This window comes from Gavia stellata, chromosome 4, assembly GCF_030936135.1.
Source record: "Gavia stellata isolate bGavSte3 chromosome 4, bGavSte3.hap2, whole genome shotgun sequence".
NCBI lineage: Eukaryota > Metazoa > Chordata > Aves > Gaviiformes > Gaviidae > Gavia > Gavia stellata.
This window is the reverse complement of record NC_082597.1, coordinates 4,432,097-4,495,313: the sequence shown is the minus strand read 5'-3', so window position 1 is coordinate 4,495,313 and position 63,217 is coordinate 4,432,097. Positions and strand designations below refer to the sequence as shown.

General features: G+C 45.2%; 2 protein-coding genes across 2 annotated transcripts; one reads left to right on the top strand and one right to left on the bottom strand.

Moving 5' to 3' along the window:
• Positions 1-10,327: 10,327 nt before the first annotated feature.
• LOC104257851 (interleukin-2 receptor subunit alpha) lies at positions 10,328-23,396 on the top strand. The gene is given in 7 exon segments (XM_059817200.1): positions 10,328-10,403; positions 18,823-19,008; positions 19,231-19,353; positions 19,665-19,901; positions 21,404-21,445; positions 22,384-22,431; positions 23,353-23,396. Coding segments are annotated over 7 exon segments (756 nt in total).
• A 10,326-nt stretch (positions 23,397-33,722) lies between these two features.
• Positions 33,723-36,761, bottom strand: LOC104257850 (endonuclease domain-containing 1 protein). The gene is made up of 2 exons (XM_009812759.2): positions 36,474-36,761; positions 33,723-34,268 (listed from the first exon to the last, which is right to left on the bottom strand). The coding sequence occupies exons 1-2, from the start codon at positions 36,759-36,761 to the stop codon at positions 33,723-33,725; spliced, it is 834 nt and encodes a 277-aa protein (XP_009811061.1).
• Between the last annotated feature and the right edge of the window lie 26,456 nt (positions 36,762-63,217).

The following is a 63,217-nucleotide window of genomic DNA, read 5'->3' as shown; positions in this document are numbered from 1 at the left end:
CAGCTACAGCGCATGAAATATGAACTGCGTTATGGAAATAAATCCTGCACTTCATTAGCATGTTTTACAGTCAGCTTGATCCTGTCTAGGTCACCTTTCTCCTTCCTTCTCCTCCCAAACACCAGAGAGGCACTGACCATCGAAGGCCCTGAATAGCACAAGTATTAGGACTGGTGTGGACATCTTGGACCTTTCAATACTACAGATTTGTCAGCTGCAGTTTATTGCTTTCACCTTTAATTGCATTCACCTTCAAGAGTGAAGTTGCCCAGAACTCAGCCCCAAAACCTGCTGTGCTCCAGTATTTCTGATGTGTGCACAACACCACAAGACCCAGAGAGATGGTGGGGTTGATGATAGGTCTGGATCCAGGACTGTTCACAGACATGCTAGCTCATTTGAGTGAAGGGGATAAATCTGATGGTAGGGAAGTTATTTTTGCCAAGTTCCCTAAGCACTGGGAGACAGTTCTAGACACCGAGGCAATGCAGGGCAATTTTCACTGCTAATTACAGGAGATGGAGTTTGTTTTGTGACAGTCGAAAACCACGTGGGAGGTTTGGTGGGTATCCTCATACCAAATGTGACATCTGCAGCATTTGGGTATTCAGCTTGTTTGTAACGAGTGTGGAGAAGCAGACACTTCTGCGGTGGAGTTCATCTCACCCAAATGCAGACATCTAAAATAGGTCATCTGAGCTGCACCTACTCCTCTCTATTGACTGCGATGGCAGACAGATGACTAGCTCAAAAGTCTGCGTCTACACCAACACCTAATATTAAGTGAGAAAAGGTGAAAACCACCTTGTTGATTCCAAAGTGTTTTCTTGTCTGGAGGTCAGGCTTCCCTCTAGAGAAAGAGATGGAGTGCTCTGAAATCCTCAACAGGCCTGTTGGGTTACTCAGAGCTTTGCACCTCAGACATCCATCATCTTGTGGTCATTTGCTAATCCCAAGGTCTTCATCCCAACCCCACCCTTCTCCACTGCACAAATAGCGCTCGGTCCATGAATACAGTACTAGGGTAACTGTAACAAAATGGGTCACAGAAATCTAACCTGATGGAAAGGATACCAGACAGTTAGCTATTTATTTAACATTTCACCCATAAGTTTCTCTCTTCAGATGTCCAGCTCTATTGACTAGCATCAGTGCTCCCTTGTAGCCAGAGCAATGCTTAATTGCCCCATTTTATATTGCCTTTGTCTACAACCCCTTGAATGCTGGTGTCACTGCAGTATTTGAGAACAGCTGAATGTGCATTAGAAAAACACCCTACAGAGAAAATCCTAGAGCAAGCACAGGAAATTATGATTTTAAAATTATGTCCTGAATCTTGTGGTCTGACTTCTTTAGCATAAGCTCAGCCTGAGTTACTCCGGCAATAATTTAAATGGTTGCTCTTGATACTGTAAGAAGAGGCTTGGAGGCTCATCGAAAAGATGTAAAAAAGTCCTGAGCCTCATTAGAAGCAAAAAACAAGACATGAACCCTTATTCTGCAGTGAATAAAAGGGTCAGCTTTAATAATGTATGCTCAAGGAGGAAAAACTCATATTATTTTCTGTTTCTTTAGCCTGGCTGATGCAAAATGCATCCTGACCTTTCTAGATTCAGCTTTTTATTTTCTCACTCTGTACTTCTTTCTGAGGACCACACCAATTTTCTCACTCATACACTAACTTTTCTTGGTTAGTGATTAAATTCAGAAACCTCCAAGTTACTCTAGCTGAAGAACTTTTCTAAATATTTCCTACCACTACTATTTGCATTTAGAAGTTCTTTTTGCATTTCTGTAAGGAATCCTCAAAATCTGCACAGTTCAGAAGTTTTTTTCACTCCCAGGGAAAAGGCAGTAGATTAAGATCATCTAAGAACTGAAATGCAACTCTTTATGTTAATTTCTGTGGCATAGTATTTAGCCCCAGTTCTTGGAACATCTACAACAGCTTCCTATGAGGTGGTAAATTCAGAGCTGACTCAACAAAATTCATACAGCTGAGATTAACTGTGTCTTCACTGAACTAAAGGAAGGCACTGAACTGGGCCTTCCTAAACAGAAGCATCTACCCAGCTCATAAAACTAAAGAAGATGTAGAAAGATGCCTTGTTAGGTACAGCAGAAAGATTTCTAATGGTGGTCTTTAACCATGGGAAGTTCATTTGGTAATATAAGGGCCAAAGGTGGGATGGGAATAAATCACAACCACAGAATCACTGACGTTGAAAAAGACCTGTAAGATCATCAAGTCCAACTATCAACTAACACCACCATGCCCACTAAACCATGTCCCGAAGTGCCATGCCCACACATTCCTTGAACACCTCCAGAGATGGTGGCTCCACCACCTCCCTGGGCAGCCTGTTCCAGTGCTTCACCACTCTCTCACTAAAGAATTTTTTCCTAATATCCAGCCTACATGTCCCCTGCTGCAAGTTGAGGCCATTTCCTCTTGTCCTGTTGCTAGTCACTTGGGAGAAGAGACCAACACCCACCTCTCTGCAACCCCCTTTCAGGTAGTTGTAGAGAGCGATGAGGTCTCTCCTCAGCCTCCTCTTCTCCAGACTGAACAACCCCAGCTCCCTCAGCCGCTCCTCATAAGACTTGTGCTCCAGACCCCTCACCAGCTTCGTCGCCCTTCTCTGGACACGCTCCAGCACCTCAATGTCCTTCTTGGAGTGAGGGGCCCAAAACTGAACACAGGATTCGAGGTGCGGCCTCACCAGCACCGAGTACAGGGGCACGATCACCTCCCTGCTCCTGCTGGCCACACTGTTTCTGATACAGGCCAGGATGCCGTTGGCCTTCTTGGCCACCTGGGCACACTGCTGGCTCATATTCAGCTGGCTGTCAACCAGCACCCCCAGGTCCTTTTCTGCGGGGGAGCTTTCCAGCCACTCGTCCCCAAGCCTGTAGCATTGCATGGGGTTGTTGTGACCCAAGTGCAGGACCCAGCACTTGGCCTTGTTGAACCTCATACAATTGGCCTCGGTTCATCGATCCAGCCTGTCCAGATCCCTCTGCAGAGCCTTCCGACCCTCCAGGAGATCAACACTGCCGCCCAGCTTGGTGTCGTCTGCAAACTCACTGAGGGTGCACTGGATCCCCTCATCCAGATCATCGATAAATATATTAAACAAGACTGGCCCCAAAACTGAGCCCTGGGGGACTCCGCTTGTGACCGGCCACCAACTGGATTTCACTCCATTCACCACGACTCTCTGGGCTCGGCCATCCAGCCAGTTTTTTACCCAGCGAAGAGTGCACCTGTCTAAGCCACGAGTCCCCAGCTTCGCCAGGAGAATGCTGTGGGAGACAGTGTCGAAGGCTTTACTGAAGTCCAGGTAGACAAAATGGTATAATGTAACAGTCTGTGCTTTAAAACTTGCTGGAGGTCAGGTTCATCTCCTCTGACTTTAGATGCCTATAATAAAGAGTATCTCTATATGAGTTTACCATCTAGATCCTCTTTATTTTCAACGGGGAAAACCAAACACTTAGAGGGCGTGTTCCATCTGACCTATTTAAAACATCTTTTTTTTTAAGATGCCCTGCCCTAGTTGAGTCTAGTTGTCTTCATTGATGGTAAAAGGAGTCCAGATAGCCAGCTCAGGTGTTTGTCTCCCATGTGAGTCTCCAGAGCTGTTAGGACTCCCACCTTTGGTGTCCAGTTATCGGATAGGGAAGAAAGCCACCTTCTTGGTTAGACAAAGGCAGATATTACATATCGAATGTCCAAGATGGATATTATGTAGAGTTTCAGTCTGACTTTTATGGCAACAATGCCATTGTGTTACACAAAATGTGCATTTGTTGATATAGTCTTAGACCCCATACAGTCACAGAGCCCATTAAAACTGAAGGCCAAGCTCTTTCTCTGGGCTAAAGGAGGTATAATTGGTACAAAAAAATCAGTGAGATGCTGAGACTGCCCAGAGAGGTGGGTTAGATGACAAATAAGAGCTAACAATAATGCAGAAGGACTTTCTCTGACTATAAATTATAGGATTAGAGCACTGGGTGCAGCTTGCTGGGCTGTGGGTCCAGAAAGTGAGGAGGAAGAGCACGATCCTTAACAGACTCTGGAATCTAGTGCTGGAAGAAAACTTGAGGAGTCATCTAGCCCATGCCTAGGCATAATCAGCTCCACCCCTATCACTGCTGAAGACTGTTATCTTGTCCCTTCTCCATCATCATTCCTCAGACAGTCTCAAGTTATTCAGTCTTTCCTTTTAGGAAATATTTTCTAGACTCCTTTATCATTCTTACTGCTCCTTTGAACTGTCTTCTGCTGGTCCGTGTTTTTCTCAATGTGTAGTGCCCACAGAATCCTATCCATGGCTTTATTGTCACAACATAAAACAAGGACTGCTTTGCATGTTTTATACATTTCAGAATTAGATTTATATTTTTTATGTATGTGTGACATCATTGCCAATGGGTCTTTTGCATGTGAGCCCTAGTTCATTTTTGGAAGAACAGCTATCTAATCGGTGATGCCACTACTCCATTTCACAGGCTGTTTTATTCTGCCTGCATATCATACTTGCACTTATTCTTTAAATTGCATCTTAATTTTTTTGTCCAGTGTATTGAGGTCACTTTGAATTCCCTTCCTGCCCTCTAATATATGCATCGTCTCTCCTGGCTTAGCATCTTCTGCAAGTGCAGTAAAGATTGCCTATATTCATCATCCAGATAACTGTTGAAAATACTGAATAGCTGAAGACCCACATTATAACCTGGGGAACACTTTTCAATACATCCTTCTCTTCTGACAGTTAATTGGTGCCACTCAATACGCTCTTCCATTTGACACAGTTTTGAACCATTTTTAGGGCACTTTCCTTTTGGGGATTTTCCGATCAATTTTGTACTCACCTTATAATTCAACTAGGTTATATTTCCCTAACTTGACAAATAGTGTAAAAATTCTTACTAAAGTCAAGCAAAGAGACAGGGTGTCTTGGGCAAGGAGCTCACTACAGAGGCTGTCTTAAGACTTGTGCACTTTACAGGATTATGTATAATTGATTAACTATAACTTGATGGTAATAAAATGGAGAAGGGAAGGAACAAATATGAACATGCAATAATATCCTTAATTTACCAGTTTATTTTAAGGTCCTGAAATTTTTCTGCTCGGGCCAGAGGAATGATGATTGCAAATAAGAATATCTATAGAAGAAATTTATCTGTACTATGCAGCTGTATTTGCATGGGGAAGTATTAAAGAACCCAATCTAGGCATTGCTGTGTTAATGAAGTTGTGGCAGTACTCGCTACATGGAATCTAAATATATCAAGATATTTTCACGTAAGCCGGAAGCTCAGCCAGACACTAAGTCTGAGGAGAATAAGTTTAAAAATTAAGTCACCTCCAGATCTGCTCATTAGAGACTGTTTTATTGTAATAATAATAACGTGCTTGGTGCTTGATTCCCTTGGAGAATGTTTTGGCTGTTGCTGCGTACTAACCTGATGATTCCGGACAACAGCACCAACAGCCAAAAAAGCCAACACAATGTTGGGTGTCGTCACTTGGAATGGACAGAGAAGATCGTTTGGCTGCCATATAAAAACTTGGTGGGCCTACATATGCAGTAGCTGGTGCCATTGTGGTCTCTGCATCTCAAAAAGGATTTAGTGGATTTGGAGAAAGTCCAGAGAAGGACAACTAAAATAATCATGGGGAAGGAGCAGCTGCCTTACAAAGAGCGAGAGCAAAGGTCTGGGACTGTTCAACATGGAGAGGGGGAGGATGTAGGTAGGTTAACTGTATCATGGAGGTGAGGGATACGGTGAAAGCAGACCATTAGCCACCAAATCCCACAATAACAGAACTAGGAGATGTTGAGTAGGAGATCACTTTAAAACAGATAAAAGGATGGATTTATCCCAACGCTGAATACTGGGCCCTCGAGGTCCCCTTTCAGTTTTATGGTCCTCACATATTTATCACAGAACTTGGCATCAGTGAAAGGAATAGTTAATAAGAGTATAATGAACCATGTCCAGGATGTTTGACAGGAAAGACTGTTCTCAGTCACTAAATCAGCAATTTAAGTTCTCTTTTGAAATTCAGTACATATTTTCAGGGTGGATTTGTCTCATTTGTAGCTGCCTAAAAAGCCTGTGTTTGGTTTAAACTAGTCATGCTGGCTTAACGGTTGTCTGCAGACAGGAGGGAGGGAGAGAAGTTCGGATGGGTGATTCATCCGGTAGATGTAGATGTCCAGAAGAGGAGGTGAATCACTCTCTAGATGCACTTGTTGACTCTCTCCATTGACTCAAGGGGGAACTTTGAAAACTTTGTTGACCATACAACTCTCTCTTAACTCGGACCTAAATCCTTGTTGACCTTGCAAATATGCTCCATTTCAGATGCAGAATTTGTGCGCCTCGTGTCAGCTCTGTCTCACTTTTATGGGAATTAAAAAGTGGTTAAAAACAGTTTGGCCACTGTAAATGATTAGGTTGGGTGAAAAATTTCTGATGATCATTTCTAGCGCATGGTATAACCAGGGCTTCCCCATACCTCTGCTTTGCAGCAGAGCTGGATGCTGCTGTGGAGGATGGGAAGGGCCCTTGTGCATGGCATCTTTAATACTAAGCGTGTTCCTCTAAGTAATCTGTAAAGAAAGCCAAGAGTAGCCTATTTGAGTGCAAAACCTAACTATTTGAGCTTCAGCTGTTCAGTACAGAGTAGCACTGTGTCCCATGCCTAAGGTAAAATTCCCAATACATTTCCTCCCAAGTAAAAAAATAAATATTCTGAGTTAATAACCAGCATTACCGCAATTTCAAGGCCATATAAGCAATATACTGATTAAGAGTGTTTAGTTAGCTATTAGAGCCGGCCCCCACTCCTCCAGGCAAGGCCCATATGAAATGTTATTCCCTTGAATAGAGGGCTCATGTAAGAGTGATTCACAGCAGAAAAGTTGAATTCAAGAAAGAAAACACAAAGCTTGCTTATTTTAGTGAGTTATGTGGATATTTACCACTGCTTTGAACTGGGCAGGGTTGCAATAAGATCATAGTGTTGTCCTTTCTTTAAGCTGGCTTGGTTTTGCTTGCAGCATCATTGGATTTATAAAGTAAGCAATGCCCAACTGAAAATTTAATACCGCTTTGCTTTATTTGAGACGATAACATAAAGAGACCAAGTGTCTTGGGAGATCTTGATACAGACCTCTATGAATTTCTGTTTTCTCCCCAGCTTCTGAATGATTCTGCTTTCTTCCATCAGACAAGACTGCACCAGTTACACTGTCAAATCTGCTTACAGCCTCCACTACTCAGACCTCCAGACCAAAGGAGTTCGTGCACAGAGAGTTTTAAAAGCACTTGCGAGATTTTGAAAGGCCCTTGTTAAACCTAGACCCAAGGAAGGCTGGAGCTGTGTCTGTGTTTTACACTCTGGCAACTCCATTTCTACATCTTCCTTGGTCTTGTGGCATTGTATAAAAATAAACTTCATAACGTTGTCTGGTGACCTGGGCCACGTGACGGTTTCTTTTCCTCCCAACTCTCTGCTGAAAGAGAGGACTTCTCTGAGCAGCAAAACTCTGGTGATCACTGGGAGAAAGTTAAACAACCAACAGAGACATCAGCCCCTTCTTTGCCCCTTACACCTTCCTAGATGCTCAAGGTGCTCCTATTTACCACCATCACTTTCCAGGTTTCCCCTGAGTTTTCACAGCACCTTCCCTCCTTCATTGCCACACACCTCTGTTGCTAACATCCAATGTTAATCATCTAAATTATAATGCTAATTATATTTTTTTTTTCTCATAAAACACTTTTTCTTCTGTGCCTAGATAACTTTCCTCCTTGCAGGGTCCCTCTGTTCTCACCCTCCCCTTCTCTGCCTCGCTCTCCTTTGGGTCAGTTGCTTGCAGAAGCAACACTGTTTTTTCCTAGAATCGTTCAGCAAGCTGACCTATTTCACAAAGCTGACCTAACTAATTGCTCTCACTAGCGGTAACCGGTTTTTTCTGACCTTTAAAAGGTCTAAAAGCCGAGTTACGGGTCTTTCTCATGCAAACTGTGCTTGTAGCAATTAGCCACCTGAGGTCACCATTCCTTCCAGTACAACAACTGACTGTACATTGCATGTTCTTGCTAGCATAAAAACTCACCATTTCTAATAAAATCTTCGTGGCTATTATCCACCTACACTGAGATTTGCTGCTTGAAAGCAAATGGCTGCGTGAAAGAGGGAGCGTGTCTCAGCTCACCTGCTGAAAAAAGACCTTTTTTCAGCAAAAGGAAAAATTCAGCTTGTTGAGAATCTGTGTCTGCAGTCCAGAATGCTGCCCTCTGCTCAGAGTTTGCAATCATTAATTGACCGGCAGGATTCTGAATAGTTGAGAGAGGCAGATTGAGCTGAAGGACTGCAGAAAAGGTCTCCATCATGCAAATAGCTATGAAATGAAATAGTTTGACCAGGCAAGAAATAGAAGATGTTGGGGAGTAAATCCCTGCATCTCCAAAGAACAGACCACATGTTTAGTAGGGGAAGGACAAATTGTGATAAACAGTCTGGGATTTCTTACTGTGCAGTGTAACAAATACGTTTTACCAACCCAGATGTTTGCAGTTCTGCATATGCACTTGCATATCTCCAGGTATCTTGGAAGAAGGTGAAGAATTGGGGTCTATGACTTTCAGACAGATGTTTCAAGAGCAAATCTCTCCGAGTCCTTCAGTGGGCTTTGGCATGAATGTTTCCTATTATCCTATTAAATATGGAAGATGATTTGGTACCAAAGCAAAGGCAGTAAATATCTGTTGAGCATGGAGCAGTCCCTGGGTGACCCAACTTTCTACCCACAGCAGTTGCTCCAAAAGTCTTACTTGTTCCCTGTGCCCTACTGCATTTCAGTTTGGACAGTAATCTCCTGACCAAAGCCTCGCTGCCAAAAGACCCTCCAAGAGGGCTTATCATCTGCATTAGTGAAGGTGCACAAAAGCTTTCATGAAAAGAGCAAAGGGAGATTTATCAGGAGAGAGATAGCAGGGGCTGTAGCATCTCTTCTGTCTGGTGCTCTCACGAGCACTGCCTAAAGTCTTGTTTGCACCCTTCCACATGCTGGGAGAGAAGACGCACATTTGTGCAACCTCCTGTAGATACAGCGTGTTCACTCACCCACCCCCAAAAAAAAAAAAAAAAAGGTCTGGTTTGGGTCTCACTCAAAAGAAGCTCCCTTGTGTCAGCTGCCTTTCACAGGACCATCACCCTTATGGATGTCAGGACAGGAGAATCTCTGACAGTGAGGAACGGCGATACTAACACAGCACCCTCTGCGTCTGTGGCTACGACTGATGGATGCAGTGTAACCGTAACAGCATTTAAAAACGTATCACATCTACTTCTTAACATGCCTATTAGGAAGTTTTCATTCATTAAGGATTTATAAAGGAGAAGTAAATGTCCAGCATGTAATAATCATGATAGAATACCACAGGCGATAGTTTAAATCTGTTTTCCCATACTCTATCCCAACTAATTTTGCAGGTTCTAACACATAATATTTTCTGTGGAAATGGCTGTAGAAAAACTATATAAAGTGTGATACTTCCTTGATCTTTTCCAGTTTTCCACTGACATTTGGAAGAACTGATTTCACTGAAGCATGGCAAACCCAGACAATTTAGGAGCAAGAGAAGTCCTTTCCAAACCTGCCAGCCTCATCCTCATAGATTTTTTTTTGATGGAACTGTCCAACCTTCAGAAGCTCAGCTGTCACTCAGAGATATCAAAAAATGAATGGAGTGTGGCTTTATCATCATCAGAAGACCTCCAAAAAGCCAAAACAATACCCCATGGGACCTTTTCTTTGTAGGCAGAGCCCACAGATGGTGTTTGAGATCCATTGTCATACACCAGACAACTATCCTACAGTGATGGTCCCTCTCAAATGCCTGTCCAGCCACAGATTTGGGGTTGAGTGGCTGCACAAACCCATTAAAATATTGCCCCCTTCTACTGACCTCAGCTGTAGTGGAATAGCTCTGGAGTCAGTAGCTCTGATGTGTCAAACCACTTCCTACACACGACGGCACGCTCCGCCACACTGAGCATTAAGTTTGATTTCCTGGATAAAAGCTACTAATAGCTGAACAGAGAGCAGCCTTTATTCTCTCTTGCAGAGCCAGCCAGCGAAACAACAATTTGCTGACCAAAGAGCAAGGTCCTTGCCACGCACGCAGGGTGATGCTCCCCACCGGTCTAACCAGGCAGTAGATGGCTCCTTGGCTTGGTCGGCACCAGCCCATCACTTCTGAGAAACTTCACCATCCTCAGCGTTGCGGAGAAAAGATGTGAACAAGTCCCATGGAGCTCAAGTGCCTTTTGATGTGGCTCTTGTTTGGATCAGTCAAGGGGAGCAAGCCAGGTAAAAAACTATTTCTGCCTTCTGGGGAGGGAAAATATGATTCGCTTTTTTGTGGTGGCTGCTGGAGGATGTTCGCAACATCCTGACTCTTTTCAGGTAAGGAAAGATGTTAAGAGCTTAAGGAATTTATTATTCTAAGGAAATGAGAGAGATGGGTTTTGTGCCCACAAACCATCAACTGCAGACAATCCAGAGCACTACGGGATATTTTTTGTCTGAGTAATGTGCGTATCCTCCAACCCATCGCTGGCACAGTGGGCAGATCAAAGCAGCCTTGTGCACCTTAGGTAGCTCTTTGAATTTGTTTTTTCCATTTTGCATGCAACTTTAGGAAATATAAAAATAGACGCTGAAATGTCAGTACCTCTGTAGGTAAAATGGATAGCAAGGCTATTAGTTAAAAGGTGCCATCCAAGTTTGCCATGGGTACTATAGATACCAAGTATTCTTTCAGCCACGCCTCCCAACCAGTAGTGCCTATAAACTGTGAACGGAGGCAGCTAATTCATTCAGCATAATTTTACACATTTATAAATTGTGATACTGTTTATGTTTGACTTATTTACTGTGACAAGTGTGCGCATTGAGAAATGGTCTGGTGATATATTAGCGTATTTGAATTTAAACTGCTTTGTTCAGAGGGGAAAAAAAATATATCTTACATTCTCAGTGCTCCATAAATGTGATATTTCCTTCTGTATCTGCTGCTGATGTCCAGGTTGAGAGGTATGAGCACATAGAGCCTAAGGCAGGTTCTCAGATATAATGGTACTGTAACTGCTAATGGATCATCTCTAGCAGGGCTGCGAATTTTACTAGGGGCAGGGCATCTCAAGGGAAAATTGCATTGCTTTATAACCGAACTCATTAATGCAGGAAGTACCTTCACAAATATTTAACCCCCAGGTGATTTTATTCTCGTTAAAGTATTTTGCCAGTAAACGCTGTACTTTTTCCTTCACGGGCATTTTCATTGCCAAATGAAGTGCCAGTGCCCACGGCAAGCGTTTAAGTAAGTGCTGCGTGCGAGAGCATCACTGCGAGAAGTTCAGCCAGAGATATGTAAATAGGATCGGTTCTGGGATGAGTCACATCCCCTATATCACGCTTTCTGTATTACTGTGCCTGGGACACATTGTGAGATTTCTTGCTGGCAAGTCTCATTTATCAGAAATCTTTCTGTTTTTTGGAAAAAATGGAGGGGTGTTAAGGCAGTTGTATTTTATGCTCTTTGACGTGATTTAATTCTCTGATGAATGAATAAATGCATAGCGTTGTATTTGTCACTGTATCACTAAGCTCTTCTTTCCTCAGCTTCCTGTATTTATTTTCAATGTCTCTCCCAATGTGTAAACATAATATTTATTATTTTTTTTTAATTTCTCCCTGCAAATAATATGCTAAGGTAGAAACACCACCTTTTACTAAATTAGGGGTTTTTATTGTAGAGATACCCCAAGTATTATGGCTGTAAGACCTATTGTTTTTAATTCCTTAGGGGGATGAACAAGGAGACCTGGGAACAGGCATAAGCAAAGAAAAGGGGAAAAGGCTAGGTCAAACTGGTCAAAAATCAACTATGTCTCAATTCATACGATGCTATTCATATTATTTTGCTGTAGTCTTTTCAGCTCGTCCCAGCACTGCAAGTTCAGTTTTGTAAATAGATCCTGCCACAGATGCTGTTTGCAAGAGCGTTTCTGGCAAAATGCACTATCAAGAGTAAATATCATTAGGGGAAAAAAAAAATAAAAAGCCTTTGTTTTACAGAACAGTTTCACCGATAGATCTCAAAGTGCTTTGAGGGGGCAACATCCTCTGTTATGTATCTAGGGAAACTAAGGCATGGGATGATCATTCGTTTAGTAAAAATTAAACTACACCTTAGTGCTAAAGAGGCTAAGAGAAATGCTGGTTTTCTTGTGAAGAGCATCACATTTATCTCATTTACTCTGCACAGCAGCAGTGCCCAGAAGCTGCAGGCATGGATGAGGCTCGAAGTATGCTAGTGAGGGTCGAATACAAGATAAAAGCTGGTCTGTGCTCCTACGACCTTTCCATCTTGCTATTCATCTTCCAGGAATACACTGAATAGATTTGCAAGTTAAACCTGGAAAGGATTAAAACTCACAAAAGAAAGAATTTCATTCAACTGAATTTCATTCACACAAGATGGGTACCAGATCTCAGTCATTTAAATGAGAGGAATTTCTTTCCCATTATACTTGCATATTAGTGCTTGCTCCCATGGATTTGCAATGCAATGCAGAATAAATTAAAGTTGTCAAACACATACAAGTGTTTCTTGTAAGGTCAACCAGAGAGCAAATACCTTTAGAAACCTTTCAGCTACAGTGGCCCCCAGCAGCAAAGTGCCCAACATCCAGCTACAATTAAAAAAAATTGTTAAAATTGTGAACCTGCTGAGGAAAAGCAGATGTTACAGACAGATCTTGCAGTATCTGCTTCTGCCTTCAGATGGAGAAATCTTCTCCCCACCTCATCAAAGATGAGATGTTATGTCCTTCCCTTTTATCACAGCAAAAAATCCACTTTTTAGCTACTGCTACAAAGCCACTACCTTTGACTTTGCTCACTGTTGTGTTCAGAGTGTTGCAATTTTGGTCTCCCTGCTTTCTTCCTCAATGTTCAGCTTTGTCTCTCCTGTTTTTCTTGTTGCATTAATTGTATCTTCAAAGTCCAGCTTTTGGATGTTTTCTACCCATGGTTTCCATCTCCTGACCCTGATCCTGAATCTTGGAACAACCTGGCTTACTGAGTCTTTGCTCCTTCTCCTCCAACGCTTCTCCAAAATTCACGTTTCCAAAGTCCTTCCATGAATTTCTTCACTTGACTCCCTGTTCCTCAGCCCTGCCAGGGTAGCAGCACTCTGTCATCTGCTGAATTTTCTTTATGTATGTTCTCAATTTGTACAGTGTGAGCCCCCAGATAAGAAAACAAAGCCCTTTTTATTTGGAGAAATGTTTCATGCTTTACAAGGTCAGAAAAATCGTCAACCGTAACAAACAATTTCCATCCCATTCTTGAGAGCTCCAGCAAAAAGCTCAATGGCCACGTCCGTGCTAAGGCCACAAGTCAAATGAGATGAATCCTAAAGCCACATTTGAAATCAAAAGAGTCCCACCAGACGTTTTTTCACTGTTACCCAAGACTGGGACGCATGCTTGTCAGCCAGTTCAATTATTTTCAGGGAGGATATTCTCTACTGCCCTTGCACCCCAACAAAAGGCAAGGCTGAGAAAGCTCCAGCCAAAGAAAAGGATCTGAATTTCTGCTGCTGTTTAAAAAGCCAATTTTCTTCTTCAGTAATGTGTTTTTCCCTTTAGATGAAAATACCGAAGAGGCGGGTGTTACTGAAGTCACAGATTTAAGCAAAAATGTAGCCAAACTTATTCAAAACCCAAATGTCACACACCAAAACAAGGCTTTCACATACGATATTCTCAAAAAACAGCCACTGTCTTCTGCTACCATACCATGTGCAGTGGTTGCCTTTAAAGAGTTTGAGCTCTGTGGCTTTACCACAGAACCAAGAAAGTTATAAACACCCAGAAGCAACAGAATAAGAAAAACAAATGTTCCCCATTCTCCACTTCGTACATTTTCTAGGCAGTGCACTGTGCTTCGGCTAGTTTTCCTCCCTCTCCCTGCCTTAGGAAACACTTTCACTCTTTCCTAATGCTCCCTCTTCCAATTCCACATTTGCAATCCAAGTCCCCAGCCTAGTCTCCCTGCTAGGGCAGGCGTGAGATTCATCTCACTTAACTTCAGCTCTCTGCACCATCGTCTCCATCGAGCTGGACACGTGGACCCCCTTCATAGCCAGGGGAGAGAAAATGGAGCTTTCAGGGCACAGTTCGTCTACCAGATTGCAGATAAGGGTGCAATAAGTCATGTCCTGTAAACATCTTTCTAGTAACTACACAAGGAATTGAAATGTCTGCTTTTTGTCAACTGGGTGGCACTCAGTCCATGCCTTAAAACAGGAGTGAGTTGGTGATGAAAGGAGATAATTGTGTTTAGGAAGAGGAGAGACAGATATTCAGTCAAGAAACCCATCTCTTGCCCCAGAAGGCTGATCTCTCCTCCGTCGCTGTTTGCATTAAATCTTGCGCCTGGTGATTTCACCTGCATTGTATTTCTGTCACTTAAATTGCAGACTCATTACTACTCAGATGACTTTGCAAAACAATCTCTGTGTAATCTACAGTATAGCTAATCAAAATCTCACAGGTAAATTACCATAAACTTCAGGTCTGCACCCCACCCCCACAGCTGGGATCTATTGCCAGCTTACAAATCCACATAGACAATAAATGACATTAATCAGAGGGGGAAGAAGCAGGCAGAGCTGTAGCTAGCTTGTTAACGGACCCTCTGGGAATAAGTTTTGAAGTTAGAAAAAGTTCATTACCATTTCAGTCCAGTTGCCGGTATCAATTCCTTCTCTTCACCCATATCAGTTTCATCTTCAAGAGACATGCTCTATTTAGAGAGCATACAGTTTCAGACAGCATATGAACCCCCAGGGCTGAATTAGCTTTTCAGGCACATCTGGGGAAATGTCTTCATTGTGGCATGGTTTGATTTCTTCGTATCTCTGGGGAGAGGCTCTCTTCATCTCTGAACCTGGCAGGTGTGTGAAGTGCCTGGTTTCTTCTACTGCTTCTACCCAGATCTTCAGAACAGCCAGTTTCCTACCGCTCCCATCTTACTGCCTTCGTATTTAGGGGAAAATTGTCCTACTTTTGCACCTTGCCGTTTTAACTTGCATCAGAATAATGTTGGCGCTGGTGACACACAGCCACATGACAGAGGAAATTCTGAGTTTAGGTTATTGTGGCATGACTCACTGTCTCACTGTCTGTGTTTATCTAATACTAAAAATACCTATTATAAATTTTCCCCATTCAATTCTTCTGGACAAAAGGTGTTGTTCTGATGCTTTGTCTAACACTGCTCTGCCTACTCAGACATGGAAAAGAAATAGGCAGGAGAGCTTCATAAATCCACAAGATAGGTGAGATTCCTGCTATGGGTTACTGACACAACACAAAACTGCTCATAGTAGACGTGCTGGCAGTATTAGGATTTATGAAGCCAGCAAAAATAAGCAAAGTTAAGCTCCCCTAAAAAATGTTAAAAGTCAGAAATTTAGTCACGGAGTAAATCTGCACTGCCATTCCCTAGTTTCCAGGCTTCTTCCCATCTATTGGCTCTTTTATCACCAACATGGCAGGGATGTTGATTTTTTAGGGGCAAACCAGGCATTTCCTCAGGCATAAAGACTGAATGAAGTTCACAGAATCACAGAATCACTAAGGTTGGAAAAGACCTGTAAGATCATCAAGTCCAACCATCAGCTAACACCACCATGCCCATTAAGCCATGTCCCACAATGCCTCGTCCACACGTTCCTTGAACACCTCCAGGGATGGTGACTCCACCACCTCCCTGGGCAGCTTATTCCAGTGTCTCACCACTCTCTCAGTAAAGAAATTTTTCCTAATATCCAGCCTGAACCTCCCCTGGTGCAACTTGAGGCCATTTCCTCTTGTCCTGTCGCTAGTCACTTGGGAGACGAGGCCAACACCCACCTCTCTGCAACCCCCTTTCAGGTAATTGTAGAGAGTTCAAAGGATGATTCACTCCAGCGGTCATTCCATGTAGGCAATGTGATCCAGACCTCACCAGGTCTGCTTCCTTTCTGCACAGTCTTCCCACACTATGCCAGGAGGTCCAGCACCATGAAACACGCCTGCACACCTATATGCCACCACCTATGGCCTCTACAGCTTTGGGGGGTACTTATTCTTCCCTGATGGGAGTTTGAATGCAGCGATTAGCTTGATCCTGTGATGCTGCTAAATGTAAAAGCACTGAGAGCTCTTCTGGGTTTGATGGCCAAACTACAGCTTCCATTCTCAGATAGACTTCACTGAGTGTGTAGTCATTATCATGAGTTATTATCACATCTACTGCCACAATGCCTGGAGTCCTGGCTGATAATTAGGACTCGTTTGTGTTAGGCATGGTACAAATAGCTGACCGACACAGGAAGTTTAGGATCCAAATATAAGGCAAGAAAGTACAGAAGTAATACTGATCAGCATGTTGGGTGCCTACGTGTTCTTGAAAGATGGGTAAAAGGTAAAAAGAAAAGAAAGAAAAGCCAGAAAAGCACCTCTGAAGGTATATAAGATATTTAAAGACAGTGAAGAGGAATAATGGCAACTTGAAATGTCCATATTCGTGCAGGGCTCCTCTCAGTGTAAGGGCTGGTACAACAATAAACCCAAAAGCTGATGACTTTGTTATCAGACACATTGGTGAGGAGGCCTAGCATGGGAAGAGAAGCCAATGTTTTGAAAGGATATGATGGTTGATAAGGAGAAAGTTCTTGAAAATGGGAGTAAAATATTTGATGTGACAGTGAGGCAGTTACAAGTCCACAGAGGGAGGCAAACAGAAGGCACGATGAGACCTAGGAAATTAATCTTTCCAAATGCTTTCTGAATCAGAGACAGGAATGTGGTTGTAAAGGCCAAAGAAGTAGATACTGCAGTGGTTTAGATGTGAGAAGACAAGAATTTGAGTAACGTGGATGAAAATAAAAGGCTGGGTCCTAGGAGTGTTGCATGAGATCCATCTGCAACGCGGATGAGTTGATCCAAGAGCACCAGCCTGATGGGTATCGCTTGCCGTCACCCCCGTGCACCATGTCTGCACAATCCTTACCTGATGTGTGCAAGTTCAGAAGAACCCTAACTTCATTTGATCATCAATTAAAACAACAGTTGCCCTTTGTGATGAGTAGGGCTAAATGCTGCGGGTTTTCTTAAGAAGAGACTAAAGAGTTGTAGGTTTGAGTGCCTTGTGCTGAGATTCAGATCGGCAGTCTGCTTCAAAGAGGCTTTTGAAGTCTTGAGGGAAACATGCTTTTAGCTTTCAGGGAAAGTGAGAGTACGTGATCTCAACTTGCTGCTAATCTGATAAGTCTTTAATTTTAATCACCCTGACAGTCTGTGGTAAACCATGTGGTTAACTATTTCGGGTACAGTCGCTTCTCTCGAAGCCACAGTCTGATGTAGTTTACAAGGCGAGTCCTTTGATAACACGAAGATACAAGGGGATTAAAATATCCCTTATGCAGCTTAGCTGTTAAGCCGCTCACAATACTTTTCATTGTTGCCTTCCTCAAACTTTGTGACTTTCTCTAAGTGGCAAGATAAAGAAAAGTAAAAAGGGCAGAAAATACCAAAGCGCAAAAATGATGGGTGGCTCTGAAAGGAAAGGGCACTGCAGGACTGGGTCTGGGAGTTGCTGATTGGGTTGCTGTCGGCAAGGCATGGCTTTGTTTCAGGGAGAAGGCACTTTGGGAGTCAAGGGCAGACACCAAATGATGAACAACTATCAGGGATTCAAGGCCCTTTCACAGTCATTCTTGCTGGTTGCTAAGGCTGCATTAATTACGGCTGCAGAAAATGTGAAGACACGATGACTAAGAAATTTTACTCGTAATCGCTGTTACTATTATGCATAAGCATAAAGGGCCACAGATCACGCACCCGAAGATCCCAAATGCCAGCCCTGATGCAACCAGCCTGTTTTGTGTTTGAATTCCTCAGCCTTTAGGCCTTAAATAATCATTAAGTAGTGCCTTTATCAACTTCTGGGTCTCCAGCTCAGCTTCAGCGGGCTTTTCAAGTGCACTGAAATGATCTAACTTAATTCATTCCAACTGATTGAGAAGTATATATAGATGTGATTTGCTGATGACACAGCACTTCACGTCCTTGTTTTGGGACAAGTTATATTTAGGTTTGCAAACTTATTTCACAGTAAGTTGCTCTTTGGTGTGCCCAGGCAGAACTGAGAGTCTACTCCCCTTTCCGATGTTTGCTTATAGATGATTGCAACTTTTAATGACTTAGTTTTGCTTATTATGCCTCACTGGTGCAGGCAGCAGCTCTACGATATGATCACGTACAGCTTCATTAAGAAAATGTTGGTAGCGTTTCATGTTGCCCATCTGCTGGGTGCAGAAAGAAAGAGCTCAACCGCCTGCTTCAGGCAGGGCGGGCAGGAGCAGGTCGACAGGCCTTTTAGATTGTTCTAAAATTAAAATAAGAAATGTTCACTTAAAATAACTAATCATTTTGCCAGACACTCAGAGCCTCTCCTTGGCTTGGAGACAATCAAAGAGACAAAGCTTTGCTACCCTCACGTTCCCTTCGTGACATCCACTTTCCACCCTCAGCTCTGATTTTAGCCCTGTGGCGGAGGCAGAATTAGGCTTACTTCACTGAGCTCTGGGCATGATCTGGTGTTGATAAGACAGAAAGATGTGGGCAGTAGATGCACAGGCTGTCCTCATTCTCAGGCTTTCTGTTTGCAGAAGAATGCCCAGATCTTCCAAGAACCGAATTTGCTGATGTTACTGCTGAAACGTATCCACTGGGGACCAAACTGTATTATGAATGTGACAGTGGCTATGCGAGAAGAAGTGGCCAGTACTTGGGAATTCGGTGTCAGAGTACACAGCAGGTTGCTTCTTGGGTCTACAAGGAATTTGAATGCATTGGTAAGTGATTATTGTCCTTTTTCTACACTTGTAGGGGTGTTCTTCCAATGAGTTAGTCAGTATAAGACACATCTAGGCATTGCTCTAACAAATTATCATTTGCACTTATCTTTGCAAATTAGAACTTGCAACAATTCTATCCTGCCTCTAAAAGTTTGGATGCTCTGACTTTGCTCTGCTTTTCATCCTGCTGTAATTCAACAAATATAACTTCTCCCACAGATGAGAAGATTTTATTGTCAACGGCTCCCATGATGGAGTTAGATTTTGCACAGAAGCCAGACAGAAAAACACAGAGCCCTGCACCCCAGAAGCGACAAAACCTTTCGGAGTTTGACCAGAAAGGTAAGTCAGAGACCATTCATTACTGTAACACTTCTGCCACTGATTTCCATGGAAGCAGTGTAAGAATGATGAGTAATTTTTAATTATTTTGACAGACAGAGAGAAAAAAGAAACAAATGCTATAATATCTTGGCTGAAAAACTGATATGATGTAAGCGAATGAGTATTTCGTATCCTAACAAAGAATTAGGAAGGCTCGGTACATACTGCTTGTCTATGTTTTGTAAGAATACAAATCATGTTGTTTCAAGAACGAAAGCAGTAGGTAAAATCTATCTGCTTTAACCGTGTGCCACCTTGTGATCCCACAGATTTTTGTGGTCCTCCCAAGACTATTCCACACGCCTCTTTAAGCCCGAACAAACAGTATTACGTGGGACAAGTATTACATTTCAAATGCCAAAGAGGTTACGATAAGCAACCTCCCACCTCTGGCACCCGCAGGTGCGAGAAGGTGAACGGCAAAATCATCTGGACACCCCTTGACATGCGATGCACCAATGACAGCAGCTATAGCAGTGAGTGGCCGCCACAGACTATTAAGCCAGGTAAGACGGTTGCTTTGCCATCACATCAGTGTCATGACCTGTTTGTGCAGGGTCCAGACCCCCCCAGCTCAGCACATCAATCCTAGGGAGCAACCCGCTTGGAGTTCGGGATGGAGAGATCAGTGACTTCAGGGCTCTGACACTGATGGAGATGTCATCTCTGACTGATGGAGACGACATCTCTGGGGAGGACATAGCTGCATCCTACTTTGTCTTGGGTGTCCTTTCATACTAACTGCAAATTCACAGGAATTTGTGAGCAGATAGAGCCACGCTGTCATGTACTGGGAAGAAAATAGTAGAATAAGCCTTTCTCTTTTATCCTTCCTGCTGGCAGCTGTAAGTCATCTGTTGTCACTTCACAGTAAGGTACTCCAAAAGGTGTATCTAAGCATCCCTCATGATTGCTCAGGGTTTTAGGATCCAGAGTTTAGCTAGTCCATAGCTAAAAATGAGTGATGTGGCACGGTTCTTAATTTAACAGCCAGGATACTGTTTTGAACAAAGAGACAGCAAAAAGTAGTCCTGCACTGTAGTCCTTATGGACCCAGATTCAGCAGGACATGCACCACTGTGGTCTGGCAGCTTGAGTTTCACTGCCCAGGGAGCCATCAGGGCTCTCAAGTGAGGCTGCAGAACCTCTGTTTCTTGCTTTTATGCCCTTAGATGGTTTAATGCCAAAAAAAAAAGACCTTCATGGCCTCTAGCCCACCCAGATTACCTACCTTTTCTGATGGTGTCTCTCCTAACTCTACAATGAATAAGTCCAATACGCAGAGTGAAAACACAGCCTCTTTCCCAATCATCTGTGGTAACACTGAGGCTCTTGGGTTCTCTCTGGGTGGCAGGCAGAGCTATTGTAGGTGGAAGGACCCAGATGTCCACCACCTCCATAGTCCTCAGGCTTTCATTACCTTCCCAACCTCCTTTGAGGGAGGGGAGTGCTGTGGGCTGAATTTTACAGAGGTAGGAGGCAATGCAAGGTCAACACAAGAGGACTTTTCCTACTGACAGAGAGTGGAAAAAACTGGTTTTCACCAGTAATCGGGCCTTTAAGGGGGAATTCATCTTGCAGAACTGTAGACATCTACTGCATAGATGCCCACATCTGAGCTGGACTGCCTTTATCACCAACAGAGGGGAATAAGTGTTGATGGTACTGTGCTAGCTGCCTTATTTCACAAGTCTATTTTAGTGTGAGATGAATTGCATCCTTTAAAGGCTTGTTTCTCCCCAGTGACTATAGCAGAGCCCAGATGACTATCTCAGAGGCCACATCTACTTAACAGCAGATGAGATGAATGCCAGCCCTTGTGACCCATACCAGGCCATATGGTAGAGCAGGATGGTTTGGGCAGGTCCTTCTGCCTGCAGAGAGACCTCTCAGGTGACATTTCGACACGGTTGCCTCTTGTTGCTGCTCTGACTGTAAGAATGAGTCACCTTACTCACTGGACACACTATTTCAGCATTAACCCAGGACTTTGTCCCCTTCTTCATAGATCCGCCTGTTTCCCTGTGGTGTCCGGTTCAGAGTGTTCCAGGTACAGCAGTCACAATTTGTTCTTTGGTCTTTCATCCTCCTTCAGGACAGTAATTTTTTTTTCCATTGGTAATTTTCCTTGGTACTATCAGGATGAAGGAACTTCTTGCTATGATGGAAATAACCCATCAACATGCCAGTCCTAGAAAATGGTACAACCTATTAAATAGTCAGAGATTACAAATATTTGAAATTTTAAAATTAGCATTATGAAAAACATGAGACTGGATGATGGAATAGGCCATCTTGGCCTTTAATTCAACAGAATAATTCCAGTTTCTTGCAAAAGTACACTCAAACCTGAGCAAGGTCAGGTCTTTGTAATTAGTGCACCAAATATTTATTCCCCCAAAGTGTTGCCTTTCTCTTTGTTATGATGTGATGTCTTTAATGGGACTGGATAAGGAATATCCTCCTGTCTCTCGGTTCTCACTCCAGCATTCAGCACAAAGAGATTTATCAAGAGACCACTCTTACAGGACCTTTTGTTAAAAATCTGCCCATATCTCATACTGGCTCAAGCTCAGAGCTTGCTTTTCAGGATAAGGGAGAAATTAAATTAATTTCTTGCACCAGGGAAGTTTTGGGTTACATTTCTGGGGAAAAAGAGGTCGTGTTTGAAGCCATGTTTCCAAAACCTAGCTTGGCAACTTGTAAGTCATCCTTCCCAATCTCCTATGAAATAAAGACCTTAGCTGGAGCCCATTGCCTGGAGGATACAATTCACTTCATGCCTACCATCAACAGATCAGCACATATGTTGATATCCAGGCTGGAAAAATCTATTGATGGCCAAGAAACAAACATGGTAATTATTAAGTCTGCTGTGCAGAGGGAGAGCTGTCAGACTTAGCCTGACTCTGTCCTCATCACTGCTTTGATGCTCATCACCAGAAGAACAAATCGATACAAAAATCAAAAATTTCTCTCTCTTTGTAGGTTCAACTCATCCATCCTTTTCCTCATCTGTGATACTGCCAGTGACAGGTATGCCATTTTGTTAATTGGACTCAGACTTCACCCCATCCCCCAGAGCAGTTACTTTGCCTTTCAATTTGCTGTTCTACCAGAGAAATTCATCTTTGTTATAAGAGCTAATAAATATACTTCAAGACACATCTACGTCCACGTACTGGGTGAGAAGTCAGTAAAGAAAGTGTAAATAGAGACTGTTTAAGCACTTAAGCTTTTTATAGAGAGGTTTTCAAAGACTCATAAGGGATGTAAAAGAAAACAGATCAACCCAAAAGTCTAGTTTTTAAATGAAGCAATTTTCAGATTCTTTTTCTGAGACTTTCTGTGAATTCAGTGAATAACTTCAACTGGAAAAAACAGGAAAAATGTAAATAGTTAAATGATGTGTTTCTCTCACATTCTCAAAGGAGTAAAAAAAGGCTGGGCAAATAAAATATTTTCTCACAGCTAAACTGACGCATTTAGACCAGTCTGAAGAGATTTTCTTCTCCCCTTTCCCCATCTTCCATTCAACAATTAGTTGCTAAAATAGAAATTGTCTTTTACTGTGCATATGCTCGAGGCTTTGTACAAGGGCTCTTGATTCCAGCTGGAGCCCGCTGACAACTGTAGGACGCATTATAATAAGGAGGAATAATGGAGTGAGATAAAGGAAGGGAAGGAGGAGTGTTGCAAACTATGCCAGAGACCGTAGCATCAGTAGTCCCTGGTTATTTGGCCATGGTTGCTCTCTAGTTGCCCAGGTCCTCTCTGGCTGGGTCCTGTTTGCCCCAGGGAGCAAAGCAGTGGGGCAATATGAAAGAACTATTGCCTCTGGGCATAGGGGCAAGATAAGCCGCTATCCCAGGTCTTGCCTGTTTCTCCCAGTTGGAGTAATTGCGATAATTATGGATGAGACCAGGTACTAACTGTGATGATTTTCTGTTTTAACAGCTATCTTTTTTGTTCTGCTTATCGTTCCTGCTGTCTTTGTGTGACTCATGAAGCAGAGAATTGTGGGACAGAGAAAAGTCAAACGGAACCAGGAAAATGTGAAACCTAAAAAAAAAATCCCTAGCACTGACAGAGCTATCAACTGGATCAGCCATCTCACTAGTGCACTGCTTAGATTTCTGAATACCTTCTTTAGTATTAAATGAATGACCCTGGATTTTGGGTTGTCTAATTCAACTATTAAATACTGGCACAAGAAAAGGAGGAATCAGAGCTTTTGAAATAAAAAAGCACGCTTTATCCCAGCCATTGTGGAACTGAGAATGGCAGTTCAAATAACGGGTAGAAAAATGAATCGCACAGGGAAATTAAGGTTAATTATGCAAATATGTTGGTTTCAGATAGATTACGCAATCAGTCTTTTTCTCTCTGGCTAACCTGTGGGAAGTCTGGTGGAGCATCTGCCACCACGACCACGTAATTTGTCTTCCTTCGTCCCCCTGATTTCTCAGTCGTGTCATGACAACTTTGTATTTCAGACTTATTTTAGTCTGGCCTCCTCGCTGTTTCTGCTATTACACTGAGAGGCACAAAGGCTGTTCCTGTTCACAGGCTCCCCAGCCTAGTTAATCCAAGATGTCCCTATTTGACACTTGGGAGTTCTTCTTTTCTCCCCTCTCTTTGCTAATCCTCATCCCCATTTCTCTTCACATTCCTTACTAATTACTGATGGGTGCCACTTCTCTGCTGAGTGTGGATTTTTCTCAAAAAGGAGGAGAGGAGGACCTTGTGAAACCACATCAGCAGTGCTTTTTTGCCAGTTCACAATAAGATAAGGCCATAGAAAGTGTAGACGGTGCTTTGAAACATGTTTTAGTGAAGATGGTCAACTGTGGTGCAGATTTCCTGTGCCATTGTGGGATTTCTGAGAATGTGATCGGTGAAAAATTGTCAAGAATGATCTGCATTTCACTGGCCCTGTTGTGGAACAAGTGAGGAAATAGCCAATACCGGATGAAATAGTAACTGAGATCCTAAGCGGTGTCTTCTGCAAAAAGTACTGTGTGGTTTCTCATAGTAAATATAGAAGAAGCCATAGAAAATCTGCCTCTTCCCAACTGTAGTAAAGTCTTTTTCCTGCTGTAGAGAAGACTCAGGGAATTGTGGCATTCAGATCCAAATTCATGAAATTGATGCCTTGCCACAGAAGAAAACAGATTGCACCAGTGACTCCAAGACCAGCAGTGGCAAACGAGGAGGAAGCCTGGATGCTCAAATCCAATGTGTGGAGGAGGCAGAAAATATTATGGCTTAATTCTTATGGGGACAGAGTGACTTTCCACCTACAGAGTACGGGTGGAGGGAGCGCACCCCAGCATTGACAGACAGGGAGAGAGCCCTGCCTGAAACTGCTTCCCAGAAACACTTCTCCTCCTACCATATAGCAGATGTATTGCTAATATAACTGCAGCCTCTCCCAAGCGACCAGGCGCACATATGGACTGCTCGCCCAAGCACGTTAGATGATGGCACCGTCATTATGGCCCACACACCGCCTTCCCCACAAAGAGAGATGCTGGACACCTGATATTCCCTGTCCCTTCCCTACCCAGATGGGTCAAATGCAGTCATACTTTTCTCGTCCTCACATTGTTCCTCTAGGAAGAGGAAATTAAATCCATTTACCCTGTGCACATAACCTGAAAGTCTTACTGAACTCCCTCATGGTTCAGCATACACATGCATTCGTCATCGCCCCCCTCTTCCCAATTATTCTGGACTAGCCCCTTCCACAACAGTTACTACATTATTCCTCCAGCTCAGAAAAGGATGCTGCAGATTGTGGCAGTTGATTAATTTGACAGCTCCTTTCGTAGCCGCAGAGCACCAAAGAACCTAGCGCAAAGGCATTTGAGGACAGACTCAAGCATACTCTAGTACTTATATTACTGGGCATTTGTGAAGTTTGAATAGTTTTCTGCCTCTTTTTAGCCACGCTCAGCCTGGTAGGGTGGGGTTCATCTGACAAAATGCAAGCATCTATGTCTGACAATGGGAGGGAACAAGTTCCTTTAGAGAGCAGGTCATCTCACTCTATTGCCTATATATATGTGTGTATGTGCATATTCATTTTTTTATGCCACATATATGTATATATATATACGTACAGGCCAAATGACTCATGGTCTAAAGGCACCTGTTTCTCTGCATTGACTCGAAACGATGCCCAGATTGACCAGATTAGCTATAAATGCTTAGATGGCATATGTCAAAAGCAAAATGGGATGAATCCCTTCCTTGTAATTCAGGAGACATGAGATCTTACTGTCATTTTCTATTTTGTGATAGAGTGTATGTGTCACTGTTTTACTGGTTTGTATTCCTGTTGAGTTATTCTCACACCATAGCCTTGATATTTATACTTCCCGTGGCTTTTTTTATTCCTGTTGGAATAGGACTTATTTGTACTACAAATCTTTATAAAGATGGATGTGTAATGGTCTATTACATGCTGTTATTTTGTACGGGAACAAACAACAATCTGTATTTACGTGATGGATGATAGGTTTTCACACCTGTCAGCTGCTCTGAAGGCTACATGCAGCGGTACTAAGCTCTTCTGCTTCATTCGGTCGATGCATGTTACTTATTGCTAACACACCTCTGTTAAGCGCTGCGGTTGGGCTGGCATGGCTTGTCCTGCTCAGGGCATTTCACTGGAGAAGGCTAATATTTCATCTACTCCTAGCATGCACATTTTTATGCAGATAACAAGAGCAGACTCATGTGTCTCCTACTGCTCCAGTGGTTTTTCCTCCTTTCCCTAGCCAGCTTGGCTCAGGGGCTCTCTCTCCACATTTTGTCTTTGTTTCTTGGAAATTAAGGGAGAGACCCTGCTAGTAAGGGACCTGTAAGCAATAGTGGGTTACAGACTGGACAACTATTATGGGATTTAATTTTCCTAGCTATTAATGTATACATAGAGAGTCTGAACCCAGGTCGCCTCCAGCATGGAAGCTGTATACATACTTTATCGGGAAGCTGCAACTCTCGGTTGAGCTGTACTTTCCCTCTCAGTAGGGCTTGTTGGCCTTCAGAGGATATGTTTGCGTCTGAGGCTTCAGCCTTTGCTACAACAAGCAGAGAGTGAGTAGAAATCAGTAGGACACATCCTGGGAGCAAAACACCACCACTGGTAGAGGCTGCGGCCAAAGGGACGCTGTCACTCTTGTGCTTTCTCCATGGCTGCTCTCACTTGTTTTACATGAGATGTGGTGGTTGATAGTTGATATTTTTATTTTGTAGACTTTGATTTTCTCAGCATGGAACAAATAATAAACTGTAACAATAAATTGTTCTGGATGTTTGAAAGGCAGTTTGTTCTTTTTGCTATTGATCTAAACTTTGAAAAATACATGATTTATTTTCCGTTACCCTCTCACAGAATCACAGAATCAGTACGGTTGGAAAAGACCTGTAAGATCATCGAGTCCAACCTGGGGAAAAAAAAAACAAAAAAAAACCAAAAAAAAACAAAAAAAAAAACAAACACCCACGCCACACAACAACAATAACAAGCCACAACCCAACACCACACAGCACCATGTCCATCAAGCTACATCCCACAATGCCACATCCACACGCTCCTTGAATACCTCCAGGGAGGGTGACTCTACCACCTCCCATTTTAACAAAAGGTATGACAAACTCAGGAACGTGTCGCAGGAAGGTTTATTCTGAAGACCTGTGCTAAAGCTCACATCACACGTGTACTATCATAGCTAAACTTTAAAATGCAGGAGGAAACTAAAAATACTTAGGCAAGAGGATCTCTGTCAATGATGTCTCCAAAATAGATAATGGAAGCAATTAATAGATTTTTACAATCTAAGGGCAGTGGAGCTCCCTTAACTCTTACCCTTCCCAAGGGGTGGAAATACACATACTCCTACACCATGGCCAGGAACCCAAGTGTGAGATAATGTGTTTTTCCAGAAGTCTGCAGTGTAAGAATCAGCCTGCACCTCGCAATGCATCATCATATGTGCCATCATACAGGTGTCTCCATGTGAGCTGGTCCCATCACAGTGGAGATAAGAGGAGTCTAGAGACACTCAGCTGTCAAATGCAGGTGTCCACCCAGGCTGAATAGTTTTCCAGACCCCATGGACTGCATCAGCCATTGACTCCATTGACTCTGCTGGGAGCTCAGACAGCGTCTCGCATGAAAACACCTACAGATCGATCTTGTTGCCTAAAGATCAGGCATCTGCCATGAGACCCAGGGGTTTCAGAGACATCTACATAGGGCTGAAAGCTACAACTCAGGACCTCTGGGAGATGTGTCCTCCTCTGCGCTGATAACTGGAAGCCAAGCAGCACAATTTGTTTGCGCCCTGCCTGCAAGAACTACCCCCACGTGTAAACACCTACTATAAGATGTCCCAGTAAGTGAGCCAGATCCCAGCCCTAGAAGTCATGAAGACTTGCAGAATCTGTCACTAACCTCTGTAAATGCATTGCTGAAGAAACCTGATAAAAATATTTCCTGCCACCCTAAGACAAAATAATTTCTTAAGTTTAAATTTAAGCATGTTTTTTTGGTTGCAATGACAAATGAAAAACAATAATAGGTGGGGAACTTATGCACAGGTACTGTTCAGTGGCCAAAAATGCCCTGTGTCTTAGACAATTTAGACAGTAGATATAAGGCAAGGTTGAGAAGGAGTGCAAGGAGGCAGTGAAACTGTACAGATCTGCCTCTCAGTCACAGCCTTAACGCTGCAGCTACCTACACATTTTCTAGATTCATTTTTACTTTTTCTATAGGAATAACAGTGTGGCAGGGCAAATATGTGCTCACCTGGGGAGTATAAAGGCATGTGAGCAAAGACTACAGGACTCCAGCAAGCACCAGCTCCACCAGTCACTTTCAGGTCTCCAATTCTTGAATTATTTTCTCCTCCAGTCTTTCTGCAGAGGAAATTCAGGGAAGATATTCCCTTACTAGATCTCATTTTTAAAGCTGTAGGGCAGAGTGGTGCTTCTCCAGGGCTTGGGCTCTGGCAGAGCTGCTGCATAAATGGTTTGGGGCCTTTTGCAAGAAATGAAACTGGGTCTTCTGCCAACAGCCTCCACCTTCCCCCGTCTCCCTAACACAGCCCCTTCACCCACCTGACGCACCAGTTGCACGCACAGGCTAGTTGCCAGGACCCAGCTGCGCAACGCCCAAGAAGCCCAGCAGCACCGGAGGCTCTCCGAGCAATGCTGAGAGCCCGGCGATCCTCAGAGAGGTTCCTGGGGAGATGTCATCGTAGGTGTCCCCAGGAAACCTCCCACCTCCTCAGGGAAGGTGGTGGTGGCACCGCTGCAAGCTGACGAGAAAGTTGATTTCGCTCAGCAGGTCTGGGGCGGGAGGTGGGTATCAGAAACACCCTGCTTCAGCGTTTCCAGACCAAAATTCTCAGAATTTCCATTTCAAGGGGAATTTGGAAACTCTTGGGGTTTTGTTCTGATTCAGAATGAAACCACATTTTGAAATGACAAAATTTCCTGTGCACGAGTAGCCCTGTTTTCCAGCTCACTCTGCTCAAAACCAAAGGTTCCTCTCCTCTGATTTTTAGTGTTTTCATGCTGCTGAAACTCGGTCAATCCTTGGTAAAGTTCTGATTTAGGGCAGCGTAAGAGGAAAATGATAAAACTGAAGGTCTTTTCTCCTTTTCAGCCTTAAGTCACAATGCACAGCAAAATGAAGATAATTCTATCTTCGTTTTATAGATTGGAAACGGTGGCACTGAGATGACTTTGTAAACCAGCCTCAGTCCTGGTCCTGTGCTCCAAACATTCAGAGTGAGATCTCAAAGCCCCAGGAGTAAATTATCATTTACCATTTATGCATGTAACAATTTGTTAAAATAACTCTTCATTTACTGAACTAAGAAAATGTGAGCAGGTTACTCAGAAAGAGATTAGATTCAGGTAACATAACTGCTGAAAGAGGTGCAGTTGTGTAATTTGTCAGAAACAGAGTGCAAATTTACATTATAAGTACTTTACAGAAGCCAACATGATACTTAGAAAGCAAACATTAGTTCATAGCAGGAGACCTGGCATCTTGGATCTGAAAATATTAATCTCACTGATATCATTATGGCATGTAAAAAAGAAGTATTCCCAGCAAATATCCTGAGAGTTATGTAATATCATATAGACACAACATAAAGCCTTTCAGCACGTGCAGTTAACTCTCTTCCCCAGTTTAAAATCTTATTAATTCCTTTACATCAGCTCTGAGATCTCAATTTTTCTTCCTGCTGGAGGTTTCCTCCAAGCCCAGTTTATGGCTGGTCTGGTACAAGTTTTTCCTCTTCCCCATCTAGTCATTTGCTACCTCTACACAAATATGTTCAATGACCCAGTTGTTTTGCTGGTGTCATTCCCCTTTTATAAGCTCTCAACAGACTTTTCTGCTGTCTCAAACCTGTAGTTCATACATTCAGGGCCCGTCTGTTTGTCCCACACTGGGTTTTGCTTTAGGAGTTCCTGACCATGGCTTTAGCCCTTTGATTCAAGAAAAGGCGCTAAAGATCAGACAGAAGATTCTGTAAAGATGCAGGGATCCGTGATTCATTGTTCCTCCATTTAACTGGCCAACAATCATATTTCACATATTTGGATGAAGAATCAAGAGCAAAAATTGTTTTTCAAGTCTCCAGACTTCCCAGATTATTTGGTGACCTTGCAACAACAATGCATAACATGCGAAAATAGAGATGGTTTTTGTGTTTCAATAAGCAGAACATTCCTCTCTTGTAATAGATCCTGGAAACATAAAGTGGTTAGGTTAATGGAAATGATATTTTTTTTCCTTTTTGTAGTTCCACATTTAACTGAAGACAGGAAATTCCCAGTGGGACCTCCTGTGGAGGAAAGACCCTCTATGCCTTTAAGCCGCATTTCCCAGGAAAAAGCCTGTCCTTGCAGGGTGAGATTAAGAGATGTGCACTTCCCTGGGATGACCAGCTAGGAGATCAGCTTGGTAGTGCCACAAACAGCACGTTTCATGAAGAACCACACGCAGTACATTTGCTGCCTGCGTGAAAGAGATAGGCAAATCCGATCACTTCAGTGTGGCCAACCCAGCAGATGGAGATGGCATCTCCCTTGCCCAGGAGATGGCAAAGCCCCAGCAAGGTGCTCCAAGGCTGCCTTCCCCATGTGGCAGCCAGAGACGCTCCTGGAGAGCATTACCAATAAACATATTGTATTTACTCTTGGGAAATATTATAGCTGCTCAAAATCTGGATGCATCAAAGGAGTTTTGCCCAGCTGCTTTTTCAAGCAGAGGCCAGATGATGCCACTTTCTTCATTTTCCTTTTTCCTTCTTTTTTGGGACAGGATGTGACAACACGTTGTTCAGTTCAAACAGCTTGAACCATCCGTGCTTTTGGAAAAGGACAAAGCAAACTCCATGATCCAGCCTTTTGCAGTGAAGTGAGCTTAGACAGTGGCAGGGCCCTCTGCGAGCTGCATGCCCATTAAAAAAACTCAAGCGGTGACGCAATGAACAATAGGCTAATGGGATTAGGTCTCAGCACCCCCTCGCAGCTCCTGGGCAAAATAATTTTTCCTTTGTGTCTAAAATCCCAGTGACCCACTAGTGTCCCGAGCTCTTGCCAAAGATGGACAGACAGAGAGCAAACTGCGAAATTACCTTCCCATCTCAGTGCAGCTGTACCTTCCCAGCGGACAGAGGAGCTTCCCACCCCACCGGCGGCACGCAGACAATGCATGGAGCGGCTCTGGGCTCACCAAAGGGCTGGATCCCTATTCCCCATTCATAGCCAGGGGCAGCAGAAACCAGAGTAAATCACAGACGAAAGCCACCTGGGAGGGTGCTCCTGGAGCTGGGGACCATGGGGCTGGGGCAGCCCTCCACTCAGCTCCAAGATGGAGTGCTGTATGAGGCACCTCTGATATCTGCTGCAAGGCAGCCTCCAAGCTGATTCATTTATTTTTTTGGCTTCCTATGTATTTTACACACTTGCTGTGGAGGGGAGAGCATTTCTGGGTGCTGCCAGGGGAAAAGGTCCTGGGGAGAGCCCAGGGAGCTGATGGAGGGGTGACTCAGGGGGGTGGTTGGGGAGTGGGGGATTCCAGCAGAGCCTGGAAAACGGGGGTGACAAGGCATGGGACGGGCAGGGGCAAGGATGAGTGCGGTTTCAAGCCCCAGCGGGCATGAGGAGGTGGTTGAGCGAGTCAGAGGAAGCCCCGTGAGCAACCCCAGAGGTGTCTGCAGAGGTCTCTCAACCTGAAATAGCAGTGACAGTTTCACCCCATCAATGGTCTGTGTCAGCATTTGAACCGAGGGGCAAAAATCCATTGGGGCAGGGGACCTGGCACTGCAGGGGCTATCCAGCGAAGGAGGGTGTGAGTGATGTTCCTACCTTGTCCTCCTAAAAAGCAAAATATTCTCCTGCCTCACTGAGCAACACAGCTGGCACAAGCAAGTGCTATTGCTGCTCTCACCATGGCAGCCAGAGGTGACAGGAGCAGAATTCCATGATGCTACCAGGCACTGCCCAGTGGTCTGCAACAAGATCTGCTTGCCCATGCCCTTGGGGAACTTGCCTGGCCTCTGGCTGCTGGCCCATATGTGTGCAGGTGTCCCCAAGGATCTGATCCTGCAGAAGATCAGCCAGCCCCACGGGATGTCTTGCATACATCAGGGCATCTCAAGTGGCCCAGGATGCCTCTATTTATGCAGTTGAGCCATGCCTGGATCTCTGCTGGCTGCAGTCAGAGCTCAGACACCCAACACACATGGAGACACCCGCATGTGGGTGTCTGACTCTGCACCTGAGCCCCACCCCACGTTTCTGTGCAGCCTCCACAGAGGTTTGTCCTGGGTGAGCGATGAGACCCAGCAGGCTGATGAACAGCTCCTGAGCCGAGAAGTTCAGGCTCAGGCTGGTATCTCTGTAAGTGTGACAGTTTGTATGAGCTGTTTGCACTGCGATTCACTTTGTTCATGCACATTCATAGGAAAAGTAACTGGCCTCTGATGGTGACGCTTTTGTAGGCATTACGGCATCTTCAGATTGGATTTGGACAGCTTACCTCCTGCAAGGATGCTGTAGCTACCAGGGCATTACTAGTAGTGGAAATTTCAGTGGGAAGCAAATGCTTATTTACATGTAAGGTGACCCTATGATCCAGCACTGGAGCAAATAATTTATATTGTAAACTACACAGAAACTAAATTATATGGCATGCATTGATCTTTTACACCCATTGAATATATTTCACAAAATCAGTTATACATAAATCTGCAGAAAGGTTCAGAAGTAGAGCAGCACAAGAAATTATCCAACCAGTGTATCACAGAAATTTATCTTTGCCTGATCAAAGCCGGCTGATCCCTGAGCCTGGTTGTCTGATACCTCAGCTCCTGCTTTCAAGGTGCACAGTCCAAAAGCAAGCAAACAAAAAGCTGTAGTAAATTTACATAAGCAGAGTCTTCAGATAAGTTCAGGGATAGGGAGACTGGTGATTAATGTAGGTTATTTCCTTCCTTCTCCTTGTTTTACCTATCTACAGATTTCAAGAGCGCTGGGATGTTCCTCCTATGCTTAGTTGTCTTCCTCCTTGCCACCTTTCTCTCTCACTTTATCCGTCGCTGTGGTCATTGGCTGTGTTGGTCAGAATGTATTTGTAGGACAATCCTTACAGATTCTCAGCAATCCTTGGGCTCTTTGCTTTCCTGGCCCCAGGATGAATCAAGAATCACCAAATCGTTGAGGTTGGGAGGGCCCTCTCGAGGTCCTCTAGTCCAGACCCCTGCTCAAGCATGGTCAGCTAGAGCAGGTTGTCCAGGACTGTGTCCAGTTGGGTTTTGAGTATCTCCAGAGATGGAGATTCCACAATCTCTCTGGACAACCTGAGCCAGCCTAGACCCACACCCTTCCTGAGGAGGTGAGGGACAAGTCAGCAGCACATTATCAGTGATATCTAACAAGGAGAGGAAGGAACTACCATCTGTATATGGGCAAGGAGAAAAAGGAAAAAAAAAGGCAAAGCCCCTCTAGTCTCAGTGACAAGTCCTGATTTCCTTGCTCACAGGCTGTTATCCAACCTGCCCCTCCAGAGTGGCCAGGGCAAGGACTCTTTCCTGAGAGCTCGCTCCAAGGGTAGGCAGCAAAGCAAACCAGCTGGAGGCTCTGCTGACCTCTTTCTCCCTTTTATCAGAGGAGAAGGTGCTCTGAGAGACAGAGCTGGAAAACCGCTAGAGAAGGAAGCAGGACGGAGGCTGCGCAGGGCACGTGGCGAAAGCTCCCGAGCCGTTTACACCCGGGGTGTGAAGTGGGGCTTATTCCCGGGGACAGTCGCTGTCAAACAGAGAAACCTGGTCCCTCCCATAGAGCTGGGTCAACATGTCCTCCAGCTCCCCCAGCGTGAGGAGCCGGACCTCGTTCTTGTCGTTCTCAGCAATGACCGCCCAAGCCCTCCTGTGGTTGGCATCCACCTCACAGCAGGCACTCGACCAGATGTGGCTGGGTTTATTAACCCTCCCCTTGGCGATATAGTTGTTCCCAGGCACGGTGCCCACGACGACATAGGTGGTGTTACAGCCCTGGGTCCGCCTGATCATCGTTTGCTGCTCGTAGTTGTTCCAGGCGCCGCCATTGAGTTTCTCATCCTGGGGCACTATGTTGGTGAGGGAGAAGGTAGCCGTCCTGCTGCTGGAGTCGGGGTGATGGCTGCTGGGGTTCAAATGGCCACGGTTCAAACCCGTCAAGTTCTTATAGTCCTGGAGGATAGCCTGGCTCTTGCTGAGTTGCTCTAAGCTGACATTGAAATAATTGAAGAGTGTCCACTCTCTTTCCATAGTTTTGGGGTAAGTGGGACCCATCAGCTTGACAGGTAAAGAAGAGGAAAAGGTGTTAGTATTGGGGATGAGAGTAAAGGAGCAGAAGTCTCTGAGTGCCGAGCACCCATTTTTTGTCATCTCAGTGGATGAAAATGCGCAAATCAGAGAGAAATCATAAAGCTGCCCCTCCCTGACGAACACAAGAGATTAAGAAAAAAAAGCTCAGAATTTGACTGCTCTCGATTTGACTTGTGACCTTTGAAATCCAGCCTGCAGCGTGCGGTGGGAGTGTGGGTGGATGCATGAGACAATGAGTGTTTTCTGCTCCCGGGTTTGAAAGGTGACTTTGGTGAGACATCTCCCCTGCCACATCTGGTTCCCTTTCCTCCCTTCTCCACATCCCACATCTGCCCAGGGCTCTCCCCAGTTCCTCCCACCCCCATTAATCACACCCAACCTTCATCACCTGCATCGAATCACGCTAAAAGCCCTGGCTTTTGCTCCATTCAGCCCCATTGCCACAAGAGCTCTCTCACTCTCTACGAAAGGTTTTCATGCCTTTTTTTAATCCAATCTGTCAACACCCTTGTGTCTTACAAGCTTAGGGAAACCAAGCACAGAGATATCCTCTTTGAAGGTTGGGTGTCTTAGGGAGTCCTTGAAGGTGGACAGGATGGGAAAAGCATGAGTAGAGGAACCACGGAGCCCACAGGACTACCAGGAGGAGATGAGGAGGACTCAGACCCTTCTGCTCTTCTCCTGCTTTGCCTCTCACTCGGGAAGAAGTATGTGTGGTTGCTGCAGGTGTATCACGCTCCTGAAACACCAGTGTTTGCCTCCTCTAACCCCATACACAGGCAGATGTGTTGGGAAACCGATGCTAGAGGTGAGGTTTCCCTGGGAGGGCTATAGTTCATTGCGAGGATGAAGTTTTTTGCTCAGTAAGCAAAAATACCTCAATGCAAGTGGGATCTGCTACTGCAATGCTAATAATGTGTCTCTGAGATGATTTGTGCCAGGGAGCACAGTTGTGTTCCTTCGGCAGCATCCCTGAAAATAAGTTAGAAATGATCAGCCTCTTAAAGGAGCTCATAACCCCCAAAGAGACCTGGGGAACCCAAATTCTGCAAAAAGACCTCTGAAGAAAAGTGACAAAATCACAGATTTCGCAGATGGCCTGGGTCCGTGGCCCAGGAGGGAAAGAGAGATGTTTTTACCCCCTCTAAATGTGGAGGCTGCAGCGGTGTAACAACAAATTAGCTGCTTGAGTTCCTATGAGTAACAAGTGCAAATGCTTTTTTTCATAACTCTAACACCTTTCTTTTCGTATTTAGGGGAACATATTTAGCCGTCCTCTGGAACAGGGCATGTGGCTTTCTTCTGTGGCTCATTTTCACCTAAATTCCCTACTGCTACTGTGCCCCCAGCATTGACCTGAACTTCCTCTTCTTCTGTTCCATGATTTGCTTGGTCTTTTTTACTGAAGGTCTGAAGTTCGTCAGAAGGACATTTGGGAGGGCTCCGTAGCTTGCAGAGATCTGTGTGTCTGGTGGATCCTTCTGAACCAAGCCTGAGGCAATGGTGCTAAGGAGCAACTGCAGGTGGATGGAGATCGTGCATTTCTGACTTGACCGATACTGATCCTACTCACTCAATAAATTAATTCAGTGTTAACCTAAGCCTCTCATCGCTGAGCCCCTGTGCTTAGGCTTTTTCACTGGGTCACCTCACCCAATTCTGAGTTTCTCCACACTTCTCTCACACCACTTACAAAACCAAACTGACTCTTAACTGGGAGCAAATAAGCTACATCAGGAATGCAAAACAGCCCAGGGTGAAGCGGAGATCAGAGCCCAACATAGTCGGTCCCTCAAATTGAGCTTCTCTTGGATGTCTTTTCCCCATCGTTTGGTCCCCCACCACAGCATGGGACAGGGAGTGGGGTCATTTGACTTAATGTTAAGTAAATTGATGTAATGTAATATAATATAATTTGACTTAATGTTCCTGTAAGGTTAATGTGGAAAAATGGGCACTTTTAGGATATGACTCATCTCATCCTCCTGCTGATGTCTCAAATGCATCAGAGGAATCATGTGGTGAAGGTGTTTGAAGTTAGATGAGATGAATCCCACCCAGCGGGTCCATTTACATGTGTGTGGGGGTGGGAGGAAAAAAAGTGTTTGGTTAAATGCTGCAGTTCATCTTTTAATGACTGGAAGGTGACGCGCTGTAAGAGATGACACTCACCTGGGGCTCAACCAGCCATGTTTTAGGTCTTGTGCCAGGTCCAGGCTGGTAGAGGTAAGCGGAGTACACAGGAATACGCCTGTTCCTGTCGTACAGGGTGGCAAAGTAATACTGGTTCTTGTAACGCTGGCAGATCCAGGCTGGGCTCTCCGGCTCCAGGGCTTCATTTGGGGGGGTTTCCCGGAAGAAGAACTGAGGGCATGAACTTTCAAAGGATGTCACCACCTCGCTGCGTCCCAGCCAGAGGCAGCTTGCCAAGACCTGCAGCAGCAGCAGCAGCAACAGCATTGTGGGGAGGATTTCAAGTGAAGGGCTCTTGCTCACCTGGAGGGCAAATGTGGAGAGACACTCAATGTGGAGAAAGCATATCATGGTTTGGAATCGTTTTTGTGCTTGTGGGACATGGCTGTCAGAGGAGGGGACAGGGAGAGACCAAGAAGAGAACAACTGTTCTCCTGGATATGGAAAAGTCAACAGGGGAATAAGGGTAAAATCTAAAATAGGTTTTAGGTGCCTAGAGGAGGCAGCAGTAGGAGAATTTAACCCATCTGAGGAGGGATCCAAACACATTCCACGTCTAATCAGCTCACACAGCAAAGTCTTCTTGGAACGGAGGCATGGTGTTGGGACAAAGCCACCTTTTCCAGTCTACCCATGTTGGCCAAGAGCTCAGCTTTTGCATTGGCACTGGAGAAAAAAGCCTGAAGCGACCCAGGGGCTGGGAGCCCCTGTTTCAGAACACCGTCTCACTCCTTTCTGCTCTGAGGACCTTCCCACAGCAGAGGACCTGCAGCTGGGCATACACTCGGCTCAGCCACCTGCAGTGCTGAGCCAGGCTTTGGTCTCGCGGGGGGATTTGGAAGGGAAATAACAGTGATTCTGCACTTCCTACATGTCTGTGGCCCCATCCAAGTTCACACAGGCATGCAGCTCTTCCGTTACCCCTCTGTACTCGCAGGAGGATTAATCTTCCCTAAAGTTATGTCAGATGTTTAACCCGAAATGGTACAGCTTGAGATCCTGGCTCTCAGACAGCTGACATTGGGAAATGTGTGTCCTGCTGCTCAGCTTGCATTTTCGGGGTGTCCAACCTCAGACAACAAACTTACAGAAAGAGAAGAGGCCAAGCAGATGGTAGCAGCAAGCACGAGGGATGACGTCTCTATGTCACTGGCACCCTGGCTGCTGCTGTAGCAATGCAGATATTGAGGGGCAGCTCTTCCCAGGGTTGCACAGGATTCCTGCCCATCCACATCTTTAGCTTTGCTGATTGTTTTTCCTGTACAGTAAAAAGCAGTGGTGCAGGATTTTCTATTTCTTGAACAGAAACAGGTCCTATTTTCTCTTTCTCAGGTGTTGACATGATTTTCAGCAGTCAGCAAGATCTCTCTTTTTGGAGAAAATTGCTGAAAAATTCCCTGTGATGCTGGCAGCGATGCAGGGTGCTTCATCTTCTTTCAGATGCACTGCAGGCTTTGGGATAGCAGTGATGTTTCCATTTGCATTGCTAGACATTCGATGGAGTGGTTTTAAAATAATTAGCATTTTAAATAAGGCAGGCAGGACAAGCAGCTAAAAGGATTCATGGGCAAGAAAACCGTTATGGACTCTAAAACACACAACCCACGTTTGGCTGGGGAAATGTCTGAGCTGAGGACTGCTGAAGGCTTGGAAAGTCACCTTGCACATTTGCCTTTTTCCTTTCCCTGACCCTTGTGTATTCATTTCCATTGGATTCAGGATATTAAGCTAGAGATACCCTTGCTCTGACCCAAGACATCCGGTCCGTTATCTCTTTACTACCGCTGGATCAGGAACATGGTGGCCAGTAAGCTGAAAACTGAGAAGAGTGAACCACAAGAAGTGACTTATTACAGTACTCTCCAGAGCAAGACATTATCTGCCCCAGCTCAGGCAGAAAAGTTACTGAAAAGTCCTTCTTTTGTGCCACCCCCTGCACAAGCTTAAAAATATATCTAACTAACTTAATTTCAGATACATAGAAACCAACCTACCGTGTGAAAGAGCTTCACATAAATATTTTAATCACAGGACTCTTCTCGCAGCCCCAGAGTGGTAGAGGACTTTCAAAGGCCTTTGCTACAGTCTGAAACTGGCTGTGACCTTAGGGTGGTTTATATATAATCTCCAGGAAGGCAGAGTTGTTAGATTTCTCAGAGTTTAAAGTAAGTTTGTCCAGGGGTGGAACCAGGACCTGTGTTTTTCCACAGGTCTTTTGCAAGATCATGCCTGGAGTTATGGTACTCAATAAGCTCCCCCCGCCTTATTCAACAGTTTGATGTGAATTTTCCAGGTGACTTGGCAATTGAAACTTAATTATGCAAGGTGTTTTATGGCTTTTCTGATAACCTTGAATCAAGTCTTCCCTACAGCTGTAAGCCAAACTCTGTCAGTGGGCCAAAATAAGACCTTGACTCTACCCTTTCCCAACGTTGCACATGAACAGACCCAACTCCCATCTGCTTGGTGCATGCTCTAATCGACAGGCAGCAATTTGTAAGATAAGTGATGTTGCCAGATCAGGTGTAAAGGAGTGCCAGGCTGCACTAGCCACCCTCAGATAAGGAGGGGACTCTGCACCCAGCATCTTCAGTGCATCTTGTACAACCTTTGTCAGACTCCTGTGCTGCAGGCAGGGGCATTCAGATACAACCCAATGCCTGGTGTTGTCTCTTAGTCAAGACCTTGCTGGAGCCTAGGGAATAATTCATCCTCAAACAGATGTCCAAGACAGGCAGGAGAAATTGCAATCATCAAGATGAATAATTAAAAAACCCCAAGACTGAATCTGTTTTCCTACAATTAGACATCTCAATTCACTGTCAGGCATCTCCTTGTGCATCTGTTCCCAAGGCTTCCCTTGCTGATTGTTTCCCCAAAGCATCCAGCTTCAACACTTGGCTTGGGCAGTAGGTGAGCAGCAGGAACACTGCCACTACTTCAGAGCATCCCACCAGGTTTTGGTGACTTTTCCAGATGGGTGACACATGGCCAGCACTGCCGAGGGCTTCAGATCTAACAGGATCTGGGGGAATCAGCTTCTGGGAGTGCCAGTTCATAGTGGGGTAGTTTACTTCCTTGGGGATAGTGTTCCCTCTTCCAGGTTTTGATCTGAGCATCTCCAAAAGTGAAATTTTTCCTGGACCCCACCTGATTTTATTATTTTCTCAAAAAAGAGAGATTAGCTCATGTGGTGGCAATTTCCCAGCTTCTTCCAGTCTCTTTTGCCTCTAAGTGTCTCTCTCATGTTCTCCAGATCTTTACTTTTCCATGTTTGAGTTTCTTTCCCAAGTCATTCCTTCTGTCCTTGCCCTCCCTAATATAAAATGTTAAAGACCTGCAAAATACAGTGCGTGCATAAACTCTCATTTTCTCCGTGGAGGGGGGATGTTAGAGCTCAGCAACCACAGCCCACCCTTTTTCTGATGTATTTATTCTGAAGCTAAGGAAACAGTTGGAATATTGCAGTCAATGGTGAGAAAGGAGTAAGAGCTTACCTTGAAGCAGAGCCTCAGAACAAGCAGCTGAACCGTTGCTTCACTCTTCTCCCTGGAGAAACGGTTGTCTGATCCCTCAAGAGTCCGAGTGCAATATATACATGGTCATAAATCTGCCCCTTTTCATAAAAAGGGAAACTCACAGAAACGAGAGGATTTCTACTGTTATTCAGAGGAGATTTGTTCATGCCTACCCAGAAATGGGATGACAATTGCTATTTGCTGTTTCCTCAGGATTTCTCCCAAGTTTGCTGACTTGCAGCATCATGTGTCAGAAGCAGATAACTGTGTCTGGTGATTTCCCTTTCCATTTCCTCATTCCCCACAGGGCGCTGCCACTGCTGCCCCAGCACCTACACGCGTTTCTGTTCCCGGCAGGCCATCTCTGGTGGCGTTAGACCACCCGGCCTGTCTCTGAGTACACAGATGTTCATGGTCTGCTCTTCTCCGGCCTCTCAAAATAGAATTAATATGGCCAGGCTGTATATTTTTTCTTGCCTGATTGTAAAGGCTTTGTAACAGCACTTATTAATGACATCCTACAGATCCTGGGGGCACCCCTTGGTCTCTGCTTGCTGCTTTACAGCCACTGCTGAGCCCGTGTTCAAATAGGATAACAATCTGCCCGTGAAGGAGGCTTGGTGGAGACAGAGTTTCTCCCCTTGGGGTGGATAAAAGGGATTTGGGGGGATGGATACAGAGATCAAGGTTTGGTAGGCTGCGCTCTCTCAACCTCAGAGGGCAGAGGGAACGAGAAGGGTTGGATCCCATGGTCTCTCTAAGTACAGCTGGAGGAAAGATGCTGGTTTCCTACATTATTAGTGGGGTGGAAATGGGACTAAAGATTGCTAATGATTATGACCAAGAATCACCAGAAATGGGTATGTCAAAAGTCAGGGAGTCTAAGAGGGTCCCTTGTCCTGAGCTGCACGTTGGAACAGAGTTTAAAGGTGTCTGGCAATAATTTGTACAAATGTTGATTAAAAGCTGCAGGGAGCATGACTATTTTATCTTGAATTTTTCATTTCTATACAGACCCCTAGTCCCCAGGCCACATACTGCATGTCTTACCTTATATATCTCTGAACCCTAAGGGTTTAGTTTCTCTGATCTAGCAAATGCTCCCTCCTGTAGCCCAGTAAAAGCATCAATGGGAAGCAGTCCCTCACACTGGATTTCACTCCCTGAGCTCTGCCCTTGCCCTCTAGGTCTGATGCTGCTACATTTTGTCAGTGCAAGAGCTTGGCCATTGAAAGCATCTCTCAAGGTATTGGAGCAATGGGATTCTGCGACTCTAGTTTAAAACAGCATTTGATGGACATTTCTGAAGAAGAATAGCAAGGTGCCGAGCTTGACGTCCAGGCAATCCTTGTTGGTCCTCTGCTTTTAACACAATGAAGTATCAGGTCATGGTTGGAGTGCTGCCGCTCGCATGAAGTCATTATATACGGAGAAAGGAAGAGGACAGACAGTCAACACCAAGTTTCTTCTTTCTTCATAAAGGACTTCTTAAAATATCCCCGGTGAAAGAGTAAGCAGCCAAAGCAGATGGCAGCTTAGGTAATACAATCAATACCCAGCTGTGATATCAAAAATGCAATGGAAACATAGTTCAAGTTTTCAAAAGGTCTGATGGTTTAATCCCACGCAGAGCAACTTGCAGCAAGCCAGTCTTGGATAACAAAAAGTGATTCCATGTAACTAGCACCAACAAAAGCTTACCTGGGTTAACTCTTACAATGGATCAGTGAAACTGTTTAAAATCCTTATGTGGGCACTCTTCTTTTGGAAGTGGAGGAAAATGAGTCCAGTTTAGTTGTGAACAAATGAGCAGTGCGAATGAAACCAAACTTTTCCATTTGTCCACAGTTTTAATTAATCTGGGAAAACTTTCCTGAGTGTATCCAAAAAAAGTACTGTGTCTAAAATACAGATAACAGTCCAGGAATACTGTAACAACGAGTTGGTTGTTATAACCAGAAATAACCAGAAGAAGGCATGAATGTCTCGTCCTACTCCTGAAGTTTATGAGGTCATGCTTTTGCATTTCTCTGATTTTTATAAAAATTGTGCTCTGATGCTTAATAACTGGCACTATTCTGCCTTTCATGTCGGTGTAGGTAGTGCCTACATGTTGTCCAGAGCTGTGCACTTTCTGGATGGAGAGGTGATGTGAGTGATGTTGAATGAGCTCTCCTGCAGGCCAGCTCCCATGTGGTCTGTCCTGTAAGAGGAACCTCCATTTATTCAACTTGTAAAGGTCAGAGACGGAAAAATCCTATTGGATCCTCCAGTCTTCCCCCAGTTGGGAGCCCAGAGATTTGTAGATGAAGTACTTCCAAAAATTATTCCATGTCATGGTTGAAAAGAAACTTTTCTAGGGAAAGTGTATCGAAGTCCAGATCTGGCTTCTCCACGAGGATGTTCTCCTGATGTCTGCCCAGTTTTCTTTCTATCAGATGCTAAAGACAGCAGTCCAACCTCCTGCTTGAAGTAGGGCAAGCTATGAGGTAGCTGTCCAAATGTAGGGAAATGCAAATACCTCTTGTGACTGCAGTGCAGGAAAAAGGGGGTTATGAACCAGTAGCATCAGAGGAGGGCACTATTTCTATTCCAGAAAAAAAGATGCCACCAAGCCTTCTCTTGAGCCTTCGGTCCCCATGGAAGAAGCAAATAGCCAAAGAGAGAGATGCTAAGAAGGTTGAGCAATGCAGGTCTTCAGGAAGGAGTAAATCACAGCAGCAGAAGCCAAATAGGCATGAGAAAACAAAATGTAAGGAAGAGAAATGTCACTTGGACATGTGAATCAAGGAGATGTATGCTGTTCTGGACTGTTCTCCTTAGAGGGCAGCAAAGATCCTGGTATCCCATGGCCACAGGCAGGACTTGAAGATGTCCGGATGCTGGACATGCCACCCTCATTGACCTGTGTGTCACCTCTGGTTTTGGGAGGTACTCTGCTGATGTGAGTGAGGACAGAGAGGGAGTGTAGACACCTCAAAGCCAGCACACTCTTTTGCAGCAACCAGGATGTTGAGACACGTGTGTCTCACCCTACCGCTATGCCAAGTATGCTCACCCTTGCCAGGTGTTCAAACAAGCGTGAGCTTCACGTGACGGTTAAAAAACTGACCCAGCTGAGACCGCAGATTTGAGATGCCCAGAAGAGGCAGCAGCTGCTTCTTCTGTCCCTCCCCAGGGTCCCAGAAGTGATCTCAAAGCAGCTCTGCCGTGCAGCTCTCCATTAAGGAACATGGCCCATCTCCCATGCAAACAACACAACCCTTGTCCAGGGCCATGTAAAAAGAAGTATCGCATTTCTGGAGAAAATGCGGGGAAAGGTAAGGATGTAAAAGATTTACTAGGTTGCCTAATCTCTCCAAGGAGAGTGGGTGTATATTATCCACTTTAAACTATTTACCCTGAGAGCTTCTTCTACACAACATACCAAATGCTGGCTTATGGCAATCCTTGCATTTTGGAGACAAATGTGTTCAATCTATCCTTTCCCCATAAGGATCAACAGTGTTTTTAATATAGTGCAGTTCAGCTGAAAAGGTTGGCACGTGATTTGGGTAACTTTAGTTATATTAACGCCACCAGACTGAGTGCCACAGGCCCTGTGCATGCAGAGCAGGTAATACTTAGGTGACAGTGGGGTCTCCTCCTTGTCACCAATGAAGCATCACCCTGCTACAAATAGTCACCAGCCGAGAGCTGCCGGGTTGCCTGTGGTTACTTTCACTTTTTCAGTTTCATTCAGCTTGGGAGACCAAAAATCAGTCCGTTATTTTCACTTTCTGATTCTCATGCAGGAGGATGGAGTCTGCTGGGGAGGGTTAGGCAATAATCGAAACCCCTCGTCACAGATGCACGCCAGTACTTCTGTGGGTTGGGTCTTGATGGATGAAGAGACGGCAGCAAGGAAAAAGCAGGATATTTGCCTGGGAGCAGAGGTAAAATGTGGATGGCAAAAGCAGTGATGAATATTGATGTAGAAGGAAAATAAGAGCACTGTGTTGGTACCTATGGCACATGGAGATCTTAAAATAATCTTACATAAAACTCTTACAAAGGAAGAAATAATAAGAGATGCCCATCCCCAAAATGTCTATATATGGGATTCATTCATCCCAACTCAGGCATTTGAAAGAGAGATTTCCAAACCTGCCTTTTATAGCCAACAGAGAGAAAAAGGTGTCTCCAGAGGTGAGTTCGTGTTAGCCCAAATTAAGGAAATGTAAATTGTAGAACTGTAAAATAGTTCAAATTAAAGTGTTTATTTCTGTGTTGAGTATAAAGGCAGTCAAAGCTGATAGCTTGGTCACAGATGTCTGATTTTTAGATACTTAAAGGCCTTGTGCAATAAATCCACCCCCTCTCTTGATGACTGTGGTTTTGGGATATATCTGGAAAAGCATTGCAGGCCAAGCCACACCATCACTGAGGTCACGTCTTCGGGTTTCGAAGCAGCTCTTTCCCACGTACCCAGGAAGAAGTTTGGTTCTTGCACAGTGGTATAAAATTCAGCAGAGAACTTCTGCGTCTTAACACCTTTTGTGGACTAGAAGCGGTTGCAGATACAGTCTAGGTTATGTCAGACAGATGGGTTTCCCCATGGAAAAAAAAAATTGTTCAAAGTTCAAGAAACTCAACCTCATGACTCAGTGCGGGGAGGGCTGGCTTCTTGCTGATTTTATGGTGCTGCACTAAAAAAGGCAAGTGTTGAGTTGATGGGGAAATCCTGCCAGTAAGGTCAGGGCTGGACAGTCAGGGCTGGAGGTGGTGTATGCTTGCAAGAGAAAAAGGAGGGACCACGCACATTTGGGTCACTCCTGACTAGATCTTCCTAGCAATGCCTCCTCACATGACCTGGGTCATGAAAGATTAGCACCAAAGAGAAGGTCTAGACAGACCTGAGATCTGTCCTTTTGCATTTTCTGGGGCTCATGAGACCCCTTTCTTCCATCCCTTCAGTTTACTTCTCCCTCAAATGGCTCCCTCGTTCAACTTAGCAGCACGGCAGCTTTGCTGCTATACCCGAAATAGTCAACGCCAGCCTTCAGCACTGCCTGTCAAGGCGATTCGGTGAGCAAATGCACTTTTCCTGCAAGCTTGGAGTACGTCCCGTTGCCCCCACTCCAGGCTTTGCTCACGGTTATGGGTAGCAAATCACTCACCTCCAGCAAGACGCAAACTTTATTGGTGAAAAGCAGCAGCACCAAGGTGACGCACTGCTTTGGTTGACCGCTGGTCTCGTTGACAGCAAGGCAAATCAAAGGGTAGTAGGTCGGACTGGAAAGTATCTCACACCCTGCAGTTGTTCCTCAGGTAAAATGGAAGTCCCAAGATATTAAAGCAACTCTGGAGCCGGAATTTGTGGGATTTCCTTCCTTCCACCGTGCAGTGATAAAAGCACTCTTCTTCATAAGCTACAGCAACACTCACAACTGTGCTTTGATTTGATGAACAGGCTGGTCTGTACGGAAACTAATCCATGCTGTGGTTTCATACAGATGTGTTTTAAGAGGATGAAATATCTTTACTTATTAATACAACCTGTTTATTAAGCCTCCTTTGATTTCTCTTCCTGGAAGATGTTTGTATATTAGGGCCAGGATTTCACCATCTGTGTGGACTCCCAAATGCTGTTGAGACTTGGCTGGCTTGAAGTTGCTCTGAGATATGCTAGCAAGGTGGTCTGAGGCATGGAGCACACATCTTTGGAAAATAGGTTGAGGGATTCAGGCTTGTCGAGTCTGGCAAAGGGGAGGCTGAAGGGCAGCCTAATAGCTGCCTACAGCTACTTGGGCAAAGATAATGAAGTCAAGCTCTTTCTGGTAGAGCCAGGCACTATAACAAAGGGCAGCAGCCACAGACTGTGGCTTGGGAGGTGCAGGTTGGACAGCAGGATAAAAAATGCCTCTAGGCGGGTAGTGCAGCGCTGCAAGAAGTTGTTGGGAAATGACAAATGATGAATTGCAGACGTCACTCAAGGCTTAGCTGGATGAAACCATGGCTAAGCCAGTCTAGAGCTGACAGTGCTTCCACTTCAAGCAGGAGGTTGAATTAGAGTCCTTCAGCTGATGTTGCCAACTAACATTTCTATGACCCTATGGTGGATGCACCTCCCATCTTCTATCCCCCCACCCTGTGGGGACACACTCAGATATTGTCTGGAAAATTATAACAAGGCAATAGATGGCCAAATTCCCTGGACCTGAGAGTTGTTCATTAAAGTCTTTCTACAGCCCAAATCCACAAAATACACACCACATACCTCAGAGAGCCACGAGGAGGGCACATTTCCAGATTCCTGGTTCAGACTTCTCTGGGGGATAGCCACCAACCAGATGAGACCCCATCAGCTCCTGTCTCCCCACAAGGAGGGACTGATGATATCCAACGGTCTCCGCACCAACCCAGTTCCTCTGCTATCCATGCAAAACTGCCCCACCGTGAGAACTTGCGCTTCAACCACTCGGCAGCCCCGGGTTGGCCCTCTCTGCAATAAACACAGGCTGTGTTACCGCACGTTAATTATGCTGAGGGTAATTAGTAGTTACGTCAATGTGAAGATTTCCAGTTAGGCTGCTGGCTCACTCTATATGGAAATCAGGTTGTTGACTGTGAGCAGAAATATGTCAGACCAAACTCCAGAGGAAAAGCCTCGTCGCTAATTAGGAAGAGCAGCCCCTTTGCTCAGGGGTTGTGCTTTGGGTCATCTCTGCTAAGAACATGGCATCCTCTGAAGCCCATGGATGTGGCATGGCAGGGATGGCCAGCTGTCCACGGTGGGCAACCCTGGTCTTCACTTCACCTCTGAAGATGTCAACTCTATTCGTTCAGTGCTCACTGCCTCCAGCCAGAAGAGATGTGATAATGCTGCATCGCAGGAGGGTGGCAGATCCTGCTGATATACAGGCATCATCTTCTGTTAAAAGACAGAAGTTGTGATTTAAGAGAAAGCCCTTGGAGATGCTGAAGCTGCCAGGAGAGACCTTACTCCTGTTAAGTATAATCTTAACTATGTCATTTGTCATTTTGTATTTTTGTGACTTGCTTGCCATTACAGAAAAATCCAGACTTCTAAGTAAACAGAGCCTTCATTCATAAATCTTGCTCAGTGCTCACGCTCATTGATTCCTGAACATATTTGCGATAAAAGGATTCAGACGTAACACTTTTAGCTTTTGGGAAGGTGATAAAACCTCTGGGTATTAAGTGCTAAAATGCTATTGGGAGGTTGATCTTAGGAGTTCGTTCAACACAACAAACTTAGTAAGTTTAAGTTAGGATCTGTGTTTAAGAGAGCATGAGCAGCCTACTCTTCCCAGCTGCAGGGTGATGGTTTTTCTTAGAGCGGACAACGAGCATGAGCCAACCACTTAAGCTGAGTCCATATGGTGGGAGGTCAGTGTGAAACACTTTGCATTTTGAGTGCCCAACATAAGATGTTAATGTTTTCCAAGTGCATTTCAAGGATGTGTGTGTTGAAGACTGTGACTAAATCTAAAATCAACAAAATCTGCTCTCTAATACCTGCTTCTTAAAATTTGCATCTGGAATATAAGCTGAGGACCAGTGGGAATAGAGAGACAGCGCTCAGACACAGAGGCCCGCTGCTGCATCATGATGTGTGGGTGAAGAAATTAGCCAGGACTCAAATCCTGGCCAGGAACATTTCCTAATTAAGCTGTATTCACAAGAAACTGGCCCTTGAAGCCAGGCTAACATAGACAAACAATTGCAACAACCCTCTCCCAGCTCACCCTGTCAAAATGACTCAGACTCCCAGATTTGCTTCTGGAGATCTGATGATGGCTAAGCAGGACTCGTCCTGTTGAAGAGCTAGTTCTCAGCACTCTCTTTAGAGTCAATAAAAATGAATACACATTTCCAGGGCACAGTTCACACCAGGCAGATGAAGTGAATTATACCATAAAAGTGCTTATTTCTCTCTGATGACTATAAGGGATCCCAGGGTGACAAGCTCCGATTTACACCTCTAAGATTACATGAGATGAGTCCCACTTTATGTTGCCATCTCTAAATACATGATATCTATTTTATATTACTTACTTAGCTGAAGCATAACATAAAAATACAAAAGCTGTCCTTTTCCAAAGCCCCTCCCTTATGGACAGACCTCTGATGCAAACAGCCCCTCCTCATTCATTCTCATGACTTTGGCATCTCAATCCAGCAGGAATTTCAAGGGTTTTGTAACCTTCTGGGAGGACCTGCTGCACTCGCGGCACCTTTCCTGTGTGGCAGGATGCTCTCTTGAGAGCACAACAGAAAAATAATCAGCATAGCAAGGAATAGGAGGGAAGGATGCACTTGATGCAATTCAGTCTTCACGTTCTTAGATCCAGTTGTTTGATGTGGTTGAAGAAGCCAACAGAGGGTGAGGACCAGAGATTTTTTTTTCTTACTTCTTGGCAGAGTTGGCTGGGTTTAGAGTAGTGCTCTGCATGTTACTCAAGCCCAAAATAGCTGTTAGCACCAGAAAATCACCTAGCGTGAAGATGAACTCATGCTAAACTAGCTGTGGGCTAGATGCAAATTTGGGGTGCTTGAGAAGTGAAGTCAAAAGCTGTTTGTGCAGGTGACTTGCTCTGAGTCAGGCCTCCTGCTAGACCAAGAGCTAGCTCATGGATGCAATGGAGCAAGTCAGAAGTCAGCTTATGCCTGCTCTAGGATGACTCTTCCTCTTGTGATGCAGTAACACCCTCCTTTCAGCCCAAATAGATGACCTCAGAGGGATAAGCACAACCCAAGAGGACCAGTGACACTTCCTTTGTGGCTTGGTTTTCTGCTGGAGATACCACTTCGTGGAACATGGCCATTGCCAATAGGATGCATGAGAAAATCCTAAGTTTCAATGCTAGGGATGCAGAATTCAAGGCTCGTTTTCACTATAAGCACGCGGAGAACAAATTTACAATAAAAATGTACCTGTGTCCATAATAAGTAAGTGGGGAAATTTGAAATGGGTATTTCCAGGAGTATGTCAACAAGGTACAGTGAGTCACAAACTGTGGTAAGCTAAACTCAGCATTTCCTTTGTTTTGTGGGTTTCTGCACCAACGTGGTTTTGAAAGTGTTGTATAGGGGCAGCACCCACCTTTCCAAGTAGGAGAGAGAGAATGGGAACACAGAGGGCTGACGGGTCTGCAGGTCTAACTCGAGCAGGATGAGAAAATGAGCCATAACAATGGGCAAATTCTTCAGTGATGAACAAAGATTTTCCTCAAACAGAAGCAGACAAGAACCCAGCAGGGAAATGCAGAAACCTGCACACAGCCAGCTCAGACCTTACCTCAGCTGCCTCTTTGATGCCATTCCTAAGACGAAGGTGCTTCCCTAGAACACAAAATCCACAGCAAGGACTGACTGCCAGGACCCATCTCTCAGCGGGCGATATTTGCTGGGGCAGAGAAGGTAGCTGATGAAGTTCGAGAAGCGTTGGGCAGCAGCAGCATTGTGTCTAGGCAAGCTGCAACAGCAGTCGACCTGCAGTCCACCATACGGGTCTAACCAGAGGCTGTTTCGCTCTTGAAAAGCAAAAGCAGAAGTATCTGCTGACACCAGCGAGGAAACCAGCCCAGCAAAACTGTTTTATAGGAGATGCATTTGAAATCCAGACTGGCTGATAAGAGGCAGATCCCATGAGTAATAAACCTTTTGAGGTTTTTTCAGGTGTTTCTGCATGTTTAATCTGCAGGGTTGGACCGCACCTGGTTGCTCTCACTGGATCTCTAGGTTGCCTTGGTAGAAAAAGTCAGATTCACCAGTCCTGAGTATAGGCTGTTGCGCCTGGGCAAAGCAAGAGCAAATGCCACCAGCGGCATTTGGGAGTGGGGAACCCTAAACCAGAAGCACACCAACCTCATGGTGGAGGTACTGGATGCAAAGTGGTGGGCTTGCTCAAACTGTCCAATGTCAACACTTGGAGACACCATAAAACTCAGGATGGAGTCAACCTCGAGCAGCCTGGTCTAGCATTGATGTTAGACCTGCTGCAAGCAGAAGTTTGGACTCTCCAGAGCTCCCTTCCAATCTCAGTCTTTCCATGATGATCTTTTTGTTCTTGTCTGGGCTTCACAAGATGTGAAGTGTAGCTTCAGCAGGAGCCAAATCTGTGTCTCTCATGCTCAGTGTGTGGACGTTGATCCCACAGGAGCAATGAATGAGGAGATTGACCTGGAATTTGTCACCTACATCTCTTTTTTTTTTCTCCCTTTAACTCCTGTATCTGCAAAAACTAGAAGTCTCTGTTAAAAACACCACCTTCCTGTGGTTACAGATGGTGCCACAGCACCCAAAAGAGGTGGCGGGGAAGGAGTCAGCATGGAGTCAAGTCCAACCTCAAATGTCAAAAGGCAAATCTTTATAAAAACATGGGCATTATGAAAAAGATTTGGAGAGTTATTCAAAATAAGACCAAAATATAGGTCAACGTGGGTAAGTCTGGAGCAATAAGAAGGTAGAAAATACCAGGTTTAGAGCTTGGTTTCTATGTCTTGGTTCTTGTTTCTAAGTCAGCCGCAGACCTAAAACACAGAAATCAGCACAAAATGCATTGGCTGATACTCTTCAGTTTTTTCAGTGGTAAGAAAAGTTTCTGATAAACGCAGAGCTGTTACCGTCAGCCCCAACACGGTATCCTGGGAGGTGTGCTACAGGAAACACGACGCTGAGAACATGACTCCTTCTTTTTGTCCCACTCTCACACTTACTCCTGGATATTCCCTGTGGATGCTTTATTTGGAAAGCACGTTAGGGTTAGTGGCACAAACTTGCCATTGAAATCCATCCATTTATTTAATATCAACCTTTCAAAACATAATTCTTCTGCAGGATTAAAACAGGTAACACCCCTCTTTATTGTAACCTAGGGCAACTGCTCAGCCAGATTATTCCATTACAGAGCTCATCTCTCCTAAAGATCACAGGTGCCCTCCAGCTATTTGGGTATTATTTGTCAGTGCTTATAACGTGAAGTCTTCTGCTCATCTGAGATTCTTTCTCAGCGTGTCATGCTGTATATTGAACTTTTGGTTTTGCTCTTGGAAGTCACTCAAACGTTCAGAAGAGAAAACAGAGGAACGGACTTAAAGATATTATTTACTCTCAAACTACTCCTTCGTGCTCCAAATTGTTTCATTCAGGCAGCTCATCTAGGTAGCCTTTGAAAGGCTGCATGTTGTTTATTCTCAGTCATCCAAACAAATTGGCCTGCAGGAACAACCTGTCCCTGAAAATAAGTAAATAACATTTACTAATGGCAGGTAAAAACTCATAGCTGTTTTGGTTTCTTTACCAGTCATGGACTGACCTTCTAGTAGAAAACGAATTTCAGTGCAAGTTACTAACATTGCAATTAATATTTTTCAATTTCATTATTGCAATTACTTGCAATAAGGTCAGATAACATTATTGATAAACTAAAAAAAAAAAGGAAACAAAAAGCCAGTATGGAGAATGTCTTCATCTACCTTCTGCCCAGTGATGTTTAAGGGCAAAACACAAACAGACACAAGGTATTAAAAACTCTGGACTTTTTTGTTTCCTGACTATGTTGTTTGAACAAAACCCATCCTGAAAGTCCCACCTTCCTAGCCCGAAAGCTGTCAGGCTCTCAGCAATATCTACATCAGCAACCAAACACAAGGCAACCAGGTTTTACTTTCCAAAAAACCAACTATTTTTAATATGTGCATTTCACTCCATCCCATCCAGGGCACTCCGAATATGTCACACGGGAGGACAAAAACAGCGTGCCCGCCGCACTGCTCTCGGCACGGCACCGAGACATCTCGCCAGGGAAGGGGCTTTCCCCGGGAACCACCATCTCTCTGCGCTGCTTTGCAAATGGGGAAGCAGAGTGGGGACATTTTTCGGTCATATGTTTTTTTTAGGAGAAGCAAAGCTGCCCTGCTCAGTGTCAGCAACCCCGATACAGGAAAGGGGGTTGTGTGCAGTGTGTGCTAGATAGCGTTCAGCTACCGCGCATAGGAAGTGGTGCGACACTTCCACATACGCAGCAGTTACTGAGACCGCAGCACCTTGGTTTCGGCTGGGGACCAACATAAGTGCAGCAAGCCAGCCGTCTTGGATCCCTACCCCAAAGCAGAAAAGCTCTTTATCTTTGAACCGAGCTACCCAAGTCAGCAAGAGTTGAATTGCAACTGGGTTTCGCAGGCAAAACGTGATGGTGTTCACTCAACTTGCAAACACAGGGGAAATTCTTTATGAGAAATGTCAGGCCTGGTCCTCCTTTGACTTGTCTCTGCTGTTATGAAAAACACGCCGCCGGCTGCAGGAACGGGAGCCAGGGCTTCCTGAGCTCCGATCTCAGCTTTGACAGGGGCTTGCCGAAGGACCATTGCAAACTCCTAAATCCTCTGACAGCCTCCCTACCTCGATATGACTGACATAAAACACTTGGGAGCTTGTGAGTGTCCCAAACGACACAGCAAATGGAGATGGAAAGGCCATTTAGTTCATCACCAGCCTCCAGAAATGTTCAATCCAGAGTACACCATTCCTGGCAGCTGCCCGTCCCATCTACTCACAAAAACTTACTTATTGTAGCCTCCGCCGCATGCCTGGGCAATGCGTGCCTACCTGCATTACCTAACTGCATTGGCTGCCCTTGCTGCTGGTTTTTTTTTTTCCTATTGTAAACCCTAAATGGGTTTGTTACTGAAACTGCTGAAAGGTTGATTTAACATTCAGTGCATCAGCACTTCAAAGAGGAGGTGGTCAGCCTTCCTGCGCTACAAGCTGCGATTCAGGACAACTCCACAGTTTCATAATTGAAAAGATTTTTTTACATGAGGCAGGCAACAGGGGGAATAACACAAAAATTCCCTCTTTATTTTAGGTCCCAAAATCTTCTCTTTTCCTTAGTGTATGATTTTATGAATAACCATTATTCTTTTTCTTTAAAAGTGTCTGTTTTGGAAGAGTTTTGGAACTCAGATTTGCAAATGCTTGTAGCTGAACATAAGTGGGCCTGTGTGTTTGACTTGTTTCTCAATTTAAAATAAATGATAATGAGATCTCAAGCACAAAATTCTCTAAAGTGAAGGAAAGAAACATCATTATAGGTACGGTAAATCTCAAGCTCTTCGCTGACCTCAACCTCAGGAGGTGGCATAGAGAAAGTAGAAACTAGGTCAGCTTCAAAACGATGAGCCTCCTTGTATTGAGCACGCTGGGACTAAATCAGAAAGGCCAAAACATAACACAAAACTGATCTGGGGCAATGGAAAATCCCTTCTTATGTGCTCTGACCATCATAATATGACCATGAGGAACTTTGCTGCTTAGTGCAGAGGATAAGTTATCGGTGGGTGACACCTACAGACCTGAAAGTACCCAGAAGCAGCAGATACCTTCAACTTGCCTGAGCCTCAGAGACTCTTCTGGGATACTTAAAAATAACCACTGGAAGTTGTCTTGGGAAATTTGAGCAGGTTGAGAAGATGCTCTCAGATTAAGAAAGGGGAGAAGTCATGCTTATCTTTAAAAATAGGATTGGGAGGAAAAGATGGAGCCTGGAAACTGTAGCCTGGGAGGATGAACTTCATTTCATTCTGGAATGACTGCTGAGACCAACTTTCCAGAAGCACCTGGAAAGTAACAGGAAAGAGGGGTTTGTCAAGACCAGGTTTTCTCAAATCAGTCTGATTTCCTCTTGTTACCTGGTAACAGACTTTGTGGATTAAGGGAGAGGCAGATCATAGAATCACAGAACGGTTTGGGTTGGAAGGGACTTTAAAGATCATCTAGTTCCAAGCCCCCTGCCATGGGCAGGGACACCTTCCACTAAACCAGATGATTTCATATCTCTTCTCTTTACAAAGACTTTGGATCATGTCTCTCGTGGCATTATTTGAGAGACCGGAGGCTGACGCAATGCATTGGGATACATGTGGGAAGCGCTGGAAAGTGCTCCCAGGGAGCTGCCTGCAATGGTCCACACCAGAATAGAAGAACGCAGCCACGGGTTTCCACAAAGTCTGTCCGAGGTCCTGTTCAATGTCTTCATTGGTAGCTCAGCTGATGGAGGAGACCGTATCCTGTATTAAATTCACAGACTGCTCCAAGGTGGAAAGGAGTCCAAGGGCATGGGGGAGTGGGAATATTATTCAAAGAGATCAAAAGAAATTAAAGAAACATTCTGGGGGAAAAAACCCCAACACCTTGAAATTCATATGTATGGTAAGAGAGCCTTCAAGACACATCAAGTAATTGTTCCACTTCATCCTGCACTGCTATCCCCACCCCCCATCCAGAGTTAGAGTCAATAAATATCTGAGAAGGGGAATGGATCTGATAGAGACAGAGGTACCATGGGGTCAGACCAGCCTGGGCAGTCGTTGGGAGAGCAGAGCACCAGACCGATATTGTAGATATCAGTAATAATCTGAATGTTATGGTGCCTAAAGCTGTTGGTATCTAGTGGTGATGCGATGCTGGCTGTGATTGTGGTGAATCCTATATTCCACCATGGCGCAGTACGCAATGGCATCATGATATGACATTTTGGCATGAGCTTCCTTAAAAGATTCAAATGCCATCTTAAACATCAACACCAGTAAGGCCCCAGCTAGAGTGGCAGACCGAGTTTTGGGCACCTCATATCAATAAAATGAGTCAGCTAGGAGGAATCCAGGGGTGAGAGAGCTCTGTTCCGAAAAACACAACTCGTGATGAACAACTGAAAAAATACATTACATTTTAAAAGGAGTCTCTGGGGGGCTGGGCAGCAGCCTTCAGGTACACACATGGTTTCTGCTCTCCTTGCCCACGCTGGATGAGAGAACCATGGATTAAACTAAGCAAGACTCCATGTAGTTTGGATTAGACATTAGGAAGGTTTCTCTAACTTTCCAGGTACTGGAACAGGCTCTCTGGGGAGGTAGTGGGGTCTGTATTATGGGACATCCTTCAAGTAAACCACAAGCATAATTACTTCTGGGGTTTGGTTGGGAAATGCATGGGATGACCTTTGAGGTCAGCCACATGTCTCTATCTCTAATTTTACGACTGTTCTTGAGTTTGCTGTTGATTTACTGTGTGCCTGAGATCAAATGACTCAGGTTTTTGGAGATGTTTTCCTCCCACCACTAAGTCATAAAACTGAAGCTTGCTCAGCTAGCCTGAAAATTAGTAACTATTGAAAATGTGCCCTGACGGTGTGAAAGACTCCACAACTGCCTGATTAAACAACATCTGATATGGTTCTGACCAACATCCTCCCAAACTGTTAAAAAGAGCACGACTAATCCCTGCCAGATTCTTTCAGCTTAATGCCATCACGTCCCTGTAGATTCGGTCTTCAGCTGAGGGAAGTCTCCCCAGAGTCCTTCAGCTTGTTTGCATCCCTCCCAACAGTAGCAAAGAAGATATTTTTTGTTGTCCCTGAGCCCTCTGGGGAACACTCAGCAGTGAAGGACAGTTCTGAGTCAGAGCTCCCTTTCTTCTTTCATTTTACCCAATCTTTTAACTGTCTGGATCTGCCAGAGACACCAGTCCCTGTGCCACTTTTCTCTGAACATGAAAGACTGTAGACCATGGTGGGTGAGCGAGACACTCCCGTTTGCGGGTAGGTGTCTCCTGTTAAAGCCCTCCTTTTCAATCACTGATTCAAGTGTCATCAAAATTTGACTAGGACACCTGAAAAAGATGCACCTGTAACTGGAGGTAGCAGAGGTCTCAGCTGGAGACAGTTTCTGGGAAAACTATCCTTATATCCCACAGGCCTCCAGTGGGTTCCTCTTGTTGCAAAGTGCAAGAGGAAAATAAACAGGGTCCAGTGAAAGGGGGCTGGCCATTTTTAGGCAGCTGTCAGCAGTTGAACCACCTAATTCAGTAGCTCTGGGTTGGAATGGCAACACCCTGAAAGGGGAGCACCGATCCTACAGCCAGTGACTAAGCTCATAGCAGTTCCCTGACCATCACGAGGCAGGAGGTACCTGGGGGACCTGAGGCCCTAGGATGTGGGAACCTGGACACTTGTGTCATCTGCACCTGAGCCCAGCTCAGCATCCTCCAGTGATGTGCCCAGAGTGGTACTAGAGAGGAGCGCAGGAAGACAGCCTCCATCCTCATCTTCAGCTGAGGCCGAGGCTCTGCAGAAGGCCTGGGAGCTACAAGAGCAACATGAGACACAAACCTTCATCTGTCTATAAAATCCCCCCTGGTTCCCATCCAGCCTTTTCTGCTTCCCTTTGAAACTTCTTATTCTGCTTCTCTTCCCCTCCTGGCTCCCCTGGACCTCACAGCGCTGTCCTCCTCCCTTCCGCCATCCCTGCCCCAGTCCCCTACAACCTTGGCTTCAGTTTCACTATCTTTAACCTCACCATATGTTTACTCATATATTAGATATACTATTAATATAAATATATTTATTCATATATCTATATATAGCAGAGAATATAGAGATGCTTCTACACGATATGTATTCATCAAATACATGATAGGCAGATAGCTGTGACATAACCAAACAGATCATCTACAGTTTCAGAAAGTTCAAAAACATCATTAGCTGCATGATATTTATTCTCCTCATACCTGCAGTCCTGTCTGCTCTCACCTCCTCCTTGCGTCAACAGCAATTTTTTAAGCACTAGACCCCCTGCTTCCTACCAGGCATAGCTTTGTACTGTAAGATGGAAGGGGAATGAAGGCTCTTCTCTCTGAACAAAATCTTTAGTGCAATCTAAGTGATCGTTGGCTTTCCCCCGAACAGGACATCCAACATAGGCCATACTTCTGAGCCCCATTTCTCGCTGGGCAGAGACATTCAGTACATGTCTCCCAGCTGACTTTCAGGGCTGCGTTTAGGGGTTTGACTTGTCCTCATGTCAGCACCCCAGATGTTACTCCTTTCCCATCCAGCTGTCTGTCCCGCCAGAAATACCCCCTTCAACACAGACCTTGTGGGAGCAAAGCAACACTTCAGGTGACATCCGATTTCTGAGTAGTTCATGAATCTGAAACAGCTACCTTGATAGACCGGCAGAATTTATTCACACTTTATTCTCCTTTGAGCCTTAGTATTCATTCTTCCAGAGGTGGAAGGTCTATGGGACAAGCAGACCATGGCTGCCCCTCTTTATGGTGGGCCAACATAAGCAGATTTGGGCTCCAGCTTTCTTGGAGTGAGCCCAGTCCCAAAAAATCAAGAGACTTTTAACTGCGCAGCATTATTTTCTAATGCTTTCCTGGGTGCTTGCTTCAATTTAAATTCATTTAAATGAAAGGGTGCAATAAGAAAGGCAAAGGACAGACGTTCAGGGAGGGCACGAATGGGGAAGAAAGACAGCTGTGTTCTTGGGACAACTAGTGAAGAAGAAGATCGGGAAGTAGTTGCACTTTATCAACGTTTTGAGGAAGCAAAGCAGCAACACAGGTGGTGCAAAAACCACAGGGAAGACCTTCAGGAAGGAGGTTTTGGAGGAGGAGACAATGGTGGATGCCGTGAACGAAAGCAGGGCCCCAAAGACCCAGCCACTGGGAGAGAAAGCTTTCCTCCAGTGTGCAGGATGGGATGGCTCAGGAGATATGTGTGGGCCAACACTTATTTACCCCCCTACACTTGAAAGTGTTGAACAATGGCAATGGTGAAAGGATGGATTAAAATGAAGGCAAGCTCACAGCTTGGGTGTCCAGGCAAGATGGCACGCAACCCATATATACCCTGAATTATCCATGACCCCACTTGGGTAACGGGAAACATAACGTTGTAGGACACACTGTGCAGCATTTGAGTGTAACCAGACTCGTGCATTCCTGCTAATATTTGGCATTCAACCCCAGAGAGGTTGCAAAAAGTGGCAGTTCCTGAACAGCAGCGCTTGCTGGACACCTCCAGTCCTGGGTGTCCTCACCCCGTGGTGATTAAAGCTCCGTGGGGCAGGGGTGAATGAGCACATGCATGATGGAGGTGAGGTTCAGAAGATGCTGAGATTTGAAGACCAAAGCCTCAAGGAGGAGCAGAAGGGAGGGAACCCACAAAGCTTTGCAGGGGCTGGAGTGTGTGAAAGGGAAACTACAGCATCTGTGTTCGGTGGTTTCTCACGCAGGGGTGGGGGGAAATGCATGGTTGCAAATCACTTGCTGGGCAGAGGGTGTAAGTCATCTTCACAGAGGGTGGCACAGAGTTACTTGTGGGACTGGGGCTGATCTGCTGCTGCTGGGAGGATTTTCCCTGCTGCCCCAGGCATGGAGATATGGGCTGCTGATCCCCCACTTCTGGGGTGGGGGGTGGAAGAAAGGGACTCGTTTCTTTTCTGATTTCTGGAAAGTGTAATGGGGAAGGAGGGCTTATTCTCTCTTCTTTCCAGGAAAGAGACACTGCCCATGCATGTCTTTTTGAGGAAAGGAAGCTCGTCTCCACACAGCCCACACCTTGCCCAGGGAGGATGGAGCACAGTCTCAGAGCCATTCATTTTCTGCAGACATGCCTAGAAATTGTCCTCAAAGCTCCAAGAGCAGCCCCAAGTGCCTTTTCACAGTGGGAGCCCACACAAACAGGGTCTGTCCAGGGAGGAGGAGAAGGGGTTTGTAATTCAGTCCCCTAAATCTCTCTTACCCCAGTCATTCCCAAAGTGGACTACAAAGTCGACCACCTCCAGTTATTACCACACCACAACAGAGGCAGGGGGTCACCGACCGACTGACACGACACCACGTTGGAAGTCAGCACCCAAGGGAATTTTCAGAGGCTTTTTGCACTGTGAAAGTAGGGATGTGTTTCCGTGCAAAACACAAAGACATGACTAACGTCCTACATGCATGCAGTTGCTTGCTCAAGGCTGTGACAAAGGTCTGTGACAGTTGGGCTTGCCCGGCAGGCTCACTTGTGCACGTGGGAAGAGGGTGACTTTTGATAGATAGTATTTGTCAAACACACTGTCCCTGCAGCATCGCCTCAGAAGGATTCAGACTCTGAATACCTGAACTCTTCTTGATGCTCAATGGCCAACACAACTCCCAAGAGCAAATACTGGTTGTGGATGGGAAGTAGAGGGAAGTTTTCCCTCCCGTGTTTTCTGAGCTAGAAAGAGCTTTAGTCACGCATGGGAAACTTGCTGACTGGGAGTTTCTGGGATCGTCAGCACGGATGCTTATGATGAGAAAGTGAAAAGCAGAAGTTGAGAAGGTCACACGACCATTTCTTACCACTGAGTGCAAAAGAACAGCAAATTCTCCTTTTAAAGAGACACCCCAGTGCAGCCAGGGGATGGGAGCAGCACGGTGCCTTGGTAAGCTGTTCTGATCTGCCCAGCGCTGGCACTGAGCGAGCAGCTCCTGGGCATCGTGCCCCACTACCTCCTACCAGGCAGAGCCCTGCCTGGCGTGGGGTGAGGGCAGGAGAGTGCTTTGCCAGGCTGCTCCAAGTCCCTAATCCCTCTTGAGAGGAACCGCAGTGGGATACCATCACGGGGAGAAAGAAGCAGTGCTCAATTTCATCAGGGCGTGGGGTGGATGAAGCCCTGTGGGCACTGTGGGGAGATCTGGGGGGGGCAGATAAAAAGCCCCATTTCCTGGAGATGGAAGATGAACTGGCAGGCATGTATTAGCCCTGCAGCACACCCGGCATGACGAGCATTGTTTTCCATCGTTCCCTGGTAGCAGCTTTCTCCTGCAGCAGTGCCCACGCTCCGTGCAACACCTACAGCAACTCACCAGCTAGGTCTACTGAGAAACCCCAAAGAGATAGCTCCCCTCCAAACCCCTCTCTGGCCAGAAATACCCTTTGCTTCTTTTAATGAGGACCTGGCAGAGAAGAAGGGGTGGCTGGATGCCTGCCCTTGAGTTTTGTCCCTTACAGGCTGCGGCATTCTCGTCACTGCATCCCTCTGGTCCTCATGGTGATTTCTGGAGGTACCAACGGATGCCTGGGGATGCTGGGGCCAGGGCAGGGTCTGGGTCTGGTTGTCCATGATCGTCCATGGGAATGGGTGTCTGTAGGTTTCTGCCAGGCTATATGGTATGTGTTTAAATCCAAAGGACTTTAACTGCTGTTACCAGCACAAACGAGCACGGTGCATGAAACAGCATCAACTGCAGCTCTTCAGCTGAAAAATCATAGAATCCTAGAACCATTTAGGTTGGAAAAGACCTTTAAGATCATCAAGTCCAACTGTAAATGACTCATTGGACTAATTTTCCTTGCTTTTTCCCCCATGTAAAAATGATGTCTGAGCAGACTTGGTGTCCAAGTGGAACTATCTAGCACTAGGTCAATCAGCACAGTCCTGGCTGAATTTTCACATCATCTTACCTTTGCAAGATCCTTCTGATCAGCCCTGGGTAACAGGAGACAAGGGTAGGAACAAGACCCAGGCGTCCTGACAAAGAGCAGAGGTTAAAAACAGCATTCCTGCAGCCAACTCTTACAGCTGTCTGTAAAATGAACCTCATTTACATTTCATTGCTTGGACTAAAGTGTGCTCCCACTTCAATTCAGAGCTGCTGCTGCAAGTTGGGGTCCCAGCAATGAAAGAAAACAGTGGAGCTGAACATGTGAAGGCAGGATGTTTAGTTCTGCTGCTAACAAGAGCCCAGAAACCTTGTTAAAAAAAAAAGAAAACAGTCAACCAAACAAGAGCTACTGTAGCAGATGTGCGGCAAACCCAAATGAGTTGATGTAGGAACTGAAGGGGACAGCAAGTGAACCTGTGTCTCTTAAACGCACAGAATGGTTGAGCTTGGAGGTCATCTGGTTCAACCCCTCAATCTTCAGATGGTCACAGGCAACCCAAACATCTCTTTTGCTGGGGTTTGATCGGGTTTTGGGGTTCTTTTGCTTGGTGCACGAAGATGAGTCTCAAAACTGACCTTTCCCTGGTTCATGGACTTCATATGGTTCATCGTTCCTGGGGTAATGCTACAGGGGACCAGCTCCAGAGGCAACATGAAAGCAGAGAAAAAGTCCCAGGGCACAGCTCAGGGGTGTAGAGGGCACGTTAGCATCCAAATGCTGTGCTCTCTCCCTTGGCTAAATTCAAGCCAATGGAAAAGCTGTCCCTATCAACTCTGCTGGCCTGACCCAGGGACCATAACCTTGGTAGGAATAGGTGGCCAGTGACACGACCAGTGTACAGCAAGAAGCCGGTCTACCTGGCTTTTAGGACCAATTACAGGGTGGTTTAACCTTTACCGAGAGCTCCAGCTACTGGGAGACATGAAGCCAGCTGGGGTGCAGGAGGTATCTGTTCTCATGGCTTTCTATGGCATTCATTTCCACTGTGTTGGGCTTCAAGATTTGGTAGGAACCATATGCACCAATTTGCTTTTTCTAGGCCTTGGTTCAAAGCTTGTTTGTTTCTTCTCCAGCTCATCTTCCTCCCCTTCCCTTCCTGCCTGCAGCATCTGCTCTCCTGCTGGTGAAGGTTTCCAGGCACTTGGAAAAAAATCTGGTCATACCCTCCTTGTTCTGATCTCTTCCCATGCAGATCTTGAAACATCTGCTCCACAGAGCCTGGAGAAAGCTGCATGGGGTCAGCACGGGCGGGAGTAAAGCAGGTGAAGATGAGGTGGTGTCAGTTCATGATTCTTCTGGCTGTACAATATAAATGCAGAAGGATTTCCAACAGCTGGAGGGGGGTTGTTGTTGGGATGAAATGCTGCCCACCAGCTGAGTGTGAGAGGGACTGGGAGAACTAGTGTTGGATAACCAGTGGTCTGGCATATTTGCAGGTGATTCTCCAACTGCCTGTTCTGTAGATTTTGGCTGTTTTAAATAAGGTCAGGGCCAGGTGAGGGGTCAGACCTCATGTCAGATGATTGGGGGTTGAAGATGTTCTTTCCTTTTGGGATCAGCAGAACATGCCTCAAACATGTTGCATTTAACCATTTACGATGTCAGAGGCAACACAAACATCTCTTTTGCTGGGGTTTGATTGGGTTTTGGGTTTTTTTTTCTTCATGCATGAAGATGAGTCTCAAAACTGACCTTTCCCTGGTCCATGGACTTCATATGTGGTGCCCGAGTGCCATGTTACAGTGCTAGCACCAGAGATCAATGCTCCTGTGGTTCCTTCTACCCACCCCAAGGAGAACTTCATGGGGCAGCGTCCCCACCTGAGAGGACTCCCCTTTGGGAGTGCTGCCAGAGGAAGGATCACAGTTACTGAGCTATTGTGGGAACCAGGAGGATGGGTTTGTGATTTGGCTTCTACAAACACCACCATCATCCACATGGTACATGGACTTCAAGGAGAAGAAGATGGAGAATGGGAAAGGAGAACATCTATACTGGAGCAAAGGAGATGGAGGTGCAGCAATGAGAAGCTTGGATGTCTGAAAGAAAATGCCTTTCCTCATGAATAAAGGCATTAAGGTTGGGACTCAGCTGGGGATTAAAACCCACTGTGTGTCCATACCCAAGTGTCTCCATGTAAACCAAGTGTCTTGAGTTCCCACCACAGCCATAGAAGATCTGGTCAGTGAATGTGATTCAGCTGGTAAAATGCAAGGGCACAGCTGATCACACGCAGGTGTTTGGAGTTACTTGAGGGGCCTCAGGATATCTGAGAAGCCCACACAAGCCCAGCAGATACAACACAGGTTGTATGGAAGCTCATGCCCTTCTCTACCAGCAGATGGAGGCCAGGGGCATCTAAAATGGCACGAGACACCCGTTTGTAGGCAGATCACGCCTTTCCTGAATGTAGTGAGGCATGGAGCTACCTGTTCAGCAGGTCTTTGTCCCTCCCATTACCTGCAGCCAACCCTTCCTGGGTGGACCAAGAGGGCTCTTATGTTGGAGTAGAAAGCAAGGGCGTTCTCTGACTGACGTTTGTGTTCTTAAATCTTCTCTGGTAGCAACCAGAAAAGCACAAGTCTTCCCAACAGCAGTCCTGCCTGCTGTCCCAGGCCCCATGGGTTACTCAGCATGGGGACCAAGAGACTTCAAGGATTTGTTTTGGCTGGTGACTTGGGTCTATTAGCCAGGATGAAGCAGCCCTTGCAACATGCCCATCGTACAGGAGCTTGTAGGTACGGTACGGTACGGTACGGTACCACAGAACTAGTTTTCGACCTGCTCATTCTCAAAGCACAAAAGGGTTCAGACGCCTCTTTCTGAAAAAAAATAGCAGCTGCACTTGTTTTTGCTGCAGGAAGTTCTCACTAATGTGGAGAAAAGAAAGTTGCTTTTGAAAACAAGGCATTCATTAGCACTTCTTGTTCTTT

Excerpts from the sequence above, each read along its gene's own strand:
- LOC104257850 (XM_009812759.2), bottom strand. The coding sequence starts at position 36,761 with ATGCTGTTGCTGCTGCTGCTGCTGCAGGTCTTGGCAAGCTGCCTCTGG. Across the intron at positions 34,269-36,473 it reads CATGGCTGGTTGAGCCCCAG|CTGATGGGTCCCACTTACCC; the intron begins GTGAGTGTCATC and ends TTACCTGTCAAG.